A 72,089-nucleotide genomic window follows, 5' to 3' on the forward strand; every position below is an offset into this window, starting at 1 on the left:
AGACTAGATGCCAGTCAATTGTATTTATTGAGCATTTACCGTGCGCAGAGCACTGTACAGAGCACTTAGGAGAATAATGATAATAATAATAATGTTGGTATCTGTTAAGTGCCTACTATGTGCAGAGCACTGTCCTAAGCGCTGGGGTAGATACAGGGTCTACCCCACGGTGTTCCCGATCCCTTCGAATTCCTTCCTCCGGAAAGCTCCCGTTATAGCCTTTTCTCGGGTAAGAAGGTGGCCTTTGCTCGAGACGCTGATTCCCGTCCAAACTTCTTGATTCACCTGAAAAATTCTTTTTCCTTTGGGGAATGAAAATCTGCTAGCAACTCCAGACATTCTTTGGAAAATCTAGTAACTGGAAAAACCAAAGCTGGCAAACCTACCGGGCATTTGAACTCCAGATTTCGTCGGTGTCGCAACGAATTCAACAGGACATTTTCATTACTTCAAACTAAACGCCTTCTTGGGGAAGGATGGAAAGGAATGATTCGATCAATGAAAAGGTAAAATTGCTCAAATAGCTTTAACTGCTGAATCCGCCCTAAGCTTTCTCCTTTCCTTTCTCTATTTCTAGCTCTCATTTTTTTTTTGAAGATGATGTCCCGCTGAGAAATCCCAATCGATGAGCAGAGGGCAAGGGAGTTGATGAAGGAAGAGAAGTAATGTTTGCTGGGTGGACCATTGGCAATCCATTTTTCACTTGGAGCCAAGGTAGATTTTTTTTATTTAATAGAATTTGACAAGTACTTACTCTTTGTAGGGCACCACATTAAATGCTAGGGTAGATACAAGCTAATCAGGTTGGACCCAGTCCCTGTCTCCCATGGGGTCGCAGTCTTAGCCCCCGTTTTACAGATGAGGGAATTGAGTCACAGAGAAGTTAAGTGACTTGCCCAGAGTCACACAGCAGACGTGTTGGAGACGTGAAGGACCCAGGTCCTTCTGATTCCCGGGCCCGTGCTCCATCCCCTAGGCCACACCGCTTCTCAGTTTTGAATCCACCGCCGTTCTACGGCATTGGACAGATATTGGCTGGTCATCTCTTCTCCCACAGAATGATCTTTAACTAAAAGAGATGCTATTTTCATCCCTTTCGGGAAGATTTTAACTTCTTGAGGTTTGAAAGGAAAAAGAAAACAACAAAAAACCTCCCCTGCAATTATTTGTATCCCAGTTCTGATTTATCTGTTTTAATAAAGAAGCGTCTGGTTGCAAACTGCCTCTGACAAACTGTTTCATTATGCACACAAGCATGAATGCTTTTTTAGCTGGTCTTCGGCTCCTCGTTCTTAAGAAGCCTGGAAAAAATCCAGCGAGAGGAGCTGACTGGAGAAAAATGAAAGGAAAGCAAAGGAAGAAACTTCGATTAAGAAGCTGAAACAGGCAAATAATTATGGGACAGGTGCCACGGTTCATTTCCGGATGTGATTATCTAGTTGTTGTTTTTTCGATGATCCTTAGGGGGTAAGTTCGTTATGGGCAGGGAACACGTCACTAATTCCATTGAGTTGTACTCTCCCAAGCGCTCCGTACAGTGCTCGGCACATAGTAAGCGCTCGATGAATCCCATTAATTGATGGACTGATCCAGTCGTCTTTCTTCTTGCTGTGACTGTGAGCAGAGAGTTGTGGGGGAGGGGGAGGAGGGGCAAGCGTTATGAGCAAAGGCCCACGGGGGCGAACTACGGGGAAGGCGGTGTTCTTTGACACCAAAGATGCTCTGTCGATTCAGAGCGTAGAACTCTGTCGAGTTGTTCCCAGCTTGTTCCCTGCGTCCCCCGAGGCTATATTTCTCCTGAACGTTGCCCAGGTAGGAAGAATTGCACCTGCTGCTGTCTTTTTATCATTATCATTATTATTGTATTTTAAAATTCTTTTTATTATTAATATGGTATATAAGTGCTTACAAGGTGCCAGACTCCGTATTAAGCGCTGGGTTAGAAACAAGCTAATCAAGTTGGATCCGGTCCCTGACCCACAGGGAGCTCAGTCTTAATCCCCATTTTACCCGTGAGTTAACTGAGGCCCAGAGAAGGGAAGTGACTTGTCCAGGGTCACACAGAAGGCAAGGGATGGAGGCAGAAGCGGAACCCGGTACCTTCGACTTTCCGGGCTCGTGCTCTATCCACTAGGCGACGGTGCTTCGAGCCGGGTCGTGTTTCTATTATCTCTGTTGCTATGGCCTTGTTCTCTGTTGTCCCTCCGTGTCTCTTAGAATAGGCTCAACTTTGTTTCTCTCCTTGGAAACTCTACCTCAGAAATCCCTCCCCAAATTTACCCCCTTACGCTCCAAATCGAAAGCTGGCAGCCCTGCTCTTACCCGGCCTGGAAGGGGGGCAACTACGGTTTGAGGTCGACTAGAAAACAAATAAGACTTGCACCTGAAAGCATTAGCGACCCTAACAGCCCGATTCCTCTTAATGGTAATGCGCTTAGCCCGTACGATTCGCTGCGCGTAAAGAGGACAAGAATAATAGCAAACATTCCCTGTTTTGGCTATATTTAGAGGACCGAGAATTTCCCCCGGCTTTAAAACTAAATCGGCCAGAAACAGTAGAGCTCAGAAAGGAGCAGGATGTTCCCAGTTTTGGTACATATCTCTCCACTCTACTGCTTCCCCCTACCTGTAATTTATTTTGGTAGTCTATCTTACCCATTAGATGATAAGTTTCTTGGTCAGTTAATTGATGTGGAAAGAGCCCGGGCTTCGGAGTCAGAGGTCATGGGTTCGACTCCCGGCTCTGCCACTTGTCAGCTGGGTGACTGTGGGCGAGTCACTTCACTTCTCTGGGCCTCAGATACCTCATCTGTCAAATGGGGATTAAAACTGTGCGCCCCACTTGGGACAATCTGATCACCCTGTATCCCCCCAGCGCTTAGAACAGTGCTTTGCACATAGTAAACGCTTAACAAATACCACCATTATTATTATTACTATTATGGTATTTATTCAGCCCTTTTTGTGTGCAGGGCATTGTGCTGAGTGTTTGGGAGAGCAATCATAGTAATGACAATGAATAATAATTAGGGTACCTAAGTGCTTACTGTGTGCCAAGCGCTGTTCTAAGCGCTGGGGTAGTTCAATTTAGGTTGACACAGTCTCTGTCTCACATAGGGCTCACACTCTTAATCCCCATTTGACAGGTGAGGTAACTGAGGCGCAGAGGAGTGAAGTCACCCGCCCAAGGTCACAGAGCAGATGCGTGGCAGAGCCGGGATTAGAACCCGTGACCTCCTGACTCCCGGGCCCGTGCCCTAGCCGCTAAGCCACACTGCTTCTTATAGGAATTGCTAGCCACGGTCCTTGCCCTCAAGGAGTTTATAACCTAGAGAGGGTGACAGACATTAAAATAAATTACGGATAGGGGAAGCAGCAGCATATAATGGCTGTGTCTGTTTCTTGTTCTACTGTATTCTCCCGAGCGTCTAGTACAGTGCTTTGCACACAGTAAGTGCTCAACCGATCGAATAAATGAATGAAGGAAGGAAATAATAATAATAATAATAATAATGTTGGTGTTTGTTAAGCGCTTACTATGTGCAGAGCACTGTTCTAAGCGCCGGGGTGGACACAGGGGAGTCAGGTCGTCCCACGTGGGGCTCACGGTCTTCATCCCCATTTTACAGATGAGGGAACTGAGGCACAGAGAAGTGAAGTGACTTGCCCACAGTCACACAGCTGACAAGTGGCAGAGCTGGGATTCGAACTCATGACCTCTGACTCCAAAGCCCGTGCTCTTTCCACTGAGCCACGCTGCTTCCCGTGCAACCAATAATGATGTCGGTATTCGTTAAGCGCTTACTAGGTGCAGAGCACCGTTCTAAGCGCTGGGGGAGATCCAGGGTCATCAGGTTGTCCCACGTGGGGCTCACAGTCTTCGTCCCCATTTTACAGATGAGGGAACTGAGGCACCGAGAAGTTAAGTGACTTGCCCACAGTCACACCGCTGACAAGTGGCAGGGCCGGGATTCGAACCCATGATCGCTGACTCCCAAGCCCGGGCTCTTTCCACTGAGCCACGCTGCTTCTCTAATTCTACACTCTCCATGTACATTCTAGGAAATGTACATTCTAGGAAACGTACATAACGGTGGCAGGAATGATTTAAGTAACAAAGTGCATAGGGAAAATAGGCCCAAGTATGTCGGTGACACCGAAGGGAGGAAGAACAGGATGGGGAGGTGAAAGGTTAATCAAATCGTCGAGCACTTATTGAACGCTTACTATGGTCAGAGCACTGTATCAAGTGCTCGAAGGAGCGGCGTATAATAAAATCGGAAGACACAAACCCTGCCCACAGAGAGCTTACGTTGAAGGAGATATTTGTTTAAGGAGGGCGTCGAAGAGCTGAAGCTCTGTTGGATATGATGGGGAAGGGAGTGTTTTTTTTTAAAAATGGTATTTGTTAAGAGCTATCTATGTGCGCCCTCTAGACTGCAAGATCCCTCTAGACTGTATGGGGAGGAAGCGTATCTGCTAATTCTGTTGGAATGTACTCTCCCGAGCTCTTAGTACAGTTTTGTGCACGCAGTAAGCGCTCAATAAATACCATCGATTGACCGGTCGATTGATTGATTACCAGAGAAGACGCTAAGCACTGGGTTGCTTCATGACTCTCAGGTTGGACTAAGACCAAATCCCACATGGGGTTCACATCTTCATCCCCATTTTACAGTTGAGGTCCAGAGAAGTGAAGGCACTTTCCCCAGGTGGCAGGGCTGGGATTAGAACCCAGGTCTTCTCATTCCTAGGCCCCTGCACTTTCCATTAGGCACCACTGCTTTCCAGGGAGGGAGTTCCAGGCCGGAGGGCGGACGTGAGAGCAAGGATCATGACTAACAACTCTATCATATCCTTGCAAATCCTTAGTGCTATACTCTGCAAGAGTATGTGCTCAATAAATACCGTTTCTTCATGGGCTGATTTTCCACCAAATCTAGAGCTGGCGAGATATCTGTGGTTAAGGCAGAAAGTCTGGTGAAGGAAAGAACCGAAAGAGATCAATAAAAGGCCAAGATTAGTCTCGTCTTGTCTTGCGCCGTCGAGTCGTCTTCGACTCGCAGCAACGCCATGGACACATCTCTCCCAGAACGTCCCACCTCCCTCTGCAGTCGTTCCGGTAGTGTATTCGTAGAGTTTTCCTGGTAAAAGTACGGAGGCGGTTTATCATTGCCTCCTTCCACGCAGTAAACTCGAGTCGTCACCCTCGACTCTCTCCAGTGCCCAGCACGGGTGAGTTTGGACTTGGGGCAGATTGCCTTCCCCTCGCTAGCCGCTGCCCAAGCTAGGGATGGAATGGATATGCCTCTGTTTGCCTCTGTCTCCCATAGCCGAAACCGGTAGGGGACTGGAAACTCTCCAGGTGTGACCCTGAGAGGGGACCGAGATTAGTAGAGGAGATGAATAGAAATGGTTAAACTGAAAAAATTTAAAAAATATTTGAGGAAGAATATATAAGGGCAGTCAGTAACAAAGAATTTTTATTAAAGATTTGGGAGGAATGCTAATGTAGGTAGCAGAGCGAGAGTTTGATCTTCCCCGTAAACCTTTTGAACAAAGATTAAATGCTGTGTTTCGTGGTTAAATTAATTTTCCGTGTTCACGTCAGACTCCTTGATATATCCTTGCCCTTTTCAGTTTCCTGGGATACGGTTAAAACCTTCAATTATAACCCCATTTCCCTCACCTGCCAAGGAGTCTTTATTTCACCGGTGCTAGGCCGAGTCCTCCTTAAGCGAGCAGTGCAACTGCTATTCCAAGTTGGGCCCGTTTGGGATAATCTGTCTCTTGATTCGTAGTGAAGCTAATGGGCAAACAAAGTATGAGCCAGGATGGTCAGCCCGGAGAGTGACTTGCTTTGGCCGTTTATAGGACTGGGGTCATTCCGTCAGTCAGTTAATCAGTGATGTTTATTGAAAGCCGAATGGGCATAATCTATCAAATGTGTTTGATGATCACTTACTGTGTACTGTGTTAAGTGCTTGGGAGAGTATGCTATAACATATAAGAGACGCAACCCGTGCCTACAGTGAGCTTGGTAATAATAATAATAGTGATAATAATCATGGTATTTGTTAAGGACTCACTGTGTGCCGGGCACTGTACTAAGCACTGAGGCGGATACAAGCAAATTGGGTTGGACACAGTCCGTGTCCCACGTGAGGCTCACGGTTTCGGTCTCCGTTTTACAGATGAGGTAACTGAGACACAGAGAAATGAAGTGTTTTGCTCAAGGACACACAGCAGACAAGTGGCGGAGGCAGGATTAGAACCCATGACCTTCTGGCCCCACACTCTATCCGCTATACCATGCTGCTTACAGTCTAGAGGGTGCAGAGCACTGTATTAAACTCTTGGGAGAATCCGATAAAATCAGTAGACGTGATATTTGCCTTCACGGAGCTCACAGTCGAGTGGGACGGACAGACGCTTGAATTCGAGATAAGTGGAAATGACAGGGGTATAAGGATACGTACGTGAATGCCAGAATGGGCGGTGGTGGGAGTAATTTCCAAAAGACTTTGGTCATGCTGAAGTGCTCTGCACACAGTACGCTGAGCAGAAATTCAGTGCTCTGCACACCACAAGCACTCAGTAAATATAATTGATTGATTGATTGAAGTGACACTACGGTAGAGAAAAGCAGCGTGGTCTGCTAGAAAGCACAGAGACCTGGGAATCAGAGGATCTGGGTTCTACTCCTGACTCTGACACATGCTGGCTCTGTGATCTTGGGCAAGTCCCTTCATTTCTCTGTCCCTCAGTTTCCTCATCTGTAAAATGGGGATCTAATTCCTGTTGTCCATTCTACTTAGACTGGGAGCCCCACGTGGGACAGGGAACTGTGTCGGACACAATTATGTTCTATTTCCCCAACACGGTGCATAGTACAGGGTTTGCCATGTAATAAACTCCTAACAAACATTACAGCTATTCTGACTGGGAAAAAAGGAGGGAGTTCCAAGAAGGAGGCTAGGTATGAGCAAGAGGATGGCAGCGAGAGAGATGAGAACGAGGCACTTGTTAGCTTGTGAGGAATGAAGCAGCTGGGGTGGGAGGGGGAGATGAGAGAGGATTAAATAGGGGGAAGAGAGATGATGGAAAGGCTTAACAGCCAAAGGTCAGGAGTCGTCAGAGAAACTACACCTCAAGCGCCTCTTTGCCCCCGGGGAGTCAAGGATTTGTGGAGGTTTGGTGAGCTCCGAGGCTTCTCACCAATCAGAAATTAGCAGGGCCGCACAGGCTGGAATTAGAAAGCTATCGGGCCCAGATTTAAAAGAAATCTGGAGGCCTGCAGGCAACATTTTGAGCTAATATCAAAGCTCTGACCTGTAGTCTAGTCTCAGTTGAGAAATCGAGATAATGTAGACAGAGAACATGTCTATCAACTCTGTTAAATTGTACTCTACCAATTCATTCATTTATTTGCATTAATTGAGCACTTACTGATCAACTGATTGATTAATTGATTGAATGAATAGTAGGCTAAACTCAGTCTTGAAACGACAACAATCATATGAAAAGTCATTCTCTAATTCCACGGGCTCCTCGGCTTTCCAGTTTGGATCATCCCATTCAACGTTATAAATGTTGGGAAGGTAGGCTTCTTGTCCAAACAGATACCACTTCTTTCCCTCCTTGGAAGTCTTTCCACCCTTTTTAGCACTGACTTTTCTTTTTGGGTGTAACTGTGTATATAAATATGTATAATCCATTCTTCAGTAAGCTCTGAAGGTGAGTCTTCAAAGAATGCTTTCGTCGTTCTAGATATGGGATCCCAATCAATCAAAGGGTATTTGAATTCTGATTGTATGTAGAGCACTGTACCAACCTCTTGGGAACAAATGCTATAAAAGAGTTGATAGACCCATTCCCTGCCCACAATGAGCTTAAAAATCTAGGGAAGTATAATGCTGTTTAATAATAGTAACCATAAATATGGTATCTGTTAAGCACCTACTATGTGCCAAGCACTATTCTAAGCACTGGGGTAGATGCAAGTTGATTAGGTCAGACACGGTCCCTGTTTCACCAGGGGATCACACTCCTATCCCCATTTTACATATGAAGTAACTGAGACACAGAGAAGTTTAGTGATTTGCCAGAGGTCACACAGCAGACACATGGTGGAGCCGGGATTAGAATCCAGATCCTTCTGACTCCCAGGCCCACGCTCGATCGACTAAGCCGTGCTGCCGATTTGGTGTTCATGTAGCCAAAGTAGTTGTCTTTCTAGTTATTTTCACAAGCGTGGCTAGGATCTCACCTTGGGAAACCGAGAGTGGCGAAAATACAGTATTAAGAAAAACTTCATTTCATGAAGTCCTAATATGGATGAGTGTAACATTGTTTAAAAGTGTATCTAAAGATTGAAGGTTTTTTCAGAAAATGATTAGACATTTCATTTTACATCTTTGTGCCTTGAATATAGCAGCAAATGTAATTTGTTATCTCTTGACCTAGGTTATCTAATTTAAGCTAATTTAATTGCAGTATCATTTAAGCACTTAGTAAGGGCCAAGCATTCTATGAAGTGCTGGGGTAGATACAAGATAATCAGATCTGATTCCAGTTATCTATTTTTCCACAGTACTCAATTTTTTTTGTAATCAATTTTACCTTGCCTTTTGATTCACTCCAAAGTTCAGAAACTCAAGAAATAATAAAGCACACGGATGCATGCTAAAGCTACAGAAAGCCAGAATGGCCAAGAAAGTTAAGTTAGAATTCCAGCACGGGGTAAACAGACAAAACAACTGATAAACAGACCCCACTATCGTGATATCTTCCGGTTCCACTGCTCAGAGATGAAAAATTTGCCCCCGAAACTCAGTGGGGAGATAACACCTTTAAATTTGCTTCCCAATTCTCTGCAGAATACATTTCTTATGAACATCAACGGTTACTTGGGAAATGAAAAATGCATTTGTTTTAAGTGGTGACGGGAAAAAAGCCATAGCTGCTGGTTGTAAAGTTAGAAAAACATGAAGCCGCAAATTTGCTAAGGCCCAGATGAAACAGAGAAGCCAAAAAAAAATTGCGTGTAGAAAAAACATTGACAGAGGCTCTAAATTGGAATGAAACTTTAGTGTCTGAAAGCAGATTTTTAAAATCTTTTGGCTTTTTATCTTCCCAGAACAATGAAGATGATTAGCGTTAACCACTCGGGGCCCTTTTAGAGATGCATTTACGATTGTTTCACAAGTGCTGAATCTTTAATTATAGTCCGTAAATACTTCTAAACATCATTTCCTAAATTAAAACAAAAGTTTCTCCTCACTCTATTAGAGTTCAGCAGGCACTGTTTTTCAGTTTGGCTCAGTTGAGAGAATAAATTAAAACGGACATCACGGTCAATCCGTCAGGAGGTTAGCTTCACTTATCCTAGTTTTCTTCTATTTAATAAAAGGGGTTTATATCCTGGTGGTCTTCATGTCTGCTTATCACTTGTTTTCTGATTTCTGTAAGGTTGCAGGGTTTTTCAAACTGAGGTCAGGCAGTTTCGTGGCAGGAAGCTGAACTTCACCTTCCGACAAAACGCCCTGAGCCAAGAGTCGTCCTGTGTGGGCTCCGTCCTCGAGCGGGGAGGTGAACCTCGTATGGCTTTCCTCCTCCCTCCCCACCCTGGCCCTCACTTAGAAACAGAGTGGCCCAGTGGGTAGAGAGGTTGTAATCCCTATTCTGCCACTTAATAATGATAACAATTATATTTGTTAAGCAGTTACTATGTGCCAGGCACTGTACTAAGCGCTGGGGTAGGAATGAGTTAATCAGTCCTTGTCCCACGTGGGGCTCACAGTCTTAATCACCATTTTACAGAAGAGGTAACTGAGGCAAAGAGAAGTTAAGTGATTTGCCCAGAGTCACGGAGCAATCTCTACCCCAATCTCTTGCCCATCCAGGGGTGATAATGGAGCAGGGTTCTCCCCATCAACCACCCCTCAGCTCCATCAACTCTCCCCTCGCCTGCTTGTCCTGCTCAAGTGAAACCATCTGAGACCACTTTGATGGGTCATTAATAGGAAGGTGTTGTACCACGCTTAATCAATTAACTTTGTATTTTCAACATGGCGAAGGCCAACAAGCGATAAAGGGTGTGAATGGAATAGTGCTGCAGATGCCTTCCGTGTTACTAATTGATTTTTCAGCACCTCCTCGGAGCAGGGGAGATTAAGATAGGTTGATTTTGTATAGCTATTAGCCACGCTTAATACTTTCACACCTGCGGTTTCTGCCTCCTCTACTGCCAACACCAAGACCGTCCTAAGACATTCTTGTTTATAAAGTGGAATGGGGGGGGGGGGGGGAAGCAGGGGGAATTGTTTTTATACGGAAATATTAACACCACTAAAAACTGATTTTTTCATGGTTATGGGCATCTTTCATAAGTAGAATATAGGACATGTTTGTGTTCTGAGGTTGGACTGGCAAATTTTTTGTGATCTCACCCCGAGCCAGGTTTGAATAATAACTATGGTAGGAGGCCTTTGGCCTCACCCTACTATCCCCTGACTTGCCCAAGGTCACACGGCAGACAAGTGGGAAGCAGCGGATTAGAGTAGTGGATAGAGCACGGGCCTGGGAGTCAGAAGGGCATGGGTTCTAATCCCAGCTCTCTCACTTGGCTGCTGTGTGACTTGGCGAAGAACTGTAAGCGATGTAGCTTCTGTGAGGAGACAGGAAGATCGCACCGGCAGTAGAGGCAGTAGAATTTCAGTTACATCCCAGATATCGCGCAGGCTCTTTCTAAAACCACCTTGCTCCAACACGTCGGTTTACCCTCCCCCAAAAGACGTTTATAGATCCAGTCAGCTACGGGGAACGGGTTTAAAGATTTTCTAGATCGGGCATACCGAACTACAGACGTGTTTCTGGACTGTGAGAGCCGGGCCTTAAATAGCTCCCCGAGGTTCCTCCCGATGACTGCAGGGAGAGAAGGCCCAAGAAATCGACGGGGAGGGAGAAGCCAAATATTTAAAGTACAGATCTGGCAGACTGCAGGACACATCCATGCCCGGGAAAGAAAGGGCGTCCTGAGGTTCGGCAAGACACAATTACAGCCGAACTAGGCCAAATGCAAACACGCTGTCGGCTTCCCAGGATTTGGAAGGGCTAACTCAAACAGCAATGAGGGAAGACAAATATGCACATAAGGAAGACAGACAACTCAGTCACGCTGGGATCCCCGCCATACGGAAGCAGCTCAGCATCGGAAGGAACGGGTTGGTGCAGTGAAGTCTGAATTCACAGAAAATGAAATTTTAGCGGGGTAGGCAGCCCCCCCAAGACACTCTTTAAAGTCACAAAATGGCACTAGGGAGAACTCTCTGTTCACACTGGTAATGTTTCTCATGCTCCTTCCCTGCTTATAACTTGTCTATCTCACTGCTGAACTTCGATCACATCCCGCCTCTGTCCTGCAATGCTCTCCCTCCTCATATCCGACAGTTACTCTCCCCCGGCTTCAAAGCCTTACGTGGCGGCACATCTCCTCCAAGAAGCCTTCCCCGACTGAGCCCTCGTTTCCTCTTCTCCCATTCCCTTCACTCTTGCACTTGGATTAGTTTCCTTTATTCACCTCAGCCCTTCGGCACTTAGGTCCATATCTGTCATTTATTTCTTTATATTAATATCCGTCTCCCCCTCTAGTCTGTAAGCTCCTTGTGGGCAGGGAAGGTGTCTACCAACTCGGTTATATTGTACTCTCCCAAGCGCTTCGTATAGTGTGCTGCACATAGCAATTGCTCAGTAAATACCGTTGATCGATCGATGGATTTTATGAAATGTTTCAAAGTCAGAAAGCCATCGTCATATTCTGAGTGTTAACGTTATGTGCTAATCTGTTCAGAATGCTATCTGCGATACTGCCCCCTTGTTATTGTTATTATTATTATTATTGTCCTTGTTCGTTCATTCGTTCATTCATTCAATAGTATTTATTGAGCGCTTACTATGTGCAGAGCACTGTACTAAGCGCTTGGAATGTACAAATCGGTAACAGATAGAGACAGTCCCTGCCCTTTGACGGGCTTACGGTCTACTTACTAAATGCCAAGCACTGTTTTAAGTGCTGGTGTAGATGCAAGTTAATCAGGTTGGACAGAGTCCCTGTCCCACATGGGGCTCACATTCTAATTCCCCTTTTTACATATGAGGGAAATGAGGCACAGAGAAGTGAAATGACTTGCCCTGGATCACCCAGCAGACACGTGACAGAGCCGGGATTAGAACCTAGGTCCTTCTAACTCCCTGGCCCGTGCTCTATCCACTAAGCCAAACTGCCCCCTAGACTGTAAGCACGTTATGGACAGGGAACGGGTCTACCATCGCTCATTCATTCATATTTATCGTTCATTCATGCAGCGCTCTGCACACAGTAAGCACTCGATCAATGTTTTTGATTGATTGATTATACAGGAGTGGGGGAAGGATACATAATAATCATTGAGGCAGGGCATCTCCGGTTCAGAGGCAAATGAAAGGTCATTGCCTTGTCTTTGCTGTCGAATTATCTCCGCCCCATAACGACTCCATGGATACGGCTCTCCCAGTAGGCCCCACCTCCATCAGCAATCATTCCGGTAGTGAATCCACGGAGTTTTCTTGGTCAAAATCCGGAACTGGTTTTCCCTTGCCTTCTTCCACACCGTCAATTCGAGTCTCCACCTTCAACTCTCTCCCATGTCGCTGCTGCCCAGCACAGGTGAGTTTTGACCTGTAGCAGGTTGCCTTCCCCTCGCTAGCCCACTGCAAATGGAATGGAATGGGGAGGCCTCCGCTTGACTCTCTCTTTCCCATAGCAGAGACCGGAAGAGTACTGGAAATGCTCCAGGAGTCCTGAGTTGGGAGGAGGGTCATTCGGTACCAATTAATACCTCTGTGCGTATTTGGAAAACTTGAGGTAAATTGTCTAATTGGGACAACCACACTTTACAAGCCTTCATTTAGAAGCGAGAAGATGGTGCTAAATAATGATGGTGATATTTTTGCCAAATATTCTACTAACCTCTGGGGCACATATGAAATAATCAAGTAGAACAGTCTCTGTCCCACACGGGTCTTAAAGTCTAAGAAGGAGGGAGGATAGCTATTGAATATAACTGAGGCAACTGAGGCATAGAAGAGTCAGTGACTTGCCCAAGGTCACATAGGCAAGTGGTAGAGTCAGGATTAGAACCCAGGCTCTCTGACTCCCAGGCCCATGCTCTTTCTACTAGGCCACAGTACCTGGGAGAGTACAATTCCATAGATTTGGTAGATTTGGGTGCTTACGTGCTAAGCGCTGGGGTAGATGCAAGATTATGATAACATTCCCTGTCTCACATAGAACTCTCCATTTATTTTATCCCCATTTTATGATGAAGAACTGAGGCTCAGAGAGGCTAAATGACTTCTCCAAGATCACACGTTAGGCTAGTGGGACTCAAACTCGGGTCTCTCTGACTCTAATTCTATTCTCCATACACTGGGCCATGCTGCTCCTTTGGATCCTTTTTGGTAAAAATAAATTAGGGAAAGAATTATTCTTTAGGAAACCAATTTTCCATGTGCCCAACATTGGAAGAAGACTAGTGTTTCTGTCATCAGTGCTGTTGGATGCTAATTTGTGTGTAGAAATGAAGTGACAGACAGTTATTTTGCCTTCAGGTTTTTTTTTTTTTCATAAGTGCAGTGATGAAGTCTTCCAGACATATGCATTTAGTATGAAACACTGAAGGGATGTTTTAGATCAGATTTATGGGGTGTATATTTTTCTTGTTTGAAATCTATATTTATGCATCATCACTGAGGTTGCAGATCAACAGAAGGGTGTCGTGTCACTCACAGTAATGACTCAGTAAGTTGGTGTTGACTACGTGTAACCTCGTATGGGTAGCGATCATGTCTGCCAACTCTGTCTCTGGGGCTTAGTGTAGTGCTCTGCACATAGTAAGCGATCAATAGGTACCACCGATGGTGTAGAATGACAGAAATAATTAAATAAAAGTATTTTCCAAAACAAGCTGGTGACTAAGAAAGTCTAGGCATGTGGGAATCCAGGAGGTTTAAGCACCCGTCCGAGGCTGGGGAAGGGTCCTTCGATCTAACGAGGCTCCTAGTTAAAAATTTTGGAGGGGAGGAGGGAAGGAAAAACAAAATGGAAGGAAGGGGAGGGGAAATGCAAAATGGAAATGATGTTAAACAGGTGCAGGAGCTCTTGAACAAATTAAACTGAATTTTATTAGTAATTGTTATCCCCCTTGGAGTAGGATTTCACAAGGCCTAGTAGATAGGGCATGGACCTGGGAGTCAGAAGGACCGGGGTTTTAATTCCGGCTCCGCCAATTGTCTTCTGTTGGAACCTTGGGCAAGTCACTTAACTTCTCCAGGCCTCAGTTACCTCAGCTGTAAAATAGGGATTAAGGCTGGGAGCCCAGTTTGGAGGAACTAAGTTTATTTTTCAGATTTACCCTCTGGTGAAAGCAGTGAATTTGTATGCTAAAGTAACAATTATGTTATTATATAACTGTATTACTAATGGAACTTCAGTTATTTAAACTGGGCCCAATTAGTGAGAGCCCTTGCTGTAAATGACACTCAAAGAATTGCATGGTCAGGTCAGGTTGAAAGTACTGAGAATTTTCTTGGCAAATGAATAGATTCTCCATCGAACAGCTCTTCATTTAGGGCCCCGTCTCTCTTCTCTGTAACATTCTGGTTTGACAGTACCTGCAAAAGTTTACCTTTCACCCTCTCTCCATGGGAACACTTTGGAATAGGGAAATTAAGAGCTGTTTGTTTTCTGCGTGACATTAGTAGTGAGTAGCATTTTTCAGTGCCCATTTAGGCACTTGAGAAGTTCGGAATAACAAAGTAACCAGATCCCTGCTCAGATGTTTACACAAGCCCCCCAAAATTAGACTACAATAATGTAGATTTTTACTCAATAGGACGCAAAAGATAATATCTCAAAAATGTACAAGTGCATATTTCTTCAACCGTTCGGTCTTGCGACTAATGATTGGTGTTACGGCTTTGATATATTATTTTGGGCATTTAAAAAAAATAATTTGGGAAAGCTTGAGTTCCCTTTGAATTATTCCATTATCCTAAGGAAAACTATTCTTTGCTTTTGTAACCCTAATGACGTGGATAAAGTCATTAACGCTCAAGTCCCCCCTAGACCATAAACTCATCGTGGGCAGGGAATGTGTCTATCGTATTCTCCCAATTGCTTAGTACAGGGCTCTGCTCACAGAAAGCGCTCAATAAATATGATTGATTGACTGGGACTGTGTCCAACCCAATTACTTTATATCTACCCCAGGGCCCGGCACATAGTAAGCGCTTAAGGAATACAGTTATCGCTATTATTGATATTACTTCATCCCCATTTTACAGCTAAAGAAATCGAGGTGCAGAGAAATTTAATTGCTTGCCCAGCGTCACACAGCAGACCGGTGTCTGCTAAGTGGGATTGTCTTTTGTCCTGGAAGAGGATGCCATGTCCCAAGGAGAGGGTCACTTGTGTGAGGCTGAGGCAAGTTCATCCTTCCCGTTCATCATTCTTGACTGGGGAAGACTTACGTGTTTATGCGTAAAAAGAAAATGAATACTTGCATAGATAGATGCCCCTACTGGGTGACCTTGGGCGAGTCATGTAGCCTCTCTGGGCCTCAGCTCTTCATCTGTAAAATGGGGATAAAATAGATCGTGAGCCCTGTGCGAGACCGGGAATGTGTCTGATTTTATAACTTTTTAGCTTCCTTTTTCGGTGACCCTCTTCCCTAGGGTTCTCACTAGATTGGCCAGAATCTTATTATTGTCCCCCTCATCCAGGTGGAAGAACTTCAGTAGACACTCTGTTCCTTTTTTTTTCTTCTGAATATTTGCAAGAGAGGTAGAAATACTCTGGAGAACTCCCTGGTAATTATGAAGCTGGACTCTAAGCAGACTTTAATAGACCTCAGCCTGGATTTTTAATATCAAACCATTTCGCTCCGTGATCTGCTATGTATTGCTTGAAGAATGAATATGAGCTCGCTTATGCTGTTTTGAAATTTTTGAAGTAGTTTCTAATTGCAAAAAAACCCAAAAACGAATTGCTTGTCTAATTGTGCCCCCCCCCCCCGCTAATATGAATATTGTTGGTGGATCTTGTTTGTAAGATGAGGCGTAAAGCACTTCGGACAAATTGGAGATTCAAAGTTGCCTTCTTTGCCCTTCCACTGGAATGACAATGGTATTTGTTAAGCTCTTAGTCTGTGCCAAGCACTGAGGTGGATACAAGCACATCGGGTTGGACACATGCGGGGCTCACAGTCTCGATCCCCATTTTACAGAGGAGTTAACTGAGGCCCCGAAAAGTGAAGCGACCCGCCCAAGGTCACACACAGCACACAGGTGGCGGAGCTGCGATTAGGACCCGGGTCCTTCCGACTTCCAGGCCCGTGCTCTATTCACTAGATCATGCTGCTTCTCAGTCTGCACTTCCAATCCATCAAGAAAGTCTTCCCACTCTGGCTATCCACCTAACAGCGAACAAGCCTCTGGGATAGTATTCTGGAGCGGCTGCCTGCCTGCTGAAATAGCCGCTTTAGAAGCATATTCCCAGAAGACTGGACGCATAATTACGGGCGATTTTGCCTGGTCAGCAACACGGTGCTGGGAGGTGACGAGCTAAAAGAATACCAGCCTGCAGCTGAGAAAACCCGTACCCAAAGAAGGATCTTCAGCGGCAGCGGAGAACAATGCAGGGACCTCATTCGAATCTCTAAACAGTCTGGGGAACCGATATTTTAAAGACTCAGGGAAGCACACTGTCAGTCGGTGTAGTTCACTGGGCTGACGGGCAGATGAGCCAGCTGTGTGTGTGTGTGTGTGAGAGAGAGAGAAAGTGAGATAGTCCAGGGAGGGATGCCGTTGCTGGAGTCTGGGACAGTCGGGAAGGTGAGAACTGGGTCTGCCAGACCCCTCCCTGGGCTAAAATGAACGCAGCTACCCGGGAAAAATGATTTTTCCACTCTCACAGTGGAAAATGGGGGGCCAGTGACACATTGGCATGGCCTACCAGAAAGAGCATGGGCCCGGGAATCGGAAGGACGTGGGTCCTAAATGCCGGCTCTGTCACTTGTCCGCTGGGTGTGACCTTCGGCAAGCCACCTCACTTCTCTGTGCCTCAGCTTATCTGTAAAATGGGGGCGGAGACCGAGAGCCCCACATGGGACAGGGACTGTATCCAACTCGATTTGCTTGTGTCCACCTCAGCACTTAGTACGGTACTTGATATATAGAGAGCGCTAAACAAATATCATTATTATTGGCCTTTTTGACCATGTTCACAGGCATGGAGAGGAGTTCACTGGCGATAACATCATCTGGGAATTCGAGGACTAACCCACTACATACATACATACATACATACATACATATACACACACCCCCCTCCCCACTCCCCCCTGCCCCCAGGGGGAAGAGCAATGGGCCTGGGAATCAGAGGATCTGATTCTGATCTGTCGCGTGACTCTGGATGTCACTCGGTTTCTGGGTGCCCCAGTTTTCTCCTCTGTAAAATGGGGATAAAACGCTTGTCCTCCCTCCTGCTTATATTACAAGCCCCATGTGGCTAGTGCTGTGGATGTGGTCGGCGCTTAATGAAAGCCATTCTTCTTATTATTACAGCTTAGTGATGGTGCTGGTCCTTCGGTGAGCCAGTCTGAGGCAAAGATGGATGGAAGGCATTTTCCCTTTCCCTTCGCAAAGAACAGGTGAGTGGCAAGAGCACGGGTTTGGTAGTCCGAGGACGTGGGTTCTAATCCCGGCTCCGCCATTTGTCTGCTGTGTGTCACCTTGGGCAACTCACTTCACTTCTCCGTGCCTCCGATCCCTCATCTGTAAAATGGGGATAAAGACTGTGAGCCCCATGTGGGACAAGGACTGTGTCTGACTTGATTACCTTGTGGCTACCTCAGCACTTGGGCCAGTGCTTAGCACCTAGTAAGCTCTTAACAAATACCACAAGAATTACACGAGGGGAGCTGGCTGCAGCTGAAGACATCTGTTAAAATGCTGGGAAAGTAGAAGCTGCTGGGTCAGACTTGGCACTTCCGGGCCAGTCAGTCAGTCAATAGTATTTATTGAGTGCTTACCGTGTACAGAGCACTGTACTAAGCACTTGGGAGAGTACAATACAACAAAATAAAGGACATTCTCTGTCCACAACGAGCTTACAGTCTAGATGGGGAGACAGACATTAATATAAAGAGATGAATGACAGATCCGGACGTAAGTGCTGTGGGGTTGCGGGGTGGGGGATGAATAAAGGGAGCAAGTCAGGTCGATGCAGAAGGGAGTTGAAGAAAGGGAAAAGAGGGTTTCGACAGAGAAAGCCTCTTGGAGGAGATATGCCTTCAATAAGGCCTTGAAGGGGGAGAGAGTGATTGTCTGCCGGATATGAGCAGGGATGACAATCCAGGCCAGAGGCAGGATGTGGGCGAGAGGTCAGTGGCAAGAGAGATGAGATCGAGACATTTATTGAGCACTTAACGTTTGCAGAACACTGTACTGTCGGCTTGGGAGAGTACAGTAGAACAATATAACAGACTCAATCCCTGCCCACCAACAAGCTTGCAGTCTAAAGCAGTGAGAGATCTGAGACGACCACCTCCTCGCGTCTGTGCCCGGCTGCTTCGGCCGCGGACAGGGTCCAACTGTTAGAGAAGCTGCACCTGCCTGTTATTTCCTTCTCTTCGGGTTTGTCCTCCCCCAGGCCTTTGAGATCTTGAGCCTGCCGTGGACCCCCGGACTATGTCTCATGCCAGGTGCTCGTGCTTTTCCTCAGCATCTGGGAGCCACCGGGGATTGGTTGATTTGCCTGGACGGGCGAGGCGAGCTTGAGCCAAATGGGGAAAGGGAAGCCACGGTGGAACAAGGTGTCGATTCCAACCCTATCAACTCGACTACCAGCAAAGCGCTGCTAGACAGACCCTCCCCCCGGGCCTTGCCACCACCCGCCACTCTCATCACATAACAAGTCTCACTTTACAGCCATCTGGGCCGGGGACAATATCATTCAAACTATTTCTGCTAAAAAGTCTCCCATTAATCGAGCCATCTCCGTTCATCTTTTTTTGCGTTCGTTTCAATATTTTGAAATTCGATGCGAGTTGGGCTTCTGACCAAATGTGATGGTGGCGTTTTCGATCCCCTCCAAGGATTTTTCCTTTCAAGTAGGTAGCCTGTAATGGCAGAAAATAAAATGGAGTGATTTTACAGAGAATGGATTTTTTCATGAATAAATTGATATGAGCTAGTACATTCAATGTGGAAAATTCGCTCTTTGATACGTTAAATTTAGGACCCTCTTAAGCCATGACTTTCCTGCACTCTCTTTGAATGATGAAGACTTTATTTCTGAAATTTGTCTGGGGAATTTTATAGACTGGGAAGACCTTATTTCTTTTTATATGGTATCCTGGGAATCCGACTCCATTGTTATTTCCGGGCAGGGTTGAATTTTCTATACTTTGTTTCATTAAGGATTTCTGGAGCAGGATGGGTTCGGTGATTATGACAAGTGGGCTTGCAAACGTGTATCCAGGTGGTAACTGAAACAAACATGTTTCCACCGGGGCCTCCTGCGATTGAGGATGTTGAACCATTTTAGGTGGTCCTTCTCAACCGCCTAGAGAAGCGGCGTGGCTCAGTGGATAGAGCGCAGGCCTAGGAGTCACAAGGAAGTGGGTTCTATTCCCAGCTCTGTCACTCTGCTGTGTGACTTTGGGCAAGTTACCTGTGCTTCAGTTTCCTCCTCTGTAAAATGGAGATTTAGACCGTGAGCCCTATGTGGGACAGGGACTCTGTCCAATCCGATTATCTCCTAACAATCAATAGTATTTATTGAGCGCTTACTGCGTACGGGGCACTGTACTAAGACCTGGGGAGAATATCAGCGTTACGGAGTGTTAGACACGTTCTCTGCACCTGGTTCATAGTAAGTGCTTAACAAACACCATGAAAACAAGACAGTGAAGAAAGAACGGCCTTCGTAGAGAAATTGGGTCAGAACAGGAGCCATTTTTGGCTGACACCTAGAACTTTCTTGCTGATTATGATCATTCACACCTCCCTGAAGCAGCTATGCCTGCAGTCCTCTGACTACAGAACCACATTCCACCATGTCAGCTCCAGCAGCCAAGCACTTGCCAAAATATTCTGATCTGTCTTTCTCTAGCTGTTTTTTTTTTCCTTTTCAATATATAGTAAATCAGTGGAGCCTTCCTCTCCCAAATGGATGGCCTGGCTTACTGAGCTATAACAAAGCCCAGTTAAACGTTCTGCTTTAGAACACCCAATATTTTCCCACATTAATTTTAGGTAGATACCAAAGGCACTTTTGTACAAACGTGATGGGTTAGGGAGCCCCAGATCACAAAGCAGGCAAGTGGTGGAGCAAGGGTTAGAACCCAGGTCCTCTGAATCCCAGGCCCGGGCTTTGTTCACTCGGACATATTGCTTCTCACACTGCTTGAGACTCCAGAGGGAGAAGATCGATCCGGCACCGGGGAAAGGGCCTTATGGTGCAGGGTGCTTAGGAGAATACAATACAACAGAATTGGAAAGTATATTCACTGCCCAAAAAGAGCTTAAATGGAAGTTTAAATCCCTTCTGCAGCAGACTAAATGCAAGGAAGCATGGTCCACAGAAACGATGGTCTTTGAGCGTCTCCCCACTTTAGGCACAATCGTCCTCAGTGAGAAATGGCCACATTTTAGCGGTGTTTTTAAGTGCTTACTGTTTGCACTGTTCTAAATGCTGAGGTGGTCACGAGTTGATCGGGGAAGCCACGGTCCCCGTCCACCTGTGGCTCACAGTCTCGGTAATCAATCAATCAATCAGAATTTAATGAGCACTGACTGTACTAAGGGCTAAGTAGGAGGGAGAACAGGTATTGAATCCCCATTTTGTAGAGTTGAGGAAACGGAGGCCCAGAGAAGTGATGTGACTTGCCCAGGGTCTCACAGCTGGCAAGGGGCAGAGTTTGGGATTAGAACCCAGGTTCTCTGACTCCCAGGCCTGTGCTCTTTCCAGTAGGCCACGCTGCTTCCCTGTCCCTTATGTTCTAAATGCCGTCGAGGTAGAGCTATGACACCCCACATTTGAGAAGCAGCGTGGCTCAGTGGAAAGAGCACGGGCTTTGGAGTCAGAGGTCATGGGTTCGAATCCCGGCTCTGCCACTTGTCGGCTGTGTGACTGTGGGCGAGTCACTTCACTTCTCTGCGCCTCAGTCACCTCATCTGTAAAATGGGGATTCAGACTGTGAGCCCCACGTGGGACAACCTGATTCCCCTGTGTCTACTCCAGGTCTACTCTGCACATAGTAAGCGCTTAACAAATACCAGCATCATTATTATTATTATTATTTCCGTGAGGGGGAGAATTGTGTTGTTTAGAAGGTGAGTGGAAGAATGTCCTCCTCCTCTGCCCCCTCTGGAAAACAGTGCCAGTGAAACCAGGTTTGGATAAAATTTGAAGGAGAAAGGGGTGGTCTTCACGAGTGAAGGCAGCTGAGAGGTCTAGGAGGATTAGGATGGAGAAAAGGCTGATAGATTTGATGAGAAGATGATCACTGCTTACCTTGGAGAGGACTGTTTCTAAGGAGTGAAGGGGCGGAAGCCAGATTGGAGGGGATCAAGCAAGGAGAATCGGAGAAGAGAAAGTGGACACTGCAGGAGACAGCAGCTTTCTCAGAGTTTTGAAAGGAGTGGTAGGAGGGTGAGAACTGGAGGGAGCTATGGGGTCAAGGGAGAGGGTTCTTTTAGGCTAGGGGCCACATAAGCATGTTTGAAATCAGTGGGGAAGGAGCTGTTGGAAACGAACCACTGAAGATGACAGTCAAGGAGGGAAGAAGGACGGGGAGGGGGAGTGTTTTAGAAATGTATGAAGGAAGGGGGTGGGAAGAGCAGGTGGAGGGAGTAGATTTAGAGAAGAGATGAGAGATCTCTTCGGGAGTTACCGACGGGAATTTAAGGAGAGTTGAAGAGGGTGGAGAAGGAGGGGGAGGTTGGAGAGAAGCAGGGGAGATTTAAGGGAGATAACCCCTGATGGTTTCACTTTTGTCGATGAGGCGTGTGTCCAGGTTATTAGGGAAAAGAGGTGGTGGGGTCGAGGGACAGGAGGTTTGAGGGGAGAGTTGTTAAATGTCTAATGATAATAATGATGATGGCATTTGTTAAGCGCTTGTTATGTGCAAAGCACTGTTCTAAGCGCTGGGGAGGATACAAGGTGATCAGGTTGTCCCATGTGAGGCTCACAGTCTTCACGGTGACAGATGGGGGTCACTGAGGCACAGAGAAGTTAAGTAACCTGTCCAAAGTCACACAGCTGACAAGTGGCTGAGCTGGGATTCGGACCCATGACCTCTGACTCCCAAGCACGGGCTCTTTCCACTGAGCCACGCTGCTTCTACGAGCTGATGGGGGCAAGTGGGTATGGGAGTGAATTAGGAAGGAGAAGTACTACTTCTGTGACTAATAATAATCATAATGCTATTTGTTAAGCGCTTACTGTGTGCCAAGCGCTGTTCTAAATGCTGGGGTAGATACAAAGCAATTAGGTTGAACATGAGGCTCACAGTCTTAATCCCCATTTTGCAGATGAGGTAAGTGAGACACAGAGAAGTTGTGACTTGCCCAGAGTCACACGGCTGACAAGTGGTGGAGCTGGGATTAGAACTCACAACCTCTAAGTCCCAAGCCTGGGATCTGGCCACTAAGCCACGCTGCTTCTCATAACAGTAATAATTGTGGTATTTGTTAAGCGCTTACTATGTGCCCTGTTCTAGGTGCTGGAGTAAATACAATATAATTAGGTTGGACGCGGTTCCTGTCCCACAGAGGGCTCACAGTCTTCATCCCCGTTTTACAGATGAGGAAACTGAGGCCCAGAGCAGTGAAGCGACTCGCCCAAGGTCACAGAGCAGACGAATGGCCGAGTCGGGATAAGAACCCATGACCTTCAGATTCCCAGGCCCGTGCTCTAGTCGCTAGGCCACGCCGCTCCTACCGTTGTAGTGTTGTTGTCGGGCAGAAGAGAGGGCCAAATTGAAATGGGTGAGAAGAATTTAAGGGGGACAAAGTCAGAGAGATGTCTGGATTTCCTCCAGCGCTCCACAGATTGGGCACAGGAGCAGAGGCAGTAGACCATGGGATACAAGATACAAGATCGGCAGAGGGACGGGGGAGCAAGAGAGTCGGGTTCAGTGGAGAGGGTGATGTTGAGGGTGTTGATTTGCGCATCGAGAGACAGAAATTTGGGTATGGAGACCAAATGGGATAGGCCGACTAGGATAGCGAAGGGGATCAAAAGAACGGAGGTCTCCGGGGGGGGACAGGACAGATCTGTGGAGACTGGAGGTATGGGAAAGATCGCAGTTGCGGAGGTCGTGGTCTGGTAGAGGCATTTCAGAGTCGGTGCGGGTAGAGATGGTACAGTGACCGACCAATATAAGATCAGGTGAGTGGTCAAGATGGTGAGTGCGTGAGATGGGGTGGAGCAGGACATCGTGGGGGAGAGGGAGAAGAGATGGACAGTAGAAGGATTGTAGAGACCACTGATAACTCTGTGCAAACCCTAGCATTCTCAGGAGAGGGAGGCAGAGCTAATAAGAAGAAGAAGAAGAATTTTGGTATTTGTTAAGCACTTATTATGCACCAGACACTGTTGTAAGTGTTGTGATAGAAAATCAGTTTAGACACAATCCCTGTCCCACATGGTTCTCACATAGGAGGGAGGATGATTTATTCCTAACTTTACATCTGAGGAAACTGAGGCACAGAAGCTTTAGATGGCTTGCCCCAGGTCACACAGCGGACAAGTGGCGAGGGCGGGATTAGAACGCAGGCCCTCTCTCCCGGGGCTTGTGCTCTCTTCACTAGGCTGTACTGCTTCTCTTATTCATTTGAGGAATAAATGAAAAGCCACAAAGTTCTCTTGCTGCCCAGTGTATTTTCTGGTTTTCAGAGTGCCCATTTAAGTGAGGCTAACACAGACCTGAGAGAACAGAGATGGATTTCTTTCTTCGGAGAAGAATCTGCTCACCGGGTAGCTTGGCTAAGTTTATTACTGCAGCCATTTAGTGCTAACCCTGTAATTATCTGGCTAGGTGATGGATGGGCATAATTGCGACTTGGAGACGGCAGAATGTGTACAGTATGTACTCCCAACAGAAAGCAGTTACTTCTGTGGGCGGACAATAAAGTACATGGGTTGGTTTTCTTTTATGGACTCTCGAGTGATTTAGCACCATTTGCAAATCAGTGCCATTGTGAGCCGAAGGTGCGTTTCAGCAAGAAATCATCGCGGGAGCCTAAAAGCGCGTTCCCACCCACCCCTACTCTACCCATTCTTTCCATCTGGTGCACTTAAGCGGCAGTTGTGAAGCAGCATGACCTAGCGGAAAGAGCCCAGGCCTGGGAGTCTGAGGACCTGGGTTCTAGACCCATCTTTGCCAATTACCTGCTCTGTGACCCTGGGCAAGTCACTTCACTGGGCCACAGTTCCCTCATCTGTAAAATGGGGATTCAAAATCTGTTTCTCCCTTCTACTTAGGCTGTGAGCCCCATCTGGGACCTGATTATCTTACATCTCCCGCGGTGCTTATTGTAGTGCTTAACAATTCATTCAGTAGTATTTATTGAGCGCTTACTATGTGCAGAGCACTGTACTAAGCGCTTGGAATGGACAACTCGGCAACAGACAGAGACAGTCCCTGCCCTTTGACGGGCTCACGGTCTAATCGGGGGAGACGGACAGACGGGAACGATGGCGATAAATAGAGTCGAGGGGAAGAACGTCTCATTAAACAATGGCAAATGAATAGAATCGGGGTGATGTACATCTCATTAAACGAAATAAATAGGGTGATGAAGATACGTACAGTTGAGCGGACGAGTACAGTGCTGAGGGGAGCGGAAGGGAGGGGGGGAGAAGAGGGGAGAGGTGAAGGAGGGGTAGAGGGAGCAGAGGGAAAAGGGGAGCTCAGTCTGGGAAGGCCTCTTGGAGGAGGTGAGCTTTAGATCGTAAGGGCTTCACAATCACCACAGTTATCATTATCTTCGTCATCATTATTATTATTGCTATTATTATTATTTTAAATGACATATACAGATACATATTCCTAAACTCACACCTGTATAAAAACAGATCGACAGGTGGTTAAATGAGAGAGATTATAAGCTGGCCCTCTAGACCGTAAGCTCCTTGTGGACAAGGAATGTGTCCACCAACTCTGTGACACTGTACTCTCCCAAGCGCTTAACGTAGTGCTCTGCACACAGCAGGTGATCCGTAAATACGATTGATTGATGGATAAATAGAGATGTCATAGAGCGATAGACGGATCCCTGCAGTGGGCCCAGCAAAAAAACAATCAACTCTGGGAATCAGGGTTGTAGCCCCAGCCCTGCCGGTAGAGGAAGGCTCCGTTACTGACCAACCCCGAGGGCATTCTTTTTTCCGTTTTTTTTTTTTTTTCCTAAATACTATCTGGTAAACTCTTACTATGTGCCAGGCACTGTACTAAGCGCTGGGGTACAAGCTAATCAAATTGGACACAGTTGGAGCCCCGGTTCCACGTGGGGCTCATAGTCTCAATCCTCATTACAGAGATGAGGTGACTGCGCCTCAGAGAAGTGAAGTGATTTGCCCAAGGTCATGCAGCAGACAAGTGGCAGAGCCAGGATCAGAACCCAGGTCTTTCTGACTGCCAGGCCTGTGCAGTAACCACTAGGCAACACTGCTTCTTTATTAGTAACAATAATAATGATGATGGTATTTGTAAGAGCTTACTATGTACAAAGCACTGTTCTAAGCGCTGGGGTACATACAAGGTAATCAGGTTGTCCCACATGGGGCTCACAGTCTTCATCCCCATTTTACAGAGAAGGTGACTGAGGCACAGAGAAGTTAAGTGGCTTGTCCGAGGTCACCCAGCAGACGAGTGGCAGAGGCGGAATTAGAACCCACATCCTCTGACTCCCAAGCCCGGGCTCTTTCCATTAAGCCACACTCAGTAGGGTTTCTATAGCACAGCTGGACAGTGTGGGCGTTGACTGTAAACTCACTGTGGGCAGGGACTGTGTTTCTCAACTCTGTTTTACTGTTCTCTCCCGACCACTCAAAGAGCACGGGCTTGGGAGTCAGAGGTCATGGGTTCGAATCCCGGCTCGGCCACTCGTCAGCTGTGTGACTGGGGGCAAGTCATTTCACTTCTCTGTGCCTCAGTTATCTCATCTGTAAAATGGGGATCGACCGTGAGCCCCACGGGGGACAACCTGATGACCCTGTATCCACCCCAGCGCTTTGAACAGTGCTCTGCACATAGTAAGCGCTTACCAAATACCAACATTATTATTAACCACTCAGTACAGTGCTCTGTTCACTAAGGTTTCAATAAATACTATCGACTGAAGGCCACAGTAGTTTCCAACGCAACTAGGGCAGGCCCTCCAGTTTGTTTTTTCCGGCCATTCAGTCGAAAGATCAGTCGGTGGTATTTACCGAACGCCTACCGTGCGCAGAGCGCTGTCCTGAGCTCTCGGGAGAGCAAAGCACAACCGAGTCGGTCGACACGATCCCTGTCCACAGAGAGCTCAACGGCGTCGAAGACGGTGGGATTGGGATGGGTTTGAGATGCCCTGAGATTCTCACCCATTTCTGTCGGGATCAGCAGGGTACTCAGTGAGTCGACTAATTAGGGTTAATGGGCCGCAGGGTCCGGCTGTGGAGATGAATGTCTCTGAGAACCTTCGACCGGTCACAATCAGTGGCATTTAACGAGCGCTTACCGTGCACGGAGCACTTGGGGGAGTTCAGCACAACGGAGTCGATCGACACGGTCCCTGCCTACGTCTTCCTCGCAGCGGCGTCTCTGATCCTTTGCGGGTGTCTAAAAACGCACCACAGGAATCCATTTTCTGCCTGTGGCAGTCTGCTCCCGGTGGGGACTTCGACATTTTGAGGAAATCAAAACAGCTTCGGGTGAGCCGGGTATTTCAAAGGCGGCCTTTAGAGTGGAGAATCTGTTCTCATCCCGCCTGAGGTGAGTCTCGAACACCCCGTTCGGATTAGAAAACCAGTCAACCCCTACAACCCCCCACCTCTGTCTCACCGGGGGCACTGGAGAACTCGGGCTGCGAATGAAAGATTCGTAATCGTCGGAAAGGACTGCACCTGGGCCCGTGCAAACAGCAATCCGCGATCTTCGGCCGTGCTTCTGTTGGTTGATAGACTGGAAATCCTATGTGGAGATGCAGTCATCAGCACACTGAATTTCTGAGCAACCGAAATGTCAACCGGATGTATAGCTGTAGTACTTCAGAATCCAACTGTGATGTTAATGGAATGCCATCTTTTCTCCTCTCAATTTGCTCCTTTATTGATTTTTAGCCTCCGCTTTTTTTAAGTCAAATTAGTGTTTATGAATGGTGTTAGATGGCCCTCCTCTCTCCCCGGAACAGCGGCAGCGACGGTGACATTCTCTGTAGTCTCATCACCGTTTGGAAGGCACAGATAAGGCGCCATTTCTAAGGGGGAGGTTCTCATTCTTGACTCCACGGGGAGAACTGTTTCAGGTGAAAATTCGGATGGTGGACACCCCTCTGGATATCTGGATGGTTAGTTTAATCCCGGCTCTTCTTGGTCTACTTCCCTTGAGCTAAAACGTCTCTGTGCCTCATTTTCCTCATCTGTAAAATGGGGATTAAATAAGGTTCTTCCTCCCCTTTAGACCGTAAACCCCATGGGAGATAGGAACTGTGACCGATCTGACTGTAATGTTTCTGCACCGGTGCTTAGCACAGTTCTGGATACATAGTAAATGCTTAATAAATGCCACAAAGTAAGCACTTAACAAATGTTATTATTATTATCATTATTGATCATACTAACCAATCTGAGAAGCCAAATCGATGGAGAGCATGGGCAATGAATAATTATTATTTCTGAATTTATTCCTGGTTTTCATCGCAGCTAATCGCAGCGGAAAGAGCACGGGCTTTGGAGTCGGGGCTCATGAGTTCGAATCCCAGCTCTGCCACTTGTCAGCTGTGTGACTGTGGGCGAGTCACTTAACTTCTCTGTGCCTCAGTTCCCTCATCTGTAAAATGGGGATTAAGACTGTGAGCCCCACGTGGGACAACCTGATTCCCCTGTGTCTACCCCAGCGCTTAGAACAGTGCTCTGCACATAGTAAGCGCTTAACAAATACCAACATTATTATTATTAATCTTTCTTGCATCCTTTACACAAGAGTGGCAAAGGATAGGTGAAGGGTGGCAGGAATTATGATAACAGGTCCTTCGTTCAAGGACGTTATTACAACTTCTTGCTGACAATTTGGGAACAAAAGGGGAAACCGCTGTTTTATTCCTTCCAGATTCAAGAGGAGAAAACCTGGGTTCCTCTTATAATAATGTTGGTATTTGTTAATTGCTTACGAGGTGCAGAGCACTGTTCTAAGCGCTGGGGTAGATACAGGGTCATCAGGTTGTCCCACGTGAGGCTCCCAGTTAACCCCCATTTTACAGATGAGGTAACTGAGGCACAGAGAAGTGAAGTGACTTGCCCACAGTCACATCTATTCCCAGTGAAAGCCTTTCATTGAATTTCGAGACCAGAATGAAAATTACCGAGTTTCAGGCTTATCGAAGAGCAAAACGCCAAGTTTTCACCACTGCAGCACTGACTCATAGAGTCTTGTCCAGACATCTTACTCGGCTACCTCGTTGCTCTCTTAAGTGGAAGAAGGAACTTTTCACCGATGAATACCGACAAGACAGATGTAACAGAGTAGCCAGTCTTTTCATCTGTGGCGAACAGTCCTAAAGGCTGTGGGTACATCTAAAAATGACAGGACGTCCACTGGATTTGGAGTTTGCTAGCCATGTTTCATCTTCCCCAACCTCCAGTCAAGTTCCAGGCTCTCAATTTATTTTCAACCACATCACCTTGAGATGAACGAGTGCTTCACGGTCCGGTGTGCACCAAAATAGTAAGTGAGGTCTCATCGTGAAAAGCAGTATAAAACAAATATAAAAGAAAGTAATGGGGATGGTCAGCCAATTGAGGTGGGATCCTAAGAGAAAATCCACTTGGCTTTCTTTGGATTTGGTTTTCATGGTGAGTTGTTTGTGGGAGAACACAGTGAGAAGCGGCATGGTCTAGTGGATAGAGCGCAGGCCAGGAAATCTGAGGCCCTGGGTTCTAATCCCTGCTCAGCCACTTGCCTGATGGATGACCCTGGGCAAGTCACTTAACTTCTCTAGGCCTCAGTTCTTTCCTCTGTAAAAAGGGGATTCATTACCTGCTTTTTCACCTACTTAAACTGTAAGGTTGTTATGGGCAGGGAATGTGTCTGCTGATTCTGTTGTATTGAACTCTCCCACGTGCTCGGTACAGTGCTCTGCACATAGTAAGTGCGCAATAAATACCATTGATTGGTTGATTGATTAGACAGTGAGTGAGTCCCAAGTGGGACGGAGCCCGTACCTGATTCCCAAATACTCTATTCGGGCACTTAGTGTGCTGCCTGGTACAGAGTAAGTGCTTAATAAATGCCACGATGATTACTATCACAGTGTATTTGCTGGAACCAAATGGTTGATTTTGCTCAAGGCAGTAGGAGGCAGGGAAGGGAAGAGGGAGTGCTCATAGGCCAGAGAAAATGGCATTGTGAAGGAAGTAAAGCCATCGCAAGGTTTAGAGGCTTGAAAAGATATTTTGGAAAAAGAACCAAAGAGGAGAAGAAGCGGAGAAGTAAAAGACAGATGATCAAAAGGGGCAACAGAGAAGAGACAGTGGTTAGAGCCCAGGCCTGAGAGTCAGAAATCGCTCGACTTCTCTGGGCCTGTTACCTCATCTGTAAAACGGGGATTAAGACTGTGAGCCCCAAATGGGACGGGGATTGATTAACTTGTATCTACCCCAGAGCTTAGAACAGTGCTGGACGCATAGAAGAGCTTAATAAATACCAATATGGGCCTGGGAGTCAGAAGGTCATGGGTTCTAATCCCAGCTCCTCCTCGTGTCTCCTGTGTGACCTTAGGCAGGTCACTTCACTTCTCTGTGCCTCAGTTGCCTCCTCTGTACAATGGGGAAGAAGACCGTGAGTCCTGTGCGGGATAGGGACCGTGTCCAACCCAATTTACTTGTATCCGCCCCAGTACTTAGTACGGTGCCTGGCACACAGTAAGCACTTAACAAATACCGTAATTGTTATTGTTGTTATCATTACTATTAACAAATACCACATTACTATTGCTGTTCACTTCGCCCAATCTCTCTCGAATCGACTTATTTTTTCAGCCTGCCCAACTTCCCGGGGTAACAGATCCCCCGTATGCCTTCCGTTCACTGTGGGAAGAAAACCTTCCTTTTGCTTATTTTGGGTCTACCACCTTCGTGCTCTGGGGGAGCGGGTGAGAGTTCTCCCTCGTCCTGGAGTCGTGAGAAATGAAACAGAACAGAGGGGCACAACTCTGTAATGATAACTATAAGACTCAGAGAGTCGGAGGACCCACGCGGGATGCCCGATGACAAGAAGTGGAATGGAGGAGAATGGGAGACAACCTGGCTCTCTTTCTCAGCCACAGGGGGTGTCTCCATTCACAACCAGGATCATCTAAATGTGACATTTCGGGTGTGATTTCAGAGAGAGGGAACAAGGGTCGGAAATTTATTTCCCAGCCGAGCCCCCCCGGTATGTCTTCAATCTGAAAGCAGAGTCGACATGCCCACTTCGGTTTGAGGGGGAGTTTGATTCCCATTCGTGTACTATCGTGAAAAGGTCGGGATTTCCTGTCCTGTTGGATGTGTGCGTTTCCATGGCGACCGGGCCACTCCATCCCGCCCCACAGTTAAAATGAGGTCGTTGAGTGGAGTAGATAGTAGGGCTGCTGAAGCGACACAATTGTCACATCCTGGGAGCTGAAATCAGAGGAGGTGGTTCTGAACTTCATAATTCTCCTGCGGAGATGGATGGACGTCATCCGTTTCTAAAATTCTGGGGCAATCAATTCCCACTCTCTAATTGACAACGCATTCGGTGACTTGGTTGAAAAATAACCAAGTGGGAGGGTGAATGTGAGGAACATTTACAAATATGGGGAGGCTCTACATGCCAAGATGAGAAAGACTTGTTAAAAAAACAGAAATAAATTTAAACACAATATCATTTAGGCCGCCTACCAATAGCCACGGCCCAAACGGGAGGTGAGACCATTCCTGACAGGAGAAGCACAGTGTGATGTATTGAAATGAGTAACGCTAGGCCCCAGAAGGGAAGGGGTTAGATCCCACCCATGTTCCTCCATGGGAGGGGGAAGAGGTGGGACATGGAATTGAAAACTCCCACTACCATGTGCGGTCGGGAGGATGAGGGATTTAATACCGTTGAATTCATAGTGAAGTGAGCGGGGAAAATGTGTGCTCAAGATGTGTGATTACCTCTTGCCCACCAGTGGCTCAAAGATTTCGTTCTGTTTGGTTCCTCTGCACAGGTCAATTGCCTGACCGCCCTCCCCCCCCCCCGGACCCTAGACTTTCCTTTCTACGATCATGTCATGCGCCATCGACGTCCGTTAAGTGAAACCCATTCAGACTGTACGAGTCCTATTAAGAAAATACCGATTCTTTTCTTCGGATTTCATTATATATTTCTAAGTGGAATATTCATTTTAATCATAGTCTATTATCCTGACAGGGAGAAAAAGGGGCGAACAGGAATGCTAGAGCATAACCCGACTATTAAACATTTAATATAGGCACTTTGTTAATTTTCAGAGAACACCATAAAAAGTGCGTAAAATTTCCCCTTCAATCAGGAACACATATTGCCATCTGTTAGGTCATCGTTCTTTGAGTGGACTCCAAGGATTTAAATAAGGAGTCTCACCAGTTGCCGAAGGGATAGAAGGTTGGGTTCGAGAAGGATATAGAACAGGGACATTGATGAAAGGAATATTAATAATTGTGGTATTTGTTAAGCACTCACTCTGTGCCAAGCACTGTGCTAAGCACTGAGGTAGGGACAAGATAATCACGTCCCGTCATCACTATCTGACAGGAAGCTCACAGTCTAATTAGGAGGGAGAGCCTGGGGTAGTTACAAGGGAATCAGGTTGGATACGGTCCCCGACCCACGTGGGGCTCACAGCCTTAATCCCCATTTTACAGATGAGGAAACCGAGGCACATAGACGTTATTGATTCGTCAAAAGCCAACGGGTGGGCAAGTAGCAGAGCTGGGATTAGAACCGAGATCCTCTGACTCCCAGGCCCGGCCTCTTTTCACGAATCCGTGGTGCTCTGGCTTCAGGCCAATGACTAAAGTGTTCTGTGCCAACCAGTCGGGAAGGTGACTCTAAAAATTCTCCTTCTCTTTCCTATTATTATTTGAAAAACATAAAACCTTGTCAGGTAAAATTTATACAATGTTTCAGGCGCTGGGAGGATGGAGCAGTAGAATAAATTATGTACTGGTTCACCCAGCAGTTATTTTTGTGACAAGTTTAAAGATTATGATATATTGATACTTCTCTCTTATAATTCCTTTCAGCCCTGGGGTGTCAATCTAAATCAATCTTTATTATGTCTCCTTCAGACCCTACCACAACTACAATAAATCCCCGTTAGCAGCACAATTTTGCCGCATGGAGAAAACAGTCATAATCCAATTTTCACCCCAAAAGACTCTCCGGTCCTATCAAAATGATGTGATTAATTTTAGCCCAGACCATTATTAAAAAGTACCCGATGAAAACCTTTCAGTTTGGTTATCATTTCACCGACTGTGTCATTCGTTTCTTAGACAGATAAAAGGCGTCATCAGATTCCCACCCACGAACCCCCGGATTTCAGTGGCGGTTTAGGAGAGGCACGAACGACACGGAGTTTCCTCACGGTTCAGGAAGCTAATGCTGAGATTCAACCCGGTTCCCCGAAGCGTGCGGCCACACCTGCTCCAGCCAAACCTCCGCCTCTGCATTTAAACACACGTTTTCAGAGGTTAGAGTCAAGTCGTTTCTTTGCTCCGAGACACGTTTGACCTACTAGGTCTCTCACCCTGACCCTGACGTAAAACTGGGACAAATTTAAGCACTCAATCAGCTCCCCTGTTTCTACTTCTTCTTGCTGATCTCCTACTTCAGCCCACTTTGCCCCTCTAGTGCCGGCTTATTCACTGTGCCCCGATCTCATCTATCCCGCCACTGATCCTTTTCCCACGTTCATTCGTTCATTCGATAGTATTTATTGAGCGCTTACTATGTGCAGAGCACTGGACTAAGCGCTTGGAATGTACAAATCGGTAACAGATAGAGACAGTCCCTGCCCTTCGACGGGCTTACGTTTCTAATCCCACATCCTCCCTCTGGGCTGGAACTCCCTACCCCGCCATATATGTCAGACCACCATTGTACCCCCCCTTTGCCCCGAAAATTGGAAGCGTCTCTCCCATCTTTTGACTGCAAATCAACTACTTTATTTTAAGCTAAATTCTCCTAGACTAATAGGCCTCGATCCTATAATATTTTAGTTAACAGCCAAACGCTTTAACCAGCAAGTTTTAGTCTACTTTTCCCGCCTTAAAAACGGGAGGTGGGCAAAACCCCGGCACTTCTGCAGATGCTTTTTCGACTTTGCAACTCAACGTGATTACACTTCGGGGCCTGGCAAAAGGGGAGCATTCCCCGTCTTTAGATTTACAGTCTAATGCTTTAACTCAGCCATTTTACCTATGTGCATTAACCGCTGTCTATCTTCAACTAATCACAGATATCGGAACCTATTTGGTGCGTGAGGCCCCCCCCCTTCGAAGCCTTATTAAGGTCACATCTCCTTCAAGAGGCCTTCCCCAATTAAGCTCTCTTTTCCCCAATTCCAACGCCTTCTCCCTTCTGCGTTGCCTGTGCACTTTAAGCACTTTTTTCACCGTATTTGTCAAGCGCTTACTATGTGCCAGGCACCGTTCTAAGCTCTGGGGTAGATACAAGCTGATCAGGTTGGACACAGTTCATATCCCGCATGGGGCTCACAGTCTTAATCCCCATTTTACAGACGAGGGAACTCAGGCACAGACAAGTTAAGTGTCTTGCCCAAGGTCACACAGCAGACAAGTGGCAGAGGAGGGATTAGAAATCAGATCCTTCTGACTCCCAGGCCTGTGCTCTATCCACTGCTTCTCATTTGATATTCACCCCACCCTCAGCCCCATCGGACTTATGTTTAAATCCGTAATGAATTTATGTCTGTCTCCCTCTCTAGATTGTAAACTCCTCGTGGGCAGGGAACGGGTCTACCAACTCTGTTGGGTTGCCGTATTGTACTCAGGGTTCTAATCCCGGCCCCGTCACTTCCCCGCTGTGTGACTTCGGGAAAGTCACTGAACTTCTCTGTGCCTCAGTTTCCTCATCTGTAAAATGGGGATTCAATACCTGCTCTCCCTCCTACTTAGACTGTGAGCCCCACGGGGGACGGGGATGACGTGACCCGATCGTCTTGTCTCTGCCTCACTGCTTAGTGTAGTTAGCGCTCAACAAATACCAACAAGTGCTATCATCTCTCTCAGCCCGGTGCCTGTTCAATATCCTTCATAAGCTCATAATTTTCAAATAATAATAGGAGAGAGACGGAACAGTTTGCATCAGATTTGGGGATACTGGGGATACGTTCCTAACTTACTGACGCAGAATAGTCTGGCTACTACCCTGGAACCAGATAAGGCATGGACCTGCGAGTCAGAAGGATCTGTGTTCCAATTCTGCCTCTTCCACTTGTCTGCTCTGTGACCTCGGGCAAGTCACTTCACTTCTCTGTGCCTCAGTTACCTCATCTACAAAATGGGGATTAAGACTGTGAGCCCCAGGAAGGACATGAACTGTGTCCAATCTGATTAGAGAAGCAGCATGGCTCAGTGGAAAGAGCAAGGGCTTGGGAGTCAGAGGTCATGGGTTCGAATCCCATCTCTGCCACTTGTCAGCTGTGTGACTGTGGGCAGGTCACTTAACTTCTCTGTGCCGCAGTTACCTCATCTGTAAAATGGGAATGAAGACTGTGAGCCTCACGTGGGACAACCTGATGACCCTGTATCTCCCCGAGTGCTTAGAAGAGTGCTCTGCATATAGTAAGTGCTTAACAAATACCAACATTATTATTATTATTATTATTGTTAGTTTGTATCTACCTCACGTTTGGAACAGTGCCTGGCACATAGTAATCACTTAATAAATACCCTAATAAAATTATCTGTGCCTCAGCTTCCTCATATATAGAATGAGGATTAAACAACTGGAGCTTTTAGACCGTGAGCCCCTTGTTGATCAGGGATTGTTTTCAAGCTGATTATCTTGTATCTATCCCAGTGTTTGACACATAAGAAGCACTTAGAAAGTACTACCATTACTATGATGATAATTACGACTTATGAAGCAATCAACTTAATTTAATGGACTCATATAGGGATGTGGGATGAAGACAGGGCAGAAAGATGCCAAATATTAGCCACATTAGCGATTGCCAAAACTGGTTGAGATATTTTCCAACACAGTTCTGCTTTATTGGTCAGCAAGGCCGTATTTACTTTCAACATAATTTTAAGGACCCCTTTAGACACGAACGGTATTAGCGGGATGTTCGCTTTTCAATTTGTCAGAGAGTACATTCCAGCACGGGATAAGTTTACCGGTGGTTGAAAACCTTATCTCTGTCCCACACAGTCTCCACATCGAACGGCGATACTTACCAGCCTCTCCTGAATCCAGTAACTGATTAAAGTCCCGGGAAGGGAGCCCCTCAGTTGAGTCGATGCTCCACATCTGAGGGAAACTTATCTCACTCGCACCAGATCTTTACACTAGGCAGACAGACTTCCTTCTGGAAGATGGAATCAGAGGGTTAAGCAAAGTCAGAGTGAAGCAGAGATAAGACTCTTCTCCCTTCTTGTTCTTGGTAGAGGATTAGTCTTCGAGGATAGGTATAACCTGACAGGCTTAGTGTAACAGCTGTCGAGTTTCAGTGGCTGTCTCTTGCTTACTGATCTTTCTGATAATGTAGCCCATTTCTTCTGTCAATAGCAAAATAGAATCAGATATCACTTAAGAATAAGCCTCTGAGCAAATATGTCATAGAAAGAAGGTAAGTAGGGCCAATCCTGTAGCCCACTGGAAATATAGATTCTGGCAGGGACCCGATGCGATTTCTGAATCTGGACTGATGGGGGAGAGGTGATCCTTTCGGAGAAGCGATGGTTGATTCCACCTACGAAGTCTGGCTGCAACATTCTCATTCACTGTGGTGAATCGGAGGGATAAAGCATCCAGGCCATTTAAAACTCACTGATATTTCGAAGCACACCTTCAGATTGTTGAAGAGGGGATTAACCGGATTTTTTGGCTAAATGGAAGGAGTACAGTGAAACTAATAATAGTAATTGTGGCTTTTGTTAAGTCGTTTGCTATGTGCCAGGCACTGTTCTAAATGCCAGGGCAGATACAAAGTAGCGAGGTTGGACACAGTCCGTGTCCCACATGGGGCACACAGTCTTAATCCCCATTTTACAGATGAAGGAACAGAGGCACAAAGAAGTGAAGTGACTTGCCTAAGGTCACACAGCAGACAAGCGGAGGACCTTAGAGTAGAACCCAGGTCCTTCTAACTCCTGGGCCCATGCTTTATCCACTGGGCCACACTGAAAATGCCTTAGGACCTGTGAAAGGTTCTCTGTCATCGTCTGTAAATACGATGGTTATATGGTATTTGGCCTTTGATGTCGAGAGAATTGAGAGAGAATTGGATTGGTGTCTACATTTGTGGCTTAGCCACAATGTCCGTCCATTTGGAAAGATTCACAGGAGGTTCAAAATGGTCAAAGTACAATTGAAGGACCCTGACGATATGGGTGACTCTTAATTTAGGGTTTCAATCCCTTAAACTAGGGCAATAGAGTGGACTCCACACCATTTGTGTCAGTTTCTTATTGTATTGTACTCTCCCAAGTGCTTAGTACAGTCCCTTGCAACACAGAAAGTGTTCAGTAAATGCAACTGATCGATCGATTAATAGGTATACTAATTATTTCTGTCACCAGGCCTCTACGTAATGGCACACATAATGACGGCTATATCGTGTTAAAAACTTGGTTTCTCATGAAATTTTCTTCAGGTATCAAATCCAAGATGACAGAGCATTTATTTAAATGTACCCCCAAGTCTGGAGCACAAAGGCAGAAGTGATAGTTTCATTTCAAGATAAACATTATCCTTGATACCTAGTGCCTAGAGTTCCTGTTGTTCAATAGGTCAGTAAGAGGCCATCACGGTGGTTTAAAGTAGAAATTGTGCCCAGGTGCCTAGAAGTAATTTCAAAAAGAAAAAAGCTGGTTCTGAGGATGAAGACAGGTGACCCTGCAGATCTTCCAAATTATCACCCGGTGACTTCATAAAGAGAATTTTAACAGAGTTGGATAAAGGTACATCACAAAGAGGCTTGAATTGTGTCTGAGTAAATGAGGCAGGTCTGGTCAAGATAACCCATCCCTCTCACCAGTGAGCAGAAAACTCCACAAAATACCCAATTCCATTCGTGTTCGTCCAATACAGGAAAACATTTTGAGGCAACGGAATGCATTGCTGATTTCAGTGGGCTCAACAAAACTGGAATTGACTCGATCCAGACGGATTTCTTCGAGGTGATGAGCTGCGATTGCATCATGAAAATCTTGATGTTTAACCGCCCAGGCTATAGTAACCCCTTGCTGAGGAGCAGGGCAGAATGACACAATCTCCCAAAGCCATTTACAACCAAATAGAGGTAGCGAGTCAGCAAACTCAGCCAGGAAAAGAAAATTGGCACTGAGGGTGGGTCACTGACACCTCAACTGCAAATTATGGAGAGGAAAAACATAACAAGTACAGTTATGCTCTGCCGTTTGTCTGCTGTGTGAACTTGGACAAGTCATTTCACTTCTCTGTAAGCCCGAGTTAAGACTGTGAGCCCCAACTGCGACAGGAACTGTGTCCGACCTGATTGCCTTGATTCTACACCGGTGCTTAGAAAAGTGTTTGGCACACGGTAAGGGCTTAAATACCATTATTATTATTTTTGTTAATATTCTCTGTGGCCCAGTTACTCATTTAAGAACTGGAACAGTGAGACTATGAAGCCCACGTGGGACAGGAACTGTGTCCCAGCCAATCTGCTATTCACCTCAGCACACAGTACAGTGTCTGGCACATAGTAAGAGCTTAATGAATTTCACAGTTACGACGTTGGACTAGAGATGATTCGGGGATCAAATGATGGCTAACAAATATTGTTGGGAATGATCCATATAAGCGTTAAGGAGATTGAAGAGAGGTAGAAACTTCATTCCGCCTTGGCAGGAAATAAAGCCAACCTGGTAATCAGGGAATTCAGTGGCGTGAGAACAAGTTGTATTCATCTCAGAACAGTCAGAATGACACTCCTGGGTAATGAGCTGTACATGATAAGGAGAAGTTTTCTGTTAAATGACATATAGACTAAAATGTTTTTGAATGTGTCCTGAAGAAGAGTCAGGGACTGTAACCCAAAGAGCAATGGACCAAAATATATAGAGATATATATATGCCCATTGCTTCTTCAAGAAATCACTTCATTTTGGTTTTTTGACCGTTTAGCTCCATCAGAACTGCATTAATATCACCAGTGACCTCCTTTATAGCCAAATCCAATAACGTGTCTCTTCCCTAATCATCTGTGGTCTCTAATAATAATAATAATAATAATAATAATGGTACTTGTTAAGTGCTTACTATGTGCCAGGCACTGTACTAAGCCCTGGGGAGGATACAAGCAAGTCAAGAGGAGGAAGGGCTTATCTGCTTAATAATATTAATGATTATTAATGATGATCATTATAGTTTTGGTCTGCGTTAAGTGGTTACTATATGCAGAGCACTGTTCTGAGCTCTGGGTAGGTGCAGCAGATATGAGGTAATCAGGTCAGACATTTTCTTAGTCTCACTCACAGTCTAAGTAGGAGGAGAACAGGTATTGCTTTTGGTCAATTATAAGGATGAGGTGAATTAAAAGTATCCTGGTTTTGGAGGAATGGAATTTGATAACTACCTATTGCAGATTAGGTAGGCTTCCCTGGGATAAGATAAATGCGAAGTAAGGATGAGAAGGCATAAGTTTGTTTCGCTTTCATACTGGATAGTTTTCCTCTAATGGAACTTCCTTTATCATTGCTCTGAAGAGCAGCAACCATATGCTTTGTGATGTAAGAACAGCATAAATTTAGCTGTCCATTTCTAGCACACGAGTACGTTTTATTTTCCGGCTAATCATTTCCAGCCAAAAGTTTTGTGAGAGTGCATCTGCTGAACATTTCATTTTTATTTCACATAGCAGTCAGCTCCAGCGAGTGAGGATCTGCTATATAGAAAATGATTTTATTCATGTACTTTCCCGGGAGTGAGTTCGCATATACTTCGGTATACCTTTGATTTAAAAACATGTGCAAAGTCAACTTAGTAAATAAACCCGATGTGGCCTGGCCCTAATATTTAGAAAACGCCTTACAAACGGGTTCGGTGTCGTTCCAGATTTTCGCCATGAATAATTTAGTCTTCCCTAGGTTCCCCATTACTGTGACATTTTCTGCATCTTGGCACTCATGGGCATTTTGCACATTGAGGAGCTGTAGCTAAATCTCGGATAACGAGGTACAACAGATCATTTGTTTTGCTTTAAATAATGACCACAGAGGACACACTTCTGTGGGTGTATGTTGGGACTTAACTGCTATTAGCATTACTTGATTCCCCCCCTCCCCCTCCAATCTGTTGTGCAGGAAGGAGAAATGTGTTCATTCCTTGAGCATATGTGGAATGAAAGTGCCCATTTTTAAATAGTAGTTGTTAAGCACTTATTATGTGCCAGGCACCGTACTAAGCGCTGGGATAGATACGAGCTAATCAGATTGGACATAGTCTCTATCTCACAGGGGTTCACAGCCTTAATGCCCACCCCCTCCCTTTCCACCACATGACGATTAGGGAGAGGTCACTCTCCGAGAACAATAGCCTTTTATTCTGTATGCATTTTTCTCTTTTGCTTAGTCCATACCCAAACTGTAACTGTTTAGAAAGTATCTAGTGGCTGCATGTGACCATCATGTTGTCACTGGTTTAATGGACTTTATACGACCTGCTGTGGCAATCGTTAGAACATAAATACGGTATGGAATCGATCAGACGGTGGTACTGAGTGAGCACTGAGTGTGCGGAGCACTGTAATAAACACTTGGGAGATATACAGCGGAGTTAGTGGACACGGTCCCGGCCCACGATGAGCTTCCGGTCTACAGGACTGTGCTACTGTTGGAGATTTTTAGCAATCATCCCACCTCAAACGTTCTTTCCCAAGCCATGTCTTTCTAATGAAAGGCCTCTCCCTTCATGAAGATTTTGCACATTCATTTAAACTAATTGAAAACTGTTTAGAAAATACCATCATTATCCAGTGGCTGCATGTGACCATTACGTTGTCATTGGTTTAATGGACTTTATACGACCTGCTGTGGCGATCGTTAGAACATAAATACGGTATGGAATCGATCAATCGGTGGTACTGAGTGAGCACTGAGTGTGCGGAGCACTGTAATAAACACTTGGGAGATATACAGCGGAGTTAGTGGACACGGTCCCGGCCCACGATGAGCTTCCGGTCTACAGGACTGTGCTACTGTTGGAGATTTTTAGCAATCATCCCACCTCAAACGTTCTTTCCCAAACCACGTCTTTCTACTGAAAGGCCTCTCCCTTCATGAAGATTTTGCACATTCAATTCAACTAATTCTGGGCACTCTCATCCCTCCGACCAACCAACCAATCAATCAATAGTATTTCATGAGCATATACTCTGTGCAGAGCCCTTGCTGCACACGTGGAAGAGCTCGATACTAGACTGTGAACTCGTCTCTAGACTGTAAACTAGTTGAGGCAGGGACTGTGTCTGCCAACTCTGTTGTATTGTGCTCTCCCAAGAGCTTAGGACGGTGCTCTGAGCATGGTAAGTGCTCAATAAATACCGTCGACTGTATAATTCCAGACCATAGTTATGCTCTAACGAACACACCCACCTTGGCAGACACAATCCTTGCCCTCAAGGAGCTGACAATCTAGTCGGGGGAGGCAGAGATAAAAATGAACCAGAGAGAGAGGAAGCAGCTGCCGGTTACTCAGATTTTCATTATTTTGATTTCCTTTTACTTTTCTATGCCCTCCTTAATATTCAATTTACCAAATGTTCAATGGCATTGAGGTTTGGGTTGCTTTTCCAGTTTTTTAACACCTCTGTTCATATAAATTGAGGTATTGATTTCTCCAAATGACCTAATGGTCTACTTGAATTACTGGCAGTCTGTACTGATCTTGTCTTGTTCCATTTACTAGGCCTTGTTTAATCAATCTTTAAGATACTTAGCAGAACACAAAGATGTTTACCAATCTTCTTTGGAAAGGATTCCTGCTATTCAATGCCTAGGTTTATTATGTCAAAAACACGTTTGACTGAGGAATTTAGAGGAAGTAGTTCAATATTCCTGCATTTAAAAGAGATTACTTAGAAGACAATGAATATCAATATCCCAACGTAAAACTGGCATGATAATCAGAACCTTAGCCACTGCAATGATGATAAAATCATTGGGGAAATTTAAGAGCTAATCCAGGTCAGATCGATCATTCTGTACAGAGAATAAATTTCAATGATCGTAACACAAATATCGTAATGGGAAAATATCATCTGATCCTGGGCCAAACATGATTCTGTTTGAACATTAGGAACATCCCTACCGTGACTGAGCGGTGAAGAGCTTTGACACTGAATAAATACCCCAAGCACTATGCCGATAATTCTGCTAGAAATTTTTCTTATGGTATGGGTTAAGTATATTATACTCTCCCAAGTGTTTAGTACAGAGCTCTGGACACGTAAGCGCTCAATTAATACGACTGACTGACTGACGGGTGCTTACTGTGTGCCAGACACTGTACTAAGCTCTAGGGTAGACACAGCGAGTCAGGTTGGACACAGTCCCTGTCCTGCATGAGGCTCACGATCTTAATCCCCGTTTAACGGAGGCACAGAGAAGTGAAGTGAGTTGCCCAAGGTCACATGGCAGACAAGTGGAAGCTTCAGGATTACAGCCCAGGCCCTTCTGACTCCCAGACCCCTACTGTATCCACTAGGCCACGCTGCTTCTGCGACCTAATCAACGTCCTTACGCAAACCTCCAAAACCTAGAGCCGACGGTTCAATCATTTCCACAAAATGCTTCTTCGCCAAGGCCTAGCGTAAAGAGAAAAGACGTGTAAATCGGGAGACCGGGTTTCTAATCCTGGCTCCACCACTTACCTGATGTAGGACACTGAGCGAGTTGCTTAACTTCTCCGTCCCTCGGCTTCCTCATAGTAGGCACAGTACTAAGCGCTGGGGTGGATGCCAGCAAATCAGGTTGGACACAGTCCCTGTCCCGTGGGGCTCACGGTCTCTGTGCCCATTTTACGGATGAGGTAAAAGAGGCACAGATAAGTGCCTATATCCTGTGCCGTGTATTCTTCTAGGTGCTACAGTAGCGTGAGAGGAGCCGTAACATTTACTGGTGAGTAAAGGGCTTAGTCTGGTAACTGTCAGCAAGCTTGAAGTTTTGGCTTCTTACGACTGGACACGTGTTTCCTGGTTTGTTTTGCGGGGTTTTTCTTATGGTATTTAAGCGCTTACTACGTGTCCTAAGCTCTGGGAAAGATACAAGATAACCGGGTGGGACTCAGTCCCTGTCCCACAGAACGCTCACAGTCTTAATCCCCATTTTCCAGATGAGGTAACCAAGGCATAGAGAACTGAAATGACTTGCCTGAGATTCATTCATTCAGTAGTATTTATTGAGCGCTTACTATGTGCAGACCACTGTACTAAGCGCTTGGAATGGACAGATCGGCAAGAGATCACACAACAGGCAAGTGTGGAGTGGGGATTAGAACCCGGGTCCTCTGACTCTCAGCCTGTGTTTTTTCTACGAGACTATGCAGCTTCTCACATGGTCAGACCTATAATCTGCCGAAGGTATGTAGGCCTCCATTTTCTTAAAAATCGGGGCTTTTTCAAGATGTTGTTGATGCATTTCTTATTTTTGCTACAAGTGGTTTCTTAGTGTCAATTTTCTTGAGCCTGGCCTCATCTACTATCTTGCTAATTGCCCGGTAGTGTTTACAGTTTACAGACTGCAAATAAACCAATGTACATATTTACATGAAACACTCATCACATGGATATCGGCTCTAGGACCAGTTTTGCTCCTGTTATTATTTTACTAAATATACAAGCCAAATGACTACGGGGACTTTTCTATTTTCTTGGAATAGATGCCGCTTGGGAAGTAGACATATGGTTGCATGCATTTAAACTCTTCATTTTAAAAGAAAAAAAAAGGAAAGAAACGTTTTGTGTGGGGAAAAGGAAATTTATTTCAAAATGGCAAGCGTTATCTAAGAAAAGCTGCAGATTTCATTGCCGGAGAGTTTTGTATCATTATTTAACCACTTAAAACAAACATTATCCTTCAACATGTTTTATACAGCTTACTAGCACCTTGCTTCCTTAAGAAAACCTTTCAAATGAAAGGTCTGCTAGAAGCAGCGTGGTGTGGTGGGTCGAGCACGGGCCCGGGAGTCAGAAGGTCATGGGTTCTAATCCCGGCTCTGCCACTTGTCGGCTGTGTGACCTTGGGCAAGTCACTTAACTTCTCTGGGCCTCAGTTCCCTCATCTGTCAAATGGGGATGAAGTCTGTGAGCCCTGCGTGGGACAACCTGATTGCCTCGTATCTACCCCAGCGCTTAGAACGGTGCTCGGCACAGAGTAGGCGCTTAACAAATACCAACATTATTATTATTATTCTCTGTGCTTCAGTTACCTCATCTGTAAAATAGGGATTGAGACTGTGAGTCCTTTGTGGGACAGGGGACCGTGTCCAACCCGATTTGCTTGTTTCCGCCCCAGTGCTTAGCACGTAGTAAGCGCTTAACAAATACCACAGATTATTATTAGTATTAATAATTATAAATAGTTTTCCAGCACCAGTTCCCCTCCCCAAAGGCGTAGCATGACTAGCACTGTCTTTGCTGTCCTTCTGGTATGTCAAAGTCTTTCAATCAGCCAATCCACGATATTCACTGAGCACTTACTGTGTGCAGATCCCTGAACTAAGGGCTTGGGAGAGTACAACCAATCAATCAGTGGTATTTATTGAGCACTTACTGTGTGCAGAACTTTGCACTAAGTGCTTGGGCAAGTACAACGCACAGAGTCGGCAGACACGTTCCCTGCTCGCGGCAAGCTTACGAAAGGGCGGAGTCGGTAGACACGTTTCCTGTCTTTGTAAAGTAATAATAATGTTGGTATTTGTTAAGCGCTTACTACGTGCAGAGCACTGTTCTAAGCGCTGGGGTAGATACAGGGTCATCAGGTTGTCCCACGTGAGGCTCGCAATCTTAATCCCCATTTTCCAGATGAGGGAACTGAGGCACAGAGAAGTTAAGTGACTTGCCCACAGTCACCCAGCTGATAAGTGGTGGAGCTGGGATTTGAACCCACGACCTCTGACTCCCAAGCCCGGGCTCTTTCCACTGAGCCACGTAAAGTAGATGTGGATCATTGCCCAGGAAAACGACCCTTCGTGTTCACCTCAGATACAGGAGAGACGAATTAGGTCATCTCGATCTTACCGTGCCGGATCGGGTGATTGTTCTGTAGGGCTCTATTTGAATGCTTAAAGGCATCAATGAGGAGCGTTCGCTTTATTTAGCACCGGCGACTGATCTCCACAAATAAAATCTTCACGGACTCTCTGGATATAAATATTCCCCCGTTCCGCCCGACTCGCTACTCGTTGAAGCCCCCCACGGTGAGGTGCTCTTCCTACTGAACGCTGGCAGGATCTTGGCAGCAATCTCGTAGGTTCTCTACCGATGAGAGTTTTGCTCCCTCGAAGTTGCGATTAGAATTGGATCTGGAAAAAAGTTGTTGTCCTTTTATCCTCATTTCAATCCACCGTGGCTGTCTATCCCTCACTGCCGTGTCTTCTCGGCTCCACCAGCAAAATACATAAGAAGACCCGTAGAGACTCTAGCGGCTTTTTCGCGTTCTCCTGACTCTGTCTTTTTCCAGATCCCCACCGGCCCTCAACGCACCAATCCTCCTCCCCAACCTAAGGGTGACCCGGATCCTTTGAACGGTTTCCCTACCGTTCTGAAGCTAACGTATTCATTAGTAAATAATGAGAAGCAGCGAGGCCCAGTGAACAGAGCGCAGTCCTGGGAGTCGGAACGACTTGGGTTCTAATTCCGGCTCCATCACGTGGGTGCTGGGTGACCTACGGCAAAGTCACTTAACCTCTCTGAGCCTCAACTAACTCACTCGTAAAATGGGGATTAAGACTTTGAGCCCCTTGTGGGGGGGGGGGGGCTGTGTCCGACCTGATAAGCTTGGATCCACCCCAGCGCTTAGTGCGGTGTTTGGCGCACGGCAGATACACTGTGAAAAGTACATAGCGAATGCACGGTATTTGCTAGCAGTGCCGTAAGAAAAGTGTCTGCTAATTCTTCTGACCTGTGTTCTCCCAAGTGCTGCGTACAGTGCTCTGCACATAGTAAGTGCTCAATAAATACCAATAAGTGTTTGATTCTAAATGGCCATACCTCCCTTGGTTGCCCTTGCTTAATTGCTGCCATTACATTTAAGCAAGCCGCTCTTTGATAATTAGCCGTGTCACTTCTGTTACCTACTGATTCTCGGTTTGCGGAGTTGGATTTTCACCAGTGGGCCTACCGTTCGGTTCAGGCAGGCGTCAATCATTCCCCATTAAAGATGGGGAACTTTGCCTCCTCCAATAACATGTTTGAATCCAAAGAGGAATATAATTTCAACCCCTCTGGTGTGGAGGGCAGACGACGGGGTACAGTGAATAAACAAAGACTCGGAAGGCTTTTGAAAGCCTAAAACACTCCCCAGGAGTGTGTTTGATAAAATAATAATAATTACAGTGAAGGCTGAGGCTTGGGATGGAAAACCCGTAATTGCAAACAGCTGTGGCATGACTGTGACAGATACCACCAAATATAAATATAACACAAGTTTCTCTTGACGGAGATTTCCCCGTTGGTGCAAATATTCCGTTTTCACCTTCAGCCGTGCAACTGGCGAGGTCCGAGAGCAAAGCGGATTGAACTTGGTGTTCGACCTGTGAGCCTCCCGGGATATTTTTGAGAGTCGCGAGGGCTCTCTTGATGTCATCTTGATTACCGAGTTACGCTTTGAAGTCTTCAGTACGGAGCCGTGACGTTAAGCTTCGGGAAATTCCGAGCAGGGAAAGATTGTCTTTCCGATGGAAAGATTGTCATCTCTCTGTTTTCTCCTCGCCGACCTCTTGCTCACACAGTCAATCGGTGGTATTTGTTGAACACTCGCTGGGTGGGGAGCGATGTACTAAGCGCTTGGGAGAATTGGATATAACAGAGTTGGTAGACACGGTCCCTTCCCGCAAGGGAAGCAGCGGGGCTCAGTGGAAAGAGCCTGGGCTTGGGAGTCAGAGGTCATGGGTTCGACTCCCGGCTCTGCCGCTTGTCAGCTGTGTGACCGTGGGCAAGTCACTTCACTTCTCTGTGCCTCAGTTACCTCATCTGTAAAGTGGGGAGTAACTGTGAGCCTCACGTGGGACGACCCGATTACCCTATATCTCCCTCAGCGCTTAGAACAGTGCTCGGCACAAAGTAAGCGCTTAACAAATGCCAATATTATTATTATTACTTACACCTGCTCTCTGGTACTCTCTCCCTCTGTACACGGGACAGAAATTCTCTCTCCCCACTCTCAGATCCTTTCTGAAGTTACAAATCTACCGGGAGGGAAGGCCATCCCTCCTCAGCCTCTCATGCCCCCCCCCATTTCCCCCATCTACTTCCACTCCAGCACTTCCATGGCACCTAAGCACCTGTGTGCCCGATTTTCACCCACATCCGATGACACTTCTGTACCCATCTCTAAACGCTATTCCTTCCCCTTATCTGTAATTTCCGACGCACCCCACCCCGGCTAGATTGTACACTCTTGGAATGATAATACTGCTAATTGTGGTTTTTGTTAAGCGCTCACTAAGTGGCAAACACAGTGCTACGTGCTAAAAAAGATGCAAGATGATCGTGTCCCAAATGGGGCTCTAAGTTTCACTAACAGGGAGAATGACTATTGAATCCCCATTTTGCAGATGAGGGAACTGGGGCACAGGGAAATTAAATGACTTGCCCAAGGTCACACAGCAGGCAAGTGGCAGAGCTAGGATTTAGAACCCAGGTCTTCTGACTCCCAGACCTGAACTCTTTCCACTACGCCACATTGCTAATTCCCGCTGGAAGCAGGGATCACTACTAAGCATTATACACTTAACTTCTCTGTGCCTCAGTTCCCTCAGCTATCAAATGGTGATCAAGACTGTGAGCCTCACTTGGGATAACTTGATGACCCTGTATCTACCCCAGTGCTTAGAACAGTGCTCTGCACATAGTAAGCGCTTAACAAATACCAACATCATAGAGGAGCAGCGTGGCTCAATGGAAAGAGCCCGGGCTTGGGAGTCAGAGATCATGGGTTCTAATCCCGGCTCCGCAACTTGTCAGCTGTGTGACTTTGGGCAAGTCACTTCACTTCTCTGTGCCTCAGTTCCCTCACCTGTCAAATGGGGATTAAGACTGTGAGCCTCATGTGGGACCATCTGATTACCTTGTGTTCTCCCCCCACCCCCAGCATTTAGAACAGTGCTCACTACATAGTAAGTGCTTAACAAATACAGTCATCATCATCCTCATCATCACTATTCTCTCCTGAATACTCAGGATGGAGTTCCACGTGGAGTAAAGTGCTCAATAAATATGATTGATTGATTGATTAATCGATTGAGTGTGGGGGAGGAGCTGGTTTGCTGACTTCCTTTCTCCTGGTTACTCTGTCTTGACTTAACACATCAGTCAATCAGTCACTAGTATTTATCGAGCACTTACTGTGTACAGAGCCCTGCACTAAGTGCTTGGGAGAGGAATAAACAGACACATTCCTGTCCCACAGTGAGCTTACAGTCTAAAGGGATTTTCTCCTTACCCATGGATTGCTTCCTTACCACTGCGTTGTGCTTATCTCCTCGTGCCAAGCCTTCTCGAGACTTTCTGCGGGGCTCATGCGGGGCTTCTGCTGTACGCAAATAATAAACTCTACAGCTTGTCAGTTGTGTGTTTTCGAGACCTAACCGGGCAACACCTGCCTACACCCCACCGCCTCAGCAGCACAAATCTCATAAATGCCACTCCGCGGCTACAAATCTGGGAAGGTTGTCTATTTTGGCACTGGCTGACGAACTGCAATAGATTGTTAAAAAGCTGGCTGGCATCGCTATGGCATCGCGGTCACTGAGGGAATGTGCCTTTCAGGAGAGATTGTCTTTTCATATGCCGTCGAGTCATCGCCGACCCGTAGCGACTCCGTGGACACATCTCTCCCAGATCGCCCAACTCCATCTGCAATCATTCCGGTAGTGTATCGATAGAGTTTTCTTGGTTAAAAAATATGGAAGTGGTTTACCATTGCCTTCTTCGCCACAGTAAGCCTGAATCTCCACCCTCGACTCTCTCCCGTGCCGCTGCTGCCCAGCACGGGTGAGTGGTGACTTGGAGCAGATTGCCTGCCACTCGCTAGCCACTGCTCAGGCTAGGAATGAAATGGTTAGGACTCTGCTTGACTCTCCCTCCCGTAGCCGAGACTGGTAGGGTACTGGAAACTCTCCACGCGCAATCCTGAGCGGGGCAAGAGAGATTACTTTTCAGCATTTTGTACCAAGTCCGCTGATCTCATCTCATCGGCTGTGCTGCTGACACGAAGTACGTGGGTGCCATTAGGCAACTGGAGCTACCGGAATATGGGAATGTCTTTGGAAATCATAGTAATTTAGGGAAAATTTACGTAACGGCTGAACGACGCGATTCCAGGCGCAGTTTGGGCTAGCAACAACCCAGTGCCCAAGCCAACTTTTAATAACCCTGTACAGAGGTGAGCAAAGGAACGTGAAAGACGGATAGAAACAGGAATTTAGAATGGGTGTATCATGTCGTATGACAGTGACAGCTAGATATGGGGCTTACAGTCTAGTGAAGGAGCTCAAGTCTTAATTTCCAGATGTAACTAAAATCTTTTGGAAAGTCTCTCTCAAAGGATATTTCCACTGCAGACATGAACAGGAATTTCTGTTAATTGAGCTAGCAAAGAAACCAAATAGCACAACAAAATCCATTATGCTACAAATTGTCCTAAAGTTCTAACTTTTGAGCTGAAAATTAAGTTTTCATTTTTTGGGGAATGTCCAAAATGTCCAAAATGGAAGTTACGGTTGTACTTTGATCATGAAATAGGCGGGAGTCTATTTTATTGTTTACCCTTTAAAGAAGAGTTGATCGGGTGTACCCAGAGATCAGACTATTATTGAGTAATAGAGTCGTACTTCAGTTCCAAATAATTAATAGGTAAAGTCAGCATCAGTGGTATTTCAACCATAGCAAAATGCTAGATATAGGTTTGGTGTTGATCTCTTGATCTCATAAAAGTAGGAAGAGTTTAAATAGTCTCCCTTGATCAGTTACGTGTCTGATTATTGCTGTTACTGTACCCTCCCAAGCTCTCGGTACAGTGCTTTGCACAGAGTAAGCGCTCAATAAGTACGAATGAATGAATCAGTTACAGCTTCCTGAAACCAGCCACTTCGGCATTCACCGAATTGTTACGGTCACTAGATCCGGTGTGTTGTGCACAATGACCAATCAGAAGGCTGCCTGTCTCTAACTGATTCCGTCTGGAACCACAAAAAGCTGTTGAGGAGATAATGAGTTTAGCATCAAACTTGTAATGTTTCTTGGCAGAAACAAGAGTAATTGGAAGAAGAGAGGAAGGAGGGTGAAGCCTCCAAAAGCTTCTCTGCTCCTGCCAATGGTTTCACTTAAAAATGTCTGCCTGTATGTAATTATTAAATAAAGCTGAGCAAACACGCCTATATAAACGTTAGCTGCTCCACGAAGCCGTAGCACCTGCGGAGGGAGTGGGTCGAGTGAAGGAAGTCTTAGAATGTGAACTTCCTTCATTTCAAATAACTTAATATGGGATAGAAGTAAGTATTTGTTATTAAGAGTATTTGTATTTAATGCAGGGAGAGAATGCACAGGTGGGAAATACCCATTGTTGGGTAGGGATTGTCTCTCTTTGTTGCTGAATTGTACTTACCAAGCGCTTAGTACAGAGCTCTGCACACAGTAAGCGCTCCATAAATACGACTGAATGAATGAAATGGTTTGTCAGCATCACATGATTCTACTGGTGGTGATGCACTGATTCTTTTATCCCAGAAAGTTGGACTTTACCCCACTGTTTAAAAACCAAGACGTTACCCCGCAAATAACGCCTGGACACTATTTCTATATACCCTTTTGAGACCTTCAAAAATTTTTAAAACTGCGTGATGTTTTAACTGGAAAAGAAAAGGTATAATGACTAAAAGCTAGCAATTTTATGGAAGAAAATTAATTCTAAATTTAAGCTTGTTCACTTCAGCCGCCATAAATTTCCAAACTTTATCTCATTTAATTAATGCCTAATAAGTCCTTAACAGATCCCATAAAAAAACCCAAACGCAAAGCATTCCGACATGAGGAGACTTGCAGTGGCACGATGAGGTCTTTATTTTAAAGGTATTTAAGTGACTTCTATGTGTCAGACACCATTCTAAGCGTCGGGATACATACAAGTTAATCAGGCTGGGCACCGTCCATGTCCCACATGGGGCTCACAGTCTTAATCTGAATTCTGGACCTAAATGGCATCTATAAAATAACACAGGGCAGTTCCGCCATTATATTTGGAAATTCAAATCATACACCACCACTAGTTGGAGGAAAATTTTTCTACTTCCCACTTGTCAAGAGCTAACCTATAGTCTCGTCTTCAACAGGGGATCTGTCTACCAACTCTCTCGTAGTGTACTCTCCCAAGCGCTTAGTACAGTGCTCTGCACACAGTAAGCACTTGGTAAATACAATTAATCGATTGATCTAATCATTCTGTCTGTGGGTCTTTCTAACCCCCCGTGTCTCTCTGTTCCTCCTTGTGGAAGCCGCGCTTTCCGACATTTTCATTTCTTGACGTATAGAAGATTGGGCAGACGAAGGAAGTGACATGGATAATCGGCAAAAGGTCTTTGGGGGAAAAGGTCGAACTTCAAGGCAGTTTGGGGATTTCGATTTATCTACTCAGTTTATTATCAAGAAAAAGGGAGGGTTGGAGGGATATGCTGTGAAAGAAAGTAAATTTATGGGCTAAAGTCGGTGAAGAGGGCCACTTGGAAGCAAGGTAGAAGCTTGCCCCGAAGGCTTAATTTGTTTAATGTTTTCAGTCGGAACCTCTCTGTAGCTTTCCATTCCGTCTCACTGCCTGCCTTCCGGCAGCTCTACCTCATTCTCAGATGAAGTGGAAATGACGCCAGACTGAAAATCGGGAGATTTAGATTCCAGGGCCAGAATCCCTGTCTAATTATAATGAAAAATCATAATCATAATAGCAACAACTGAGATATCTGTTAAGTGCTTACTGTGTGCCGAGCCCTGTGCTAAAGCGCCGGAATAGATGCAATAGAAGGATCGATCAGTAGTGTTTATTGAGTGCTTACTATGTGCAGAGCCCCTACCTAAGCGCTTGGGTGAGTACGATACAACAGAATCAGCAGACACGTTCCTTGCTCATAAAGAGTTTACAGTCTAGAGACAAGTTAACAGTCTAGAGTTAGCACATGTGGCTCTCAGTCTAAGGGGAAGGGAGAGCAGATATTTTATCCCCATTCTGTGGGTGAGGGAACTGAGGCACAAGGAAGTTAAGTGACCAGCCCAAGGTCACACACAGAACACAAGTGCTGGAGCGGGGATTAGAACCCAGGTGTCCTGATGCTCAATCCTGTACTCTTTCCTCTAGTTTTCCCATCTGTAGAGGGCAGAAAAGGGATGGGGATATAGAGTAAGATAATACAGTGACGGTGTCGGCTACTTAAGTTGACCTGGGTTCTAGTCTCTACTTCTGACACCAATCCACTTTGTGACCCTTAGCCAAGTCATAATCACTTGGCTCAGTTTCCTAATCCATAAGATGGGGACAATATTACTTGCCCCTTCCTACTTCACAGGGATGGTTTGAGGGGATGTCTGTAATTTATTTATAATAATAATAATAATAATGGTGGTATTTGTTAAGCGCTTACTATGTGCAAAGCACTGTTCTAAACGCTGGGGGGATACAGGTTGATCAGATTGTCCCATGTGGGGCTCACAGTTTTAATCCCCAGTTTTAATAATTTATCTATCTATCTATCTATCTATCTATCTATCTATCTATCTATCTATCATCTATCTATCTATCCATCTATCCATCTATCCATCATCTATCTATCTATCTATCTATCTATCTATCTATCTATCATCTATCTATCCATCCATCCATCCATCCATCCATCCATCCATCCATCCATCCATCTATCATCTATCTATCTATCTATCTATCTATCTATCTATCTATCTATCTATCTATCTATCTATCTTAACGTCTTTCCCTGTGGACCGCAAACTCGTTGTGGACAGGGAATGTGTCTAAGCACCGTACTAAGCGCTTGGGAAAGTACAGTAGAGTCGGTGGACATCTTCCCTCCCCTCAAGGAGCGCAGTCTGCTTGAGCTCGTGAATATAAGCAAGCAAGGAGCTCATGAATATAGTTACTAAGCTCTCGGTTTGTAGACAACCATTTTTCCAAAGCTTCTTCACCTGAATGATCACCGCGCCTCTGTAAGGTAAGGCGAGGCAGGAATTATTGTCCCCATTTTTCAGGCGATTGAACTGGGGTTCAGAGAGATTAAGTGGGGTGGGGAGGGATGTGGTTGAGACGAATATTTGCAACCACAGATTTAGCAAACTCCATTTGTGAATTCTGGCCAACACACTGGTTCTTGATTTTCTCAGTTCCATCCTTCATTTGATATTAGCAGGGGTATTCAGTCTCTTTTAGTTCTTTTTAGCATCTGAAATGTTAGGGCTGTGGGTTGAGACATTCTTCTGAAATCCTCAGCTTTGTCTCCTTTTTCTTTTAAATGGTATTTGTTAAGCACTTACTGTGTGCCAGGCTCTGTACTAAGCACTGGGGTGGATACAAGCTAATCCGGTCGGTCACAGTCCGTGTCCCATATGGGGCTCACAGTCTTAATTCCCATAGAAAGCAGCATGGCTCATTGGAAAGAGCACGGGCTTAGGAGTCAGAGGTCATGGGTTCTAATCTCGACGGCGCCACTTGTCAGCTGTGTGACTTTGGGCAAGTCGCTTCACTTCTCTGTGCCTCAGTGACCTCATCTGTAAAATGGGGATTAAGACTCGAGCCTCGCGTGGGACAACCTGATTACTCTGTATCTACCCCAGCGCTTAGAACAGTGCTTGGCACATAGTAAGCGCTTAAGAAATACCAACATTATTATTATTATTCTCTGTGCCTCAGTGACCTCATCTGTAAAATGAGGATTAAGACCGTGAGCCCCACGTAGGACATCCTGATTACCTTGTATGTATCTGTCCAGTACTTAGAACAGTGCTTGGTACATAGTAAGCGCTTAACAGATACCATTATTATTATTATTATTATTATTATTATTATTATTTTACAGCGGAAGCACAGAGAAATTAAGTGATTTGCCCATGGTCACATAGCAGACAAGTGTCAGAGCCAGGATTAGGATTTTGGTCCTTTGGACTCCCAGGCCCGTGCTCTATCCCATCTCCTTGAAGTTGGGACTATATATAGTTCCCTCTCAGCGTCGTATCCTGATAAATGTTCCGGTTTTGATCTTTTGAACTGGTCCAGTCTTGTTAGCCTCCCATTTGTCTGGGTTCTAATCCTAGCTCCGCCATTTGACTACCGGGTGACTTTGGGTGAGTCACTTCATTTTTCTGTGCCTCAGTTACCTCACCTGTAAAATGAGGATTAAGACTGTGAGCCCTATGTGGAACAGGGACTGTATCTAACCTGATTAGCTTGCATTTACCCCAGCGCTTAGAACGGAGCTCGACGCTTAGTAAGTGCTAAACAAATACCATCATTATTATTATTATTAGCCAGAGCCGGCTGACAATATGGAGAATGGAGCTATTTGGAGTTTCACTATCTTATTTCCATTTCTTTCTGACAGAGAATAGTTCCCATGCCTTCAACGTGTCTGGTATCGCATCTTGCATGTCAGTGAATGCATGCAAACTCGATTCAGAAAAGACAGAGTTATTGCTTCTTGCATCGAAATGTTGTTTAAAGCCATTAAATGTGCCTGTAATGGAAATCTAATTGCTCCAGACTCTGGGATAGAGTCTAGAGGTCATTCTGGTTTCCTGAAAATACAGGAACTCTAGGGCTTAAACGTGCCACTGCATAGCTTAAGAAACTGTATTAGACTTGGGGCTTTTTCCCCCTTATTCTGTCATCGTAATTATTTATATATATTCTGTGACCTATGCTTATAATAGTAATACTATCTGTTGCTGAATTGTACTTTCCGAGTGCTCAGGACAGTGCTCTGCACACAGTAAGCACTCCATAAATATGACTGAATGAAAAATACTGTCAAGACATGATTGAGGAAGAAGCATAAGAGAAGAAGATTTTGAGATCTGAATCTTTGTTGAATTCGCATCCAAACAATCTGTCTAGAGAACCTTGCCATCTATACAGCTGGAAAATGGTACTGATGATAAATAGATATTAAATCATAATTGATTATGGCCTATAAGCCCCATCTATCCTGATCTTCACAAACCCTTTTCTCACGCAATCTTCTTCCTTCATTCCGGCTGATCCGTCTGCCGCAGTACAACAGCCTACTGTTAAAACTCACTGTTTTAGTTGAATCTTGGAATCATTTCTTCAGCTCTCCAGCAGTGTGCTCCCCTTTCAGGGCCCCATTCATTCATTCATTCTTTCAATCATATTTATTGAGCTCTTACTGGGTGCCAGTCACTGTACTAAGCACTTGGGAGAGGACAATATAGCAAAAAACACATTCCCTGCCCGCAGTGAGGTTACGGTCTAGAGCATATGGTTAGATGTCCCGTCTCGTCTGTCCTTCCGGACTGTTGGCGGTGAGCGTTGTTTTACTGATGGTGAGCCAGCTCTATTACTGGACTTTATGGTTGGTAATCTCGCTCTGCCATTTTCTGTGGAGTTTGGTTGAAGCTTAGAAGCAGTGTGGCCTAATGGATAGAGGATGGGGCTAGGAGACACTTTAGACTCTTCTCTATCCTCACCAGGCCCTGGGGACGGACCAGACGACCAGCCTATGTCAAAGTTTCCACTGGTCGGTAACCCAGCCCCAGCACCTAATAAAAAAATCATGATAATAATTATGGTATTTGTTAAGTGCTTACTATGTTCTAAGCACTGGTAGATACAACCTATTAGGTTGGACACAGACCCGGTCCCACACGGGGGACTCACAGGGCTCCAAGTCTTGATCCCCATTTTACAGATGAGGTAACTGAGGCAGAGAGAACACCTGTGAGAATGAGCTGTTCACAGCCTTGGGGCCCCTTTCTTATCCGGTGCTGTTGCCCTCCTGTCCGCAGATGGAGGCAGCCAACAAAAATGGATGATTCCCAAATCAATCAATCACTCAGTCGGTCAATCACATTTAGTGGACGTTTCTTCTGCGTGGGGCACTGAAAGGCACAAAACAAGAGTTGGCAGACACGTTCCCTGCTCTTAACGAGGTTAAAGTCTAGAGGGGGGGATACAGAAATTAATATAAATGAATGAATTATGGCTATGTGCATAAGTGTTGTGGGGCTGGAGAAGGCGTGGATAAAGGGGGCTAATCCAAGTCCAGAAGGCGATACAAAAGAAGAAGAGGAAATGAAGGCGTAGTCAAGGAAGACCTTCTGGAGGAGATGGGCCTTCAATCAGGTTTTGAAAGTGGGGAGAATGTAGGAAATGAGGGGGGGCGGGGGGGCATTCCAAGCCAGAGTCAGGACTTGGACACAAGGTTGGTAGTTAAAATGGAGGTACAGTGAGTACGTTGTCATTAGAGGAGCAAAGTGTGCAGGCTGGGTTGTAGTAGGAGATAAGGGAGGTGAGGTAGGAGGGGACAGAGCGATCGGGCGCTTTAAAGCCGAAGATGCAGAGGTGGACGGGCAACCACTGGAGATTCTTGAGGAGCCGGGAGAAGCGGACAGAGCGGTTTTGTAGAAAAACCATCCGGGCAGCAGAGTGAAGTACGGACTGAAGTGGGGAGAGCCAGGGGTCAGGGAGGTCAGCAAGGAGGCTGATGCAGTATTAAGGCAGAATAGGATAAGTGCTTGGATTGATACGGTAGAAGTCTGGATGGAGAGGAAGGCGTGGATTTTAGAAACGTTGTGTAGGTTGAACTGACGGGGTTTGGTGACAGATTGAGTATGTGAGTTGAATGAGAAAGATGAGTCAAGGATAACGCTGAGGAGGATGGGCTGGAGAGACAGAGTGAGTGGTGGTGCCGTCTACAGTGACGGGAAAGTCGGCGGGGGACAGGGCTCGTGTGAGAAGATAAGGAGTTCTCTTTTGGACACGTTAAGTTTGAGGTGTCTTTAGGACATCCAAGTGGAGAGGTCCCGAAGGCAGGAGGAGATGTGAGACTGGAGAGAGGGAGAGAGATCAGGGCTGGAGCTGGAGATTTGGGGAATCGGCCACATAGAGATGGTAGTTGAAGCCACGGGAGCGAATAAGTTTTCTCCAAGGGAGTGGGGTGTAGATGGAGAACGGAAGGGGGCCCAGAACCGAATGAACCTCGAGGGATTCCCACAGTTAGGGGGTGGGAGGCAGAGGAGGAGCCCATGAAAGAGACGGAGAAGGAGCGGCCAGAGAGATAGGAGAAGAACCAGGAGAGGACAGCGGCAGTGAAGCCGAGGTTGGATAACGTTACCGGGAGAAGGGGGTGGTCGACTGTGTCGAAGGCGGCTGAGAGGTCGAGGAGGGTTAGGAAGGAATGGGGGCCATAATTGATTCACTGATTGACTGAGTACTCTGGAAAACCAAAATGATGGCCGCGATTCCTAGAGAGTTCGTTTAATCCCTCAGACTCACCAGGGCCATTAAATCCTCTTGTAGTGACTTTTTTTTTTTTAAAAATCCGATCCTTATTTCCACAAAACCAAGTAACAGTTGGGCATAGCTCCTCAAGCACATCCACTTCTGGTTAGTCACTGAACAGCATCGCAAGAACATTCGTTCTCAGCGAAGAGAACAATTAGAGCCTCAGCCGGTAGATGGCTTAATGTGTACGTGAAAATCCCGAGCAATGCAGATAGGGACACATTAGCTTGTTTATAACCCGTGAGGCAGAAGCGTGGCTCTATTTTCCAACGAAAATATGCATCAAATCCCACCCTAAGCACAAACCTCAGTATCGTGCCAGAGCAGATGCAAAAAACCCCCCAAAAAACCTAAAAAAAAGGGCCAGAAAACTTAATCCTTGCAGCAGAACCTCAGAAAAATGAAACAGCGAGCCGCTATCGTCGGCTTAAATTTCTCAACTACGGAGCACTGCAGTAAAGAAGCTATTTTTAGGTCCTGTGTCTCCTTCAAACCCTTATCTTGTGGAGGTTAGGCTGAGCTCCATTCGGTTCAACACAACAAAGGCTGCCAGCCGAACTCGTTATCGAACGAAGCGAGTGTCCGATTGCATTCGCTGCGAGTGTGCGTGTGCATGCGGTGCCTATTAAGGATTCTTTTCCATCGCCATTTAATGAGCATTACCTGTGGATTAATCACCTCCCTTCTCTTGCTCTGGCAGACGAGAGTTTGGGATGGTGGGTCTGAATAAGGGGCAAGAAGCGTTCATGGCACTGAGACGATGAGAATTTGAATGCAACTGTTACACTTCGGATTTTTATCGAATCGGGAAAAGGTCCGGTCAATCGAGGCATCGGTCAGACGCCTTCGGCGCCTTCTCGGCGCAGAGCACTGCAGAGAGTGCTGGGGAGCGTAAAGTAGATATGATCCCTCTAGACCGTAAGCTCGTTGTGGGCAGGGAATGTTTGAGTTCTAGACTCTGCCTCGGTGTACTCTCCCAAGCTCTTAGTACAGCTCGCTCTGCACACGGTAAGCGCTCAATAAATACGATCGATCGAAATTGATAATTCCCACCTTGGAGGATTTTACGGCGCAGTGGTGGGGGAAACAGATGCTGAAACGAATTACAAGTAGTGGAGGTGGGCCAGAATTTAAAGGCTGGTACATGAGAGGTGGGGCACAGAAGATGTGAGTCAGTAACTGGGCACTTAGGAGTGCGGGCTCAAGGGTGTAGGTGATGTGGAAGTGATGAAGTGCTGGTGATGGGGGAAATGGGGTGGAAAGATGAGAGTTTAGCCAGGGGAAAGCTTCTTGGAAGAGATAAGATTTGAGGAGAGCTTCAAAGATGGGGAGAGTAGTGGTCTCTCAGATATGAAAGTGGATGGAGTTCCAGACCAAGGAGACGGTGTGAACGAAGTGTTAGAGAAACACTGGGGCCTAGTGGATAGAGCACAGACTCAGGAGCTTCTAACCCGGGCTCCGCCACATAATGATGTTGGTATTAAGCGCTTACTATGTGCAGAGCACTGTTCTAAGCGCTGGGGTAGATAGAGGGTAATCAAGTTGTCCCACGTGAGGCTCACAGTTAATCCCCATTTTACAGACGAGGTAACTGAGGCACGGAGAAGTTGTGACTTGCCCACGGTCACGCAGCTGACAAGTGGCAGAGCCGGGAGTCGAACCCGTGTCCTCTGACTCCGAAGCCCAGGCTCTTTCCACCGAGCCACGCTGCTTCCACATGTCCGCTGCGCGACCTTGGACACGCCACTTAACTTCTCTGTGCCTCATTTTCCTCATCTGCAAAATGGGGATTAAGACTGTGAGCCCCAGGTGGGACATGGACTGGGTCCAACCTGATTAGCTTGTATCCACCCCAGCGTTTAGTACAGTGCCTAGAACATAATAAGCGCTTAACAAATACCGTTAAAAAATGGTGTCGGAGTGTTGGTAGTGAAAAAGATAAGAGCGAAGTGCAGTGAGGAGGTTCCATTAGAGGAGTGAAGTGTGAGGGTTGGGTTGTAGTAATAATAATAATGTTGGTATCTGTTAAGCGCTTACTATGTGCAGAGCACTGTTCTAAGCGCTGAGGTAGACACAGGGGAATCAGGTTGTCCCACGTGGGGCTCACAGTCTTAATCCCCATTTTACAGATGAGGTCACTGAGGCCCAGAGAAGTGAAGTGACTTGCCCACGGTCCCACAGCTGACAAGCGGCAGAGCCGGGATTCGAACCCATAACCTCTGACTCCAAAACCCGTGCTCTGTCCAGTGGTGGACAGAAGTCCGAGGGTTTGGATGGAAATCCTTTGGCTCGTGGCCTCAGTGTAGGTTCAGAATGTCTTTGAGATTCTCAAGTCAGCCTAGCAAAAAGCAAAAAATCCTTGAATGGTAGCAAATCCTGGATGGGAGTTAAACGGTCCCTTCACAATTTCCCAATAATCCACTGGATTAAGGAAAACTGGATTGTAAATTTCATGAGGGCAGGAACAGTGCCCGAATCAGGGTTATGGAGGATTCAGCAAAATTCCCTAGGGTAATGGGAAACTGAGCAGTGGCATGAAGAGGGAAGTAATGAATGAGTGTATTTGGCAAGTCAATCCATCGATCTGTGCTATTTATTGAGCGCTTACTTATGCAGAATACTGTACTAAGCATTTGGGAGAGTAGAATAATGATAATAATAATCTGTTAAATGCCTACTATGTGCCAAGCACTGTTCTAAGTGCTGGGTTAGATGCAACATAATCAGGTCCCACATGAGGGCTGACAGTCTAAGTAGGAGGGAAAATGGGTATCGAATCCCCATTTAGCAGATGAGGGAACTGAGGCACAGAGAAGGGACGTGACTTGCCCAAGGTCACACAGCAGCCAAGTGGCAGAGCCTGGCTTAGAACGAGGTCCTCCGTCTCCCGGGCCCATGATCTTTCAATTAGGTCGCGCCGCAGGTCCCGTGACAAATGACAGGCTTGCAGGAAATCTTCGTGGTCCCAATTCCTCCAGTGAAGAGACGGATTTACCGTCTATCCCTCCCATACCTCCTGGGGTCGGTTCCGACTGGTGAGCAGAACTGCCTGTCGAGGCCGTCCGTTGTATTTATTGAGTGCATACAGCATGCAGAGCACTGTTCTAGGCTCTTGGGAGAGATCAATATAACAGTACAACAGACACAGTCCCTGCCCACAAAGAGTTTGCGGCCTAGGGGGGAAGACAGGCATTAATATAAATAAATAAAATAGATATGGTCCGCATAATAATTGTGGTATTTGTTAATAATGTTGGTATTTGTTAAGCGCCTACTATGTGCCGAGCACCGTTCTAAGCGCTGGGGGAGATACAAGGCAATCAGGTTGTCCCACGCAGGGCTCACAGACTTCATCCCCATTTTACAGACGCGGGAACTGAGGCCCAGAGAAGTGAAGTGACTTGCCCGAGGTCACACAGCTGACAAGCGGCAGAGCCGGGATTAGAACCCACGACCTCTGACTCCCAAGCCCGGGCTCTTTCCACTGAGCCACGCTGTTAAGCGCTTACTATGTAGAGCCCGGGCTTGGGAGTCAGAGGTCGTGGGTTCGAATCCCGACTCCGCCGCTTGCCAGCTGTGTGACTTTGGGCAAGTCACTTCACTTCTCTGGGCCTCGTTACCTTATCTGCAAAATGAGGATTAAAACTGGGAGCCCCACGTGGGACAACCTGATCACCTTGTTTCCCCCAGCGCTTAGAACAGTGCTTTGCACATAGTAAGCGCTTAATAGATATCACCATTAATTAATTTATTTTTTTATGTTCCAAGCTCTATTCTAAGCGCTGGGGTAGATACAAGGTAATCAGGTGGGTTACCGTTCTTGTCCCCCATGGGGCTCACAATATTGATCCCTATTTTACAGATGAAGTAACTGAGGCCCAGGGAAGTGAAGTGACTTGCCTAAGGTCGCAGAGCAATTTTGTGGCAGAGCCGGGATTAGAACACACGATCTCTGATTCCCCAGTCCATGCTTTTTCTACTAGGCCGTGCTGCTTCTCATAAGTGTTACGGGGCTGGGAGGGGGATGAATAAAGGGAACAAGGTCAGGGTGACGCAGAAGGGAGTGGGAGAAGAGGAAATAGGGGCTTAGCATCCCGTCTCTGCCTTCAGAGGGCTTACAATATTCGGATATGTGCTGGGGTCCAAGCACCCCACAGTTCATAAAGCCCTCATAGAGATCCCCCACTGACAACTGTGCTGCCATATTTCTGCAGAAAAGTCTCGGTGAAAACAGTAGGGACGGACAAACCGAAAGGATAAACTAGAGAGCAGCAGGGGAGATGAGCAGATCTGTAGGAAGGAGAAATCGGGTAGAGAGGCTGAAGGCCAATGATCAGTGGTTTCTGCTCCAGGCAGAAAAAAAAAAAAATGAAGTCACCGGTCTATTTGGCAAAAGAGTCTCCACGATTCGTTACGGAGCTATTTTTTTCAAAGGATGAAGGAGGATCCAGGAGTAGTGAACTAAGGAAAGGAAATTGAAAGTTCGAAATGGAAATCCACGGTAAAACAACCAGAAATAAAGGAAGGAGGAGTTGTATAGGAATGAAAGTCTAAAGAGTGATTTTTCTCAACTCGGAGAACCAGAGTCGCCAAGTGAAGAGAGCATGGGCCTGGCAGTCAGAATGCCTGGGTTCTAACTGGTTGCTGTGTAATCTTGGGCAAGTCACTTTACTTTTCTGTGACTCATTTATCCTCTCTAAAATGGCAATTAAGACCCTGAGCTCTATGTGGGATGGGGACTGAGTCCAATCTGATAATCTTGTATCTACCTACCCCAGCACTTAGTACAGTGCCTGGCACGTGGTAAGTGGCCGTGTCTGTTATATTGCTATAGTGTACTCGCCCGAGCGCTTAGTACAGTGCTATGATTGACTGGCTGGCTGACTGCTTAATAAATACCATAACAAAAAACAAAAACTCCTCACACAGATTTTTCTGCCCACTTGGAGGGCTTCATTTCTTAAGGTTAATCTAGGGCACAAAAAAGATTGCTCCAAACCAAGCAGTGTGGCTCTGTGTTGATCAAGCAATAACTCAGTGATATTTATTGAGAGCTTATGTCACCATGACAGTTTCCCCAAACTGGTCCCCTACTTCAGCGGAAGGCGATTATCATTTATGCCAAATTATTTTAAGGAACAATAATCATTCTTGCAGATACTTATTTGTTCTCAATTGCAAACCTTGGTATTATTGAAACATATGTTTACACTCTTCAAATTGCGCTGAACATTTAAACTACAAACGTTCCCCAAGTGCACAGATGACAAGACACGAAGATCCGGCAAATGCTATGGAAAAAAATTAAAAAACAAAACCAAAAAACACCGTAGGACTTTTGATGTCTATTAAGCAAAATGTGGGATTTTGTGTGACTGTTTTAAAATCAGCATATAATATTTCTTTATGGAATCCTTTTCTATTTTTGCTCTGTTTCCACTTCTTCCTCCTGGAATTAACTTCTTATATCTGCAAAGGAGCCGGTCCTTGAGAAGCATGTGGTATAATGAACACCTGGATTCTTTTAGGTTCGATACATTTGGAGGAGGTTAAAGGAGAAAGGAGGAGGTGTGTTTTGGGGTCAGTGATTGAAACCAAATCAGTGTAAGAATAAATGTAAAGCAGGATGGCCTAGCAGAAAGAGCCCGGGCCTGAGAATGAGAGGAGATGGGTTCTAATTCCAACTCTGCCACATGTCTGCTGTGTGACCTTGGGCAAGTCACTTTGCCTCTCTGTGCCTCAGTTACCTCATCTGTAAAATGAGGATTAAGACCGTGAGCCCCATGTGGGACAGGGACTACGTCCAACTCGATTACCTTGTATCTCCCCCGGCACTGAGAACAGTGCTCGGCACATAGCAAGCGCTTAACGAACACCGTAATTATTATTATTATAGCTGTGAAACCCCACTGTGTTACCAAATGGAAAACAACACCATAAAATAGCCAATCTAAACTGCCCCCGGTGTGATGAATTCTACCGGCAGCCCTGTCAACGTGTCGAGGTTCTCCGTGCCATCATGACGATTTCAGTGGTCACAAACAGAGACAAGCATGAGATCGCATACCACGTGGTGATCGCGCCGCCAGCTCTGCTGGACCTAGGAGTACCAGTTCACGGAGCGTGATGGCAGAATATCGCTGCCGCTTGACGGGTGTGCGTGGAAATTTATTAGGGCTTTCGAAGCCAAACCGTCAGGCTGCTGAAAAGCATGGTGAATGTCTTGAGCCTTGACAATTTATTCCAGCTTTGCCTGCATATCTGTCTTGTAGAGTGTGATTTGAAAAACGATATGTCTGCCCGTGATCTTAATACGATCATTTGTTCCAGGAATCTCACTGTTCTTGGGCCGGCTGATTGAAAAGGGGTCCACGGACTAAATAACGGTGCTCAAAGGATGCGGCTCCCTAGTTTAAAGATTTCCGTTCGTTCCCCGGGCACAGATAATCTTGACATTAGACATATTGCAAGGAAAACCTACTCTGTGAAATGCTCTACTAGTCAGACCTCTTTCCTTCTACCTAGCCCTATCACTCCCGCTCTTCTAACACCAACCTACTCACTGTACCTCATTCTCGTCTATCTGGCCCCAGACCTCTCGCCCGCTTCCTGTCTCGGACCCGGAACTCCCTCTCCCTCCATATCTGATGGTCCGTCACTTTCCCCACCATCCAAACTCTCCTAAGACCACAGCTCCTCTAAGACACCACCCCGGACTAAACCCTTTATTTCTCCTACCCACCTTCCACCCCGCATCACCTTTGCACTTGGCTGTGTACCCTCTAAGTATTGTGATGCTCACCCCTGGCCCACAGAATTCTTATAGTCTGTGATTTCCCCTGTCCTCCCTAATCTATTTTAATGCCCGTTTGCCCCTGTAGATTATAAGCCTCTCGTGGGCAGGGGTCACGTCTACCGATTCTGTTGACTTTGCTTTTCCAAGCACCTAGTACTGAGCTCTGCAAACGGTAAGTGCTCAATAAACACCACTGATTGTTTGATAGAGTAGACCTTCTCTCCAGGCAGGACCCCCACCCTGAGCCCTTTGATTGGCTGGGAGATGGATCCCAAGCAGGAAGATAGGGAGAGGGGCAGCAACAGAAGAGCAGAACCAACCATTCAATCAATCAATCAGCTAATTAGTCAATTAAGCACTTACCATGCACAGATTACTGTACTAAGTGCTTGAGAGAATATAATATACCAGAGGTAGTGGACACATAGCAGAAGTGAGGGAGGAGACGCCCGAGAGCAGACTGCGCGCATTTCGGTAAGGAAATTCTAATGATACAATTTTACGTGTCCCTCCTCCTTCCAACATTCTCTGAGGGATATCAGGAGCAGATATTAATGATTGTGGTATTCATTAAGCGCTTACTAGGTGCCAAGCACTCTACTAAGCACCGGGGTGGATACAAGCTAATCAGTTTGGACACAGTCTCTGTCCCACGTGAGTCTCACAGTCTTAATCCCCGTTTTACAGATGAGGGAACTGAAGCACAAAAAAGTTAAGTGACTTGTCCATCTCCTGCCTGAGCCCCGCAGTCACTTATGTACATATCTATAATTTATTTACAATAATGTCTGTCTCCCCCTCTAGACTGTAAGCTCACTATGGGCAAGGAATGTGTCTACCAACTCTGTTGTATTGCTGTATCGTACCGGCCCAAACGTTTAGTACAGAGCTCTGCGCACAGTAGATGCTCAATAAATACGATCGATCGATCGGCCGACTGGGTGTATTTAAACACACACGATAAACACAAACTCCGTAGAATACAATAGACCTAGTTACAAATATTTAGAAATTAAAAGCCTCCCTAAACGTATGACTTGCCTGAATATGAACCAATATATTATTTAAATGTAGCATCTGGTTCCATTTATTTTCCTTTTAACATTATTCAAAAACGTGTTTTAGCCGTGATATATGGAGCGCCGTGTGTGAATTTCAAATTACTCTGCCCTTAAGGTTTTAAAATAGTTATCCCAGTCACCGTATACTTAAGAAATGATTTAAACCGATATGAACCTCCTATTCTGAAGAACTCCAAACATTTCCATGCATTATCTCTCTTTTCCTAATGGCTTTTTTGTTGCAGTATTGCTTTTTTCTTGTACCGTTGTCTAAGTAGGGGATTCTTAAACATTTAAAAATATGATCACCGCTGTCCATTTCTACTTCCCTCTTCCCTGTCTATTGACAGCCTTCCTTTATGATCTCATTCCGCTGATTTTTCACATCGCTTATCGCTGACTGACTGCAGCCGTAAAAGTAAACTGAGTACTGAGCAGCATCAGGAAGGGAACAGAAAAGAAAATGAGAAGCAGTGTGGCCTAGCGGAAAGAGCACGGGCTTGCCAGTCAGAGGAGCTGGATTCTAATGCCAGTCACTTCCTGTGTGAACTTGGGCAAGTCACTAGACTTGTCTGTGCCTAAGTTCTCCCTCCTACATAGACTGTGAGCCCCATGTGAGGCAGGAATGGTGTCCAACCTAATTATCTTGCACCTCCCCCAGTGCTGAACAGTGTTTGACAAGTAGTAAGTGCTTTAAAAATACCATAAAAATTACAGTTTTGCCATCACATAAAACCTTGGTATGCCTGTATCTGGAGCAGCAGTGCCTGATGCAAAGAGCACAGGCCTGGAAGTTAGGAGACCTGGATTCTAATTCCAGCTCCTCCAACAGCTTCACAACTATTCTATTCTACTGACTGATCAAATCCCAAATCTAATCCCTCAGTTAGAAAGGGAACATAATATTGGTGCTGAAGAAGGTAAGTTCCAGAGACGCGGCGTGGCCTAGTGGAAAGAGCACGGGCCTGGGAGTCGGGAAACCTGGGTCCCAGACCCAGCTCTGCAGCAGACCTCGGGCAAATCACAATAACCTCCCTTGACCTCCATTTCCCCAATTCCAGAATGGGGTTAAGATAGATTGCTGTGGGACAGGGACTGCGTCTGATCCGATAGCCTTGTCTCTCCCAGGGTACTTAGCACATAGTAAGCGCGTGACTATAAAGCAAAAGGTCATTTGGTTATTAGAAGGTAAATTAGAGATGTTTGCTGGACCACCCATGCTTCTGAAGATATAAGACAATTATCCTTCTGTTGCTCTGACCATCCCACTGCTGTTGTTCATCAATCAATCATATTTATTGAGTGCTTACTATGTGCAGAACACTATACTAAGCACTTTGGGAAGCAGTGTGGTCTAGTGGACAGGGGCCTAAGAGATAGAAGTGCTCTGCCACGTCTCTGCTGTGTGAGATTGGACAAGTCATTTCACTTCTCTCTGCCTCAGTTTCCTCATCTGTAAAATGGGGATTAAGACTGTGAGCCCCAAGTGGGACAGGGACTGTGTTCAATTCAATCAACTTGTATTTACCCCAGCACTTAGTACTTTGTCTGGCACATAGCATGTGCTTAACAAATATCACAGTAATGATGATGATGATTAGATTTAGACAGAGATTAGTTGACGTCCCATTGGGGTGACATCTTATGTTCTTTTACATGTCAGAAATTGCTGATCTAAAAGTCTAACCATATCTAAATACTGTTGTCTTCTCTATTCCTCATTTTCTCCAAATTCCCTTCTTGAAGCTTCTCCTCAGTTCCTTTAATGGTTTTCTAGTATATAATATCATCTGTCCCCTTTGCCATTTATAGTATCTTGAGTATAGTATTACTTGGATATTCACCCCTGAAACTGCCCCTAGTGCTTTAATATCGACCTTAATATTGGCTTCCATTCCAATCAGCCCTTTCTGCTTTCCCATCATCCCAGCCATGCTTTCCCTTTTCCAGTGCTCCCCGATTCTCAGGGAGTCCCGGATTCTCCCTTGGCCCCTTGGGGACAGTTCCAATAAGTGGGATTTTCTGAATCTCTTCCATTTCTCTCTCTCCTTTCATTTTTTCCTCACACAGTTGGTTCTGCTATCATTGGTGTTTTTGTATGGCTAAGAACTGGGGAACCTGATGGACACAATGAGGCCGGGAATTCTCCGGGAAGTGGTTAAAATTATGCCAGGAATAGTTTCAAGCAAATCAGAGATCTGATGGAAGTAGCTAGGCCTAATGGAAAGAGCACAGTCCTGGGAGTCGGAAGACCTGGGTCCTAGTCCCAGGTCTTCCACTTTGTCTGTTATGTGAACTTGGAAAATTCACTTAAATTCTCTGCCTCGGTTCTCTCATTTGTAAAATGGAGATTGAGTAACTATTTTGAAGTCTCTGAGGGACAGAGACTGTGTCTGATCAGATTGAATTGCTGCTATCACAGTATTTGTCACATTGTAAGAGCTTACTATTACTATTATTATTGCTATTATTATTATTTTTACAGGATCCTGGAACAATATCCTTATTCATCCTCTGTCATGGCAGGATTTCCTTGAACACTTCTAGTTGTGAATACATGGCTTAAATGTGGTGACAGCATCCTTTCAAAACACCCATGAAATCTCTTAGGCTGATTTTTCTTTTTTATGGCTTTTGTTAAGCGTTAAAATGTGCCAGGTCCCATTCCAAGAGCTGGGGTAGATGCAAGTTAATCAGGTTTGACACAGTCCCTGTCCCACTTAGGACTCACAGTCCTACTCCCCACTTTACAGATGAGGTGACTGAAGCCAAGAGAAGTGAAGTGACTTGTTCAAGGTCACCCAGCAGACAAGTGGCAAAGCTGGGATTAGAACTCAGGTCCTTCTGACTTCCAGGCCCAGGCTCTATCCACCAGGCCCGGGTTCCGACTCTAAACTCCAGCCTTCTCCCAGATCAGTTCCGGATGTGCTTTACGGTACTCTGGTGTGTAGTGCCATGTCAGCTGGCAGTACTGTTGTCCGTGGGTGCCATCTAAGGGAAAATCTAAAGTCTTCATTCTAATAGTTTCAAGGACATTTTCTCCATATTAGTCATGCACTGTTCTATTCTTGAAATTTCTTTCAGATTTTTATGCCTTAAATTTGCCTTCCAGAAACACCATCTCTGGGCACTAGTCCCAGTGAACAAATAGGAACATTTTATGTGCTTGCTTCTCCAGTATCTGATTCTGAATACTTCTATGATCTGGTTTTGAACCCAAGAGACCAAAACTGCAGTCTTCGTTTTAATAAACAAACCAAAAAACAAGACAAAAAAAGTTGTGCCTTCTCTACTCCCGGGACACCATTAAAGAATCAGGAAAACACTTCCCCTGAGTCAGGAATATGATTCTCTTTCTCTTTTTTCTCTCCGTGAAGGATTTGTGTTCCTATGGGACAGGAATCATGTTTACTATCTCCACTGTACTCTCCAGGCGCTGAATCCAGTGCTCTGCCCAGAGTTGGTGCTTAATAAATACTTTTGATTGATATGATTGGTTGGCTGCTTGGAAGACAACAAGGCCTTTACCTAGATCAGACTCCATTTCTGTATTGTGGCAGAAGACAGAAAGAGAAACTTTATGGGAGAATTTGCATTTATGGGGTAAGGAAGAGAGGTGGTTGGTCGGGATGTATTCACACATAAATATCACAGTCTTAATCCCCATTTTATAGATGAGGTAAATGAGGCCCAGAGAAGTGAAGTGGCTTACCCAGGGACACACAGCAGACAAGTGGCGGAGCGAGGGTTAGAACCTGCGTCCTTTTACTCCCAAGCCCGTGCTCTTTCCACAAGAGCCACAGAGATGGGAGAGTTGAAGACCTGGAGCCAGAGGGACGGAGGGGAGAAAATCAGGGGAGATTTTAAAGAGATCATGCATGTTATAGTTTCCCAAACTCTAATTCAATCCTCTGCACACAATAAATTGCATTGATTGATAACCTTTTGAAAGAGTCACTGCCGAAGAAATACTTGCTTTTCCATCTTATTTTAGCCACCCCTCCCCACTCCAAATATCCCCCTTATAAGAAGGATTCCTCATTTTCCAGAGTTTCATAGTAAGAATTCTTCCAGCCTGGAAATATTTTTGCCCATCGCAGAAGCCATTCAAATAGTGGAATTCATTAATTCCCGAAATGCTGTTTTTAAAATTATTTTCACTGATCGTATATTGGAGAGATTTTCATATAAATATATCTACTTGCAAATCAAAGCCTTATTTATTTAATGCTCTGAAAAGTGAATGGTATTTTGATCCTAGAAACTATTTCAGGAAATCCACTATAAAAAATGCATCCAAAATGCAGGTTGGTTTAAAACATCTGTTGTTAATTTTTTTTCTGAATGGGTGTGCCAAGTCCTGGCAATTAGTCAATAATATTGAGAGCCACTTGAAAATATCAATTGTTATTTTTTTTTTCCTGATTGGGTGTGTAAAGTTCCAGCAATTAATCAATGTCGACGGAAGCTTTATTTTTAGCAAGTTGTGTTGCATTTATGAAGTGCATAAATGTGTATCTCAGCTTCACTTCCAAATTGTACCACTTAATTTTATTAATATGGGCAACCATTTCTTAAAAGTTGGAATGTTTACTGTTAAATAGAGGATAAACATTAGATGGCCTTTTAAAAATCTGTAGATGAAGCAGAACTAAGCCAAAGGCTAACGATAAGTACATATAGACATTTTTCCTTCTGTTACAATTAACTTCCCTGTTAATTTTCAAATGAATTTGGTCAGTAAAATACTTAATATTTAATAACTCAATCCCATTCCCTTATACCCAAGGCTTCTTTTTGTCTATTTTCCCCCTTCAATCTTCTGAGATCAGTCCATCAGTGGTATTTATTGAGCGCTTACTATGTGCAGAACATTGTACTAAGCACTGAGGAGAGTATCCTACAACAGAATTAGTGGACACGTTCCCTGCCCACGACAAGCTATTAATATTGTCTCAATTACACTCGGAGAACCCCTCACTTCCTAATTGTCACTAAGCCAAACACAGACCCTTCTTGACCAAATTTCAGTATTCGCCACCGTTATTAGGATATTTGATGAGCCCCGATCACACGTTTGCTTTGGCTACCCCTTCGTCTTTACGGACTCGGGATCGATTCTTCGTCTCTGCGTAATGACCAGATCATTCTATTAACAAGGGACCTCATGGTTACCCTTCGAAATAGAGCAAAACAACACTCGAAAATCCATGAGTCAGGTTGTAGATTGGTCCCTTTTAATTACTAAAAGGAGGCCATGGATGAAAGCAGTGATTAAATAATAAAAAAAAATATGACCAAAAAAAAAACCTAAAGAAGTGTCATCTGACAAAAAGTGCCTAGTGGCTAGAGCACGAGCCTGGGAGTAAAAAGGACCTGGATTCTAGTCCCGCATCTACCACTTGTCTGCTACGTGATCTCGGGCAAGTTATTCCACTTCTCTGGGCCTCAGTTACCTCATCTGCAAAATAGGAATTAAGACTGTGAGCCCCATGTGGGACATGGACTGTGTATAAGCTGATTAGCTGCCAGCGCTTAGTACGGTGCCCTGCACATAGAAATTGCTTAACAAATACCTTTATACGAAAAAAAAAAGGAAGGTACAATACCATACAAACTCTTTAGCCGAAATATCTCAGAGCAAAACAAGAGTGTACTGATCCTGTAGCTGAAATTTAACTGTAATGGGAACATTCTAGAAGACACTTCTGGTTCAGATGAACAGAACAGGTTTTGGGCCTTTTCCTCTCCCTTTGGACTCTTCGGGAATTTACTCCAAAGAAGGGCAATTGATGAATCAATGATATTTACTGAGAAGCTTACTATGTACAGAGCACTGTACCAAACACTTGGAAGAGTACAAAATAACAAAACTAGCAGTCACGTTCCCTGACTGTAATGAGCTTGAGGTGTTCAAGCCACATTCCTGCGATGATGCTAGGAGATTATAACTGTGACAATTATGGGTTCTCAGAGATTGGTCTCAGCTGGCCTCCAAGAGGCCACCTCCTCCAAGAGGCCTTCCTTGACAAGCCTCTTTGCCTTCTCTTCAACTCCCTTCTGCGTTGCCCTGACACGCTCCCTTTACACCTCCTCATCAAACACAAACTCCTCGCCATTGGCTTTAAAGCAGTCAATCACCTTGCCCCCTCTTACCTTACCTCGCTACTCTCTTACTACAACCCAGCCCACACACTTCACCCCTCTAATGTCAACCTTCTCGATGTACCTCGATCTCGTCTATCTCACAGCCAACCTCTCAACCACATCCTACCTCTGGCTTGGAGTGCCCTACCTCCTCTATCAGACAGATAATTGCTCTCCCCCCCACTTCAAAGCCTTATGGAAGGCACATCTCCTCCAAAAAGCCTTCCCTAAGTCCTCCTCTCCCCTTTTCCCACACCATTCTGCGTCTTCCTGACTTGCTCTCTTCAGTCAGCCTCCCTTCCATCCCCACAGCACATATGCATATCTATATATACCTGTAATTTATTTATTCATGTATATTAATGTCTGTCTCCCCCTCTAGACTGTGAGCTTGTTGTGGGCAGGGAATGTATCTGTTTGTTATATTGTACTCTCCGAAGCACATAGTACAATGCTTTGCACACAGTAAGCGCTCAGTAAATACCATTGAATGAATAAATGAATGAATATACATCTCCCCTCCCGGCCTCAGGGCACTTAAGTACATAATCTGCAATTTATATTAACATCTGTCTTCCCCTCTAAACTCTAAGCTCACTGTGGGCAGGGAAAGTGTCTGTTATATTTTTATACTGTACTCTCCCAATCACGCTTAGAATAGCATTCTGCACACAGTAAACGCCTAATAAATACGACTGACTGACTGACTTCGGTGTCTGTGATCGGCACCTTTGTGTATCTACTTTTTGCGGGTTTATTTGTAGTTGGAATCAAATGGCCCAAAGGT

The 72,089-nt window shown here is 45.6% G+C and overlaps 2 long non-coding RNA genes across 3 annotated transcripts; one reads left to right on the forward strand and one right to left on the reverse strand.

Annotated features, from left to right (window-relative positions):
- Positions 1-235: 235 nt before the first annotated feature.
- LOC114814200 lies at positions 236-33,025 on the forward strand. 2 transcript variants are annotated; one of them, XR_003761947.2, is made up of 4 exons: positions 236-506; positions 598-714; positions 17,665-17,750; positions 32,849-33,025. It is a non-coding gene; the product is annotated as an uncharacterized LOC114814200 (long non-coding RNA). The 2 variants fall into 2 exon arrangements; XR_005660317.1 differs by lacking the exon at positions 236-506 and having other exon boundaries at positions 526-714.
- On the reverse strand, positions 32,807-37,414 carry LOC114814201. The gene is made up of 3 exons (XR_003761948.1): positions 37,304-37,414; positions 35,780-35,910; positions 32,807-33,019 (listed from the first exon to the last, which is right to left on the reverse strand). It is a non-coding gene; the product is annotated as an uncharacterized LOC114814201 (long non-coding RNA).
- Positions 37,415-72,089: the final 34,675 nt, after the last annotated feature.

The sequence above is a fragment of the Ornithorhynchus anatinus genome, chromosome 9 (assembly GCF_004115215.2).
Source record: "Ornithorhynchus anatinus isolate Pmale09 chromosome 9, mOrnAna1.pri.v4, whole genome shotgun sequence".
Classification (NCBI taxonomy): Eukaryota; Metazoa; Chordata; class Mammalia; order Monotremata; family Ornithorhynchidae; genus Ornithorhynchus; species Ornithorhynchus anatinus.